Genomic DNA, 72,089 nt, shown 5'->3' on the forward strand with positions numbered 1-72,089 from the left:
ATGTCTTACACTCAGGCAGCAGGAATGGTCAAACCTTTTTCAGTACTTTCAGTTTGGTATAACCTAATTTACAAACTGCAGAGATCTGGGCTTCTCTAGAGCCCGTAGTCATTAATTTGATCCCTAGGCTCTTCACTATCGGAGTGGGTTCAGGACATGGACCAAGGGAAGTTGGCCAATACTCACAGGTCCATGGCTGTCCTATGTTGCTTGAACCAACCAACAGAACCTCTGTTTTATCACCATTGAGATTAAGCCAATTATTGTCCATCCAATCCCTGGCCGCAGATAGACAGGCTTTCAGTTTGTGAGGGGGGTCAGATGATGGCACATTGAGGCAAAAAGAATCTGCGTGTCGTTAGCATATGACTAAAAATGTACCCTCTGGCTAGCAATCCAATTGTCTAGAGCCTGCATGTATAAGTTAAACATAAGGGAAGATAAAGCTGTCCTTTGGGGGACCCCACAGTTCACGGCTAAGGGAAAAGAAGTGAAAAGGGAAGGGAGACTGTTTGAACCCGGTTAGACAGAAAGGAGGAAAACCACCTGAGTGGGATGCTTGAAATTACAGCCCTCTGGAGACATTGAAGCAGGCTCTGATAATCAACAGTATCAAAGGGTGCGGAGAGGTCAAGGAGAATCAGAGCTCCCACCTCTCCACGGTATTGAAGCAGGGCAATGTCGTCCATGAGAGCAACCATCACAGATTCTGTTGGAGAGGCTCCCTTTCAGAAGTAGGGTGTGGTTAACTGATTCATACCCTAATATTTACATGTTTAAATAATTAGACATAATTGCTGGGATGAGTGTCACAAATGGTGCTTGCAGAGATATGAAGCGAGGTATGAAAGGACCTCTGTTTTGGCCATGTGTGCACCTTTGCGTTCCCTGGTCATTTTATGCCTTCTTGTGGCACGCAGGCCTCTCATCTGGCCAGAACTTTGCCCTTGCATGCCTTTTGCTGACCCATCCGCTGTATATTTCCTGCCACCACTTGACACACATATTTGACATGGTCGCCAGCTTTACCCTTGCCTCTTCTCTAACATGTTTCCCTTTTATTTATACATAATCTACTTTGAGGTGCCAATTTAACCTGTCATGGTCTCCATTTTTGCCCTTTCCCGCTATTGCTGGCCCATCCCATCTTTATATTTCCAGCCATCTTTTGCCACAGCACACTGAGGTGGTCTCCACATTTCACCCTTGTCTCTTAAGTACTGTTTCTCCATTTTGCTGGTGCATGTTCTTCCTTCTTCTGACACACAGGCCCTTTAAGGTCGCCAGTATGTGTCATTTCGGAGCATAGCTTTGCTCCCTAAAGCCTGACCATATACAGTACAGTATGTATAATTTAGTGGGACAGCTCTGCTTTCTAAAGCCTGACCATGTGCAATGAAATGTGCACGATTTTGGGGGGGAATTCTGCTCTTTAAAGCCTGACCATTTAAGGTGCAATGTATGCAATGTAGGGGCTAGCTCCACTGTCTAAAGCTTGGCCTTGTAGGGTGCATTTTGTGAACTTTAAGTGGATAGTTCTGCTGTCTAAAGCCTGGCCATTATAGTACAGTGTGTGTGATTTACGAGGACAGCTCTTCTTGCTAAATCCTGACTATGCAAGGTGCAATATTTGAAATTCAAGGGATAGCTTTGTTATCTAATGTTTGACCCTAGGGAGCAGTATATGTAATTTTGGGGGGATTGTGTTGCGGTCTATAGCCTGACCATGTACAGTGTAGTATGTGTAATTTAGGCGAGCAGCTCTGCTGCCTGTAGTCGTACCATGTCTATGATTAAGGGGGATAGCACTGTTGTACAAAGCCTAACTCTGCAAGGTGCTGACTGTGCAATTGTGGAGCTAGCTCAGCTTTATAAAGCCTGATCATGTACAGGGTGGTATGTGTGATTTAGGGAGACAGTTCTGCTGTCTAAGGTCTCACCCTAGAGGGGGCACAAGGTAATGTAAAGTGGTCTTATATAGTGCCATTCTGCCATGCTTTTTTGCCTTGCTGCGCGTGGCTCTGTACGAGAAGGGGAGGAATTGTTAGTGGGATAGCAGGAGAGGCAGATGCGAAACCTGTGATGTTGATGGGTGCTGGTCAGAAGTACCCGAGGCCTGACTGCTGTTCTGCTTCTATGGGATTAGTTGAGACGCTTGGGAACATGTTATCTGAAGGGGAGAGGCCTACTTCTAGTAGAGCACAGAGTTTTGGGTCTAGTTAGCTGCTGAGGTGTGGGAGTGTGATAGGGCTAGGGTAGGGAGGAGAGCTTTGTCATACATCAAGTAATGTGTAAGTGGTACCAGATGAGCCTGCAGTCGCCCTGTGTGCGTGATTTGTGTGTCTAGTGTAAGGTGGTAAGACAATTAATTAGTGAGTAGGTTAGTCAGGTTGAAGAAGGTAGCACACACACGAGGAGTACAAGATGTGGGGGAGGGGCGTTAGGCGTCATACGTTTCCAAGGAAATGGATGCTTCCAGGGAAAATGGTTAGAGCCACATGTTGCAAATCATTCCATGACACAGCAAGGCGGGGAAAGGGCATTGAAGACAACACAAAGCATTAGAAGACACAGCCACAATCGGTAAACTGATTACACATGTATAAGTACCTACCGGAATCCCGATTACACAGAAAAGGAAACAAGTGGAAACACCATTGGGAGCTCCCCAGTGAGACAAACTGCAGGTTATCCACAAAATGAAAAACATCATGGCTATAAACAGGAAGAAGGTGCCATAACTCCTGATGGCATAGCAACCCATCCAGTCGTTTTGAGACAAATCTGATATTCATTTGCTAGGCATTGGACAAGGTATTGTTAAAGGTTGGAATGGAACAGATGTAAGATCTGTGTGCTGCCATGCCCCCAAAAGGCATCAAACTATATGGCAGAAAACTGAGGGGAGGTTTGAAAGCACATTTTAAAGAACATTTAAAAGACAACAAAACATAGGTATTAGTATTCTATGTGGCCTCGCTTCCTCCTCTGAGGAAACGGCAGGCTGGAAGATAAGCGGAACAGAGCCGGGAGCAGAGGAGGGATTGATTTAACTCCCAAAAGAATGAAATGCTACTGTCAAGGAAAGATTTGGGGCGCCATGCGGGTTTGCAGCACAGCCTGAAGTATCCACATTCTCACAAATTGCACTGCACTTCATGTAGCAACCTGCAAATTAAATCTCAAAAAGTGACCAATTTGGAGTGTAGCCCTTTAAAATGTCAGCTAGTTGTAAAACATGCAGGTTTCAAAGCTAAAATGTTGCAATGTACAAGAGTGCCTCTCCCAACAGAGTGATGGCTTGTGGCCTTTGGCCTCTGTTTAGGAAATTAGTGGCACTCATGGAGCAGAGTGCATTTTTGCACAATGGGTTACATACAGATCGGAAATGCATTTGCTTGGCATTAGGCAAGGCGTTATTTAAGGTTGAAGAGTTCAACCTATGTTGCAGAAAATTGGAGGCTTAAGGCAAATTATACAGACAATGTAAAGGAGAATGCATGTATTTTCAAATAGAACAAAACCAGGCATTTGTATTTTACGGAACCTACCTTCCTGATCTCTACATTGTGAATGGCAGGCGGAAAGATAAGCAGAACAGAGTTGGGAGAGGTGAGTGTGGTGTCACGTGCCCTGACGTAGTAGGTCACGTGACACGGGAAGGGGAGGAGAAAAATAAAGGAATCACCGGAACTGGCAGGGTGACGCCAGTCCGGGTTTAGGCAACCCAACATGGAGTCGTGTGTCTAATTACAGCGCTGCGCCCTGTATGCTACGCGCCCGAGCAGGCCTCATCCGAGGGCCCACTTCACCTTCCTGCTGCCGCCTGCATCATCGGCGGCAGCCGACATCACACTGGCGACGAGGCGGTAGTGGATTGCGCACACCCCGGCATCGGAGGGAGCCGCCGCATCCACGGACCCACGCAACGTCGCGGATGCCGGCAAGCACCGTCCCCGGCTCCGCCCACGATCTGCGCACGATCCCACCGGCCGCACTCGGATCAGCGCTCGTCTCGCGCTGAGAAAAAAAAAAAAAAAACATCCATACAACGGATCGAAAGGAAAGGCACACCCTGCTGCACCTGCACCCCAGGAGAGCCGCAGCACGCATCATCACACGCGGCCCGCGCGTGTCATACGCGGCCCGCTCCGAACTGCAGCGTTCCACGTGGGGTCACGTGCTGTCCCACTACAGTACCCCAGCAGCTATAACAAGCTCACCAAGGACACTCAGCCTCCAAGGACACCCGGTGGCGCAACATGTCGAGCCCAAGCACCAGCCCTGCAAGGGTCAGCACCAACCCATCAGCAAGAAGGAGCATCACCGATGAGCGCAGTGACCCTGCGCTGACGACTCTCATGCCCCCATTCGACCCGTTCACCAGTGGAGCTGCCATCAGGTGGGAGATATGGCTGCAGCAATTTGAGATGCACCTTGAGGCCAGGGACATCACCGTACCAAAAAAAATGCGCACCTTCCTCCTACTCAACGTGGGGTCAGCAGCCCTGCGCCTATTCAACGCCTTGCCAAACCGTGGAAGCGACATCGACTACGCAGCAGCGAGAGCCGCGCTCACCAACATGTTCAAGCCTGACCTCAATCCAGACTATGAGCGGTTCCATTTCTGTATGGCGAGACAACGCGAGAGAGAGAGACGGTGGACAAATTTCACGCTCGCCTTCGCGAAATGGCCGTGGGCTGTGAATTCCCAGACGAGGAATTCGCCATTCGCCTCCAGATCATCAATGGGATTTCCTCTGAAAAGCTAAGAAGAGCAATTCTATCAGAGAGGAACATGCGGTTATCACGCATTCTCGAGACAGCGCGTCTCCGCGAACAGACAGAAGACCAAGTAGCAGTAATGGAAGCAGCCGTCCAGAGACTGCCGTTAGACAGCCCCGGACCCGCAGAAGACGTAGCGGCCATCTCCAAGCAACAAAGCACACGCCCAAAACAGAACCAGAGGCCTCACCCGTCACAAGGACGAGATCAAGCCTGCAAGTGGTGCGGAGGCCCATGGCATAAAGGTGAATCCTGCCCCGCCTGGGGATCCACATGCAGAAAATGCAATCGCCTTAACCATTATGCAGCCGTCTGCCTGAATCCGCCGAACAGGAATGACAAAGACTCAGGCCCACGCCCAGCACAGGAACAACGGAGAAAGTTCGCGCCCAGAGAATCTTCCCGCCAACAAGCGAGAAAAGGTAAAGCCAGAGCAGTCGATGAGTCCCAAAGATCCCCGAGCACGAGTGACAGCGACGACAGCGACAGCAGCTCATCCCCCAAAAGGCGGAACAAAGGGAGGAAGAAAAAGGGGAGAAGACAAGTGCACCGAGTACACCTAATATCAGCAGTCAAATCAGGCCGATCACGCCAGAAGAAGAGACCGTCGTGCACAGTCCTCTCCAACGGGGACCCGCTCAAAGTGGTAATTGACACCGGCGCAACAGTAAACGTTATGCCAGTGATGGCATTCAACGAACTTCACCCAAAACCAGAACTACACAAGAAGAAAGTCAGGCTGTATGCCTATGGGTCCAAGAGACCCCTCCCAGTGAGGGGGTCGTTCAAGTTAGACTTCGCACACAATAACACCATTTGCCGTGCAAGGATCTACGTCGTAGATGCCGGCTGCGAGACTCTATTAAGCTGCAGAACAGCAGAGAAACTGAAGCTGATACACTTCGCATTCGGCGTTCAACACGACGAACTCAACAACCTCCTAGGTCGACACAAGAAGCTGTTTCAGGGCATCGGGTGCCTAAAAGGAAGAACTATCAAACTCCACATAGACCCCACCGTTGAACCCAAGGCAGTACGTCACAGACGAATCCCATTTCACCTGAGAGGCGCTGTGGAGAAAGAACTAGCTAAGCTCGAAGAGGCAGGGATCATAGAGAGAACATCAGGCCCGACCTCGTGGGTCTCGCCAATGGTGGTAGCCCAGAAACCGAAACAGCCGAATGCTGTAAGAATATGCATTGATATGAGGCTTCCTAACGTAGCCATCGGCCGAGAACGCCATGTAACTCCCACCATTGACGAGCTCATCGTAGATCTCACCGGAGCGAGGGTATTCAGCAAACTCGACCTCCGTTCTGGATATCACCAGCTAAGACTATCCAAAGAATCACGATACATCACCACCTTTTCGTCCCACCTCGGCCTAATGAGGTACAAGCGACTAAACTTTGGGATATCGTCCGCCGCGGAGGTTTTCCAGCACGAGATCCGCAAAGTCATCACGGGGCTGGCAGGCACCACCAACATCAGTGATGATATCCTTGTGTACGCCTCAGACAAAGACGAACACCACCGACGTCTAGCAGCAGTCTTGAAAAGACTTGAAGAAGCAGGTTTGACACTCAATGCGGAAAAATGCGAGTTCAACAAAGATGAACTATGTTTCTTCGGCTACATTTTCAGCGCAGCAGGAGTATTCCCAGACCCATCTAAGGTACATGACATCAAGGACTTTAAGCCACCCCAGTCTGCCTCGGAAGTGAGAAGTTTCATGGGGATGGCTACCTATTGCGCACGCTTCATCCCCGATCTCGCCAGCATTGCGAGCCCTCTCAGGGAGCTAACCAAGAAGGACCAAAGATGGGAGTGGACTGAAGTACACCAACTGGCGTTTCAACAGATCAAAGACGCCCTGTCCGCCACCACGACCATGGCATTTTTCAACGTGGAGCGGCAGACTGAACTCCTCGTTGATGCCAGCCCAGTAGGCCTAGGAGCAGTGCTGACCCAAACCGACAGTGAGGGCAGAATATTCCCCATCGCGTTCGCCAGCAGAGCCCTCACGAAACCCGAACAGAACTACGCCCACATAGAAAAGGAAGCCCTGGCCATACTGTGGGGGTGCCGCCACTTCAAGGTATACCTGTTAGGAAAGCAGGCAAAAGTTTTCTCCGACCACAAGCCCCTGATCCCGATATTCCGGGGTTCCGCCCCTCACCCTCCTGCCCGCATAGAGAAGTGGATGCTGCAGCTGCAGCCGTACAACATTGAGGTGGAATATCGGCCAGCATCGGACAACCCGGCAGACTACCTGTCCCGCCATCCGCAACCCGCTACCGACAGCGAGCAACACCACGCGAGAGAAACAGACGAGCACGTCTGTCACGTAGTGGCCTGCGCCCGGCCGCGAGCCCTGACACTGCAGGAAGTAGTGCAAGAGACAAAAGAGGACACCATCCTGCAATACACAGCCTCCGCCATTCGATCAGGAAGCTGGAAAAACTATCTCATGTCAATGACCCACCGCACTGCGTCAGCTCAAACCAAACTCAGAGCCCTGTTTGGGATCAGACACAAACTCTCGATAGCACCGGAAGGGGTACTTCTGAAAGGTCACCGTATCATACTGCCAGAGTCCCTCGAAGAAAGGGCACTCAAATTAGCCCACAGCGGACATCAAGGGATTGTCAAGTCCACGGCGTACCTCAAGTCCCGAATGTGGATGCCAAACATGCACCAAAGAATAACAGAGCTTGTAGAGTCATGCGCAGCCTGCCAAGCGTCCAGGAGACCAGAGAACCCGGAACCGATCAGCAGTGTCCCACGAAGCTGCAAGCGATGGGACGCAGTCAGCATGGACCACTGCACCATTGCGGGCGAAGGATACCTGCTTGTAGTGATAGACGAATTTAGCAGGTACCCTGAAGTCGAGCACGTGGCATCCACCAACGCCGAAACCACCATCCTCACGCTGGAGAAGATGTTTGCCACACATGGCATCCCGAGGAAAGTGAAAAGCGACAATGGACCATCATTCACCAGCCAAGAGCTGCGGGAGTTTTTCAAAGAAGTGAACGTAAAACATCAGCGCATTACACCAAGATGGCCTCAGGCAAATGGTGATGCGGAACGCTTCATGGGGTCGCTAAACAAAATCATCAGAATTGCCAAGGAGCAAGGGCACCCCTGGCTGAAGGCAGTGTATCGGTTTCTAAGAACGCACCGGCAAACCCCGCACTCAGCCACTGGGATCAGCCCAGCAGCCCTCATGTTCGGAGTACCGATACAGGCAGAACTCCCTTTACATCCCCACTGGATTGCACCAGAACCAGACATCCCAGAAATGGACGCAAGGCGGAGGAAGCACAACGAGCAAGAAAGCATCACCAGACGAGCGTGCCATCTAGAACTAAACCCAGGAGACACGGTTCTCGTCAAGAACCGAGCACCGCCGAAGAAGATGTCCCTCAACTTTGAAGTTCGCCCATGGACAGTCCAGACCGCCAATCATAGCATGGTCACTGCCACCCGAGGAGGGGAGACCGTGACCAGGAATGTGTCCCATTTCAGGAAGGTACCCCCGGAAATGTGGGAAGAACACCCACCATCTCCGAGAGAAAATACAACCAACACGCCCCAAAGACGCGTACCACTGAGTAGCGGAAATGCGCCGGAAGAGACGGATAGACCACACCCGGAAGAGGCGGAGACTGGAGCAGAGACCACCACAGAAGGCCCGCTCAGAGAAAGGAACACCCGTTACGGCCTGAGAGAGAAGCCCAAGCCGTCATCTCGCCTCCAAGGATATGTCGTGGACGGAGTATACCGTCAAAGAACTGGTGCAGAAAGACGGTAATCCAAGCTAAAATGTTTTCCATTGATACCTGTGAAATTGCCTCCAAGTTGAGGAGGAATGTGGTGTCACGTGCCCTGACGTAGTAGGTCACGTGACACGGGAAGGGGAGGAGAAAAATAAAGGAATCACCGGAACTGGCGGGGTGACGCCAGTCCGGGTTTAGGCAACCCAACATGGAGTCGTGTGTCTAATTACAGCGCTGCGCCCTGTATGCTACGCGCCCGAGCAGGCCTCATCCGAGGGCCCACTTCACCTTCCTGCTGCCGCCTGCATCATCGGCGGCAGCCGACATCACAGTGAGGACGTATATAAATCCCATAGGAATGGAATGCCACTTTCAAAAGTGCCTTGGTTACCATTTGGAGGATGCAAAACAACAGGTACACGTTTTCTTCTAAATCGAAGTTTACTGCTTTTTACCATATATAAGATGCATACATTGCAATTATCTGCATGCCAGCATACCAATATACACATTCCATAATGAACTACTCAAAACATGCTCCATTGTTAGACCGTATCCCCTCTCTCACACCACCACCCCCTTCGCAGCACTGATATAAGGATTGTTGTCATGCGAACGGTAGCTCTGATCATCTCACTAAGGGTCTACTCATATAATGGGCGGTCTTCATATATGTGAAAGAAAGGGAGCCATACGCCCTCTACATCCGCCTTTGTCTTGTCAAGGAGGTGTGTAAACCACTCAATAATATAAATGTCCCTTACTTTCTGTAGCCACTCATCCTTTGTAGGGACTCTGCATCTCTTCCATGTTTGTGCGACACAACTCATAGCCGCGACCAAGTGAATATGCAGCATCTGGTGGCATTCCCGCTCCTCATCCTCTAGATCTGTTATTCCAAAAAGCATCAACAATGGAGTTAGTGCCCATTGTTGGGATGGAAATTAGTCTATCCCACCCCATGGGCGCTTTAGAGTGAGGTGAATCCCATAAACAGCTGTGTAGTGTGCTAGGGGGGGAAAGGACCGTGCTAAGAAACTCAGCAAGAATATAATGTAGCGTGAATGATAGAGGCATAGATCCAGTGCGCGCATAGAAAGGAACGCCATTTTGCGATTATGGTAGATGCATAGTTTTGCATAGCCGCACGGCACAACTTTAGCTCCATGGAAGAAATCGACTAGGCCCAGATCATTAAGACGGGATGAGCCTTCACGGCCAGTTCTCAGAGAAGCTTCCTCTTGTCGCTTCACTGTTGCACTTACTTAGTATCACTGGGAGGAATGTGCCCTGCAAGGCCGCAAGACAACATCAGGCTCCTTGCAGTGCCCATTCATTACAGCCAAACTATCAGCAGACCTCTAACCCCAACCTAGCCTACCAGAGCCATGGCCCAAACCACTGACCCGATCCACAAACCCCTGCATTCTATGATAGTTAGTGACCCCAGCCCCAACCATAAAACCAATGGCCATAAAAGATCTCAGCCAATATGACTTTTTCACCTCTCCACATAAATACACCCTTTGTAGTGCGAAGTACATGGAGGGATAAATTATAGACCAAAACGAGGGTGGAGACCTTGGGTGCGAGGGGTGCGATATCAACAAAGCACAGAATGTGTGGGTCAGCGTGAATGTATTTGTTCCTCCCTTCCCCCTGGCACCAGTCCCCAGGCCTCCCAGGTGCATGCCACAGTGATATAGTAGTAGTGTTAGTGTATCATAGCTGTTCTGATACTGTAATTTACGAGGAACCTGACCTTCATTCCTCGAAGAGATGAGCCCAGCTAACCCACGTGGGAACTGACAGACGGCGGAAATGTGAACCAATCGTAGCCTGGCATCCCCTATGGAGCAGGCCCATGTATATGGTCTCGCCAATCAGTGACGCTAGTTGTTACTGTGTATTGATGACGATGTACTGCCTTTTAAGCTTCTGCTTGTACTAAGTTAGACCAGAACGTTCTCGAGCAACAGAGTTTGTTGCTGATGCCTTTGTATTTTGTACAATTTACCCTTGTTATCCTTGCAAGCAATCTCTTGGCCTTTTTCCCTAGAGGGTTGTATTCTTTCTGACATGAGCGTAAACAGGGACTTGCCATCATCTGGTAACCCTGCTGACGTGATCCCAGTGCCCCCAAAGCTGTGGAGGTATCCAGGAGGCCTCTCTGGAAGGGCCACGCCCACCTACAGTGACAAGCCCCAAAACGCGTAACCCTGAGTGGCCTTATGGGAGAGTTCTTTGCAGAATCCTGCCTGGTCTTTGGAGCAGGATGCAGCCCAGTGTTGGAACCCTGTGAACGGAGGAGTTCAAGTGAACATGCACACATGAGTATAGTCTGCAAGAGATAACAAAGTAGGGTTGGATGTATGGAGCAGTGTGAACACACAGTGATTGAAATTGAGAGTGTGGCATATTTGTGGAGTCTGTTGATTTTTTGTTTTTTTATTAATTTTGTAAGGATATTAAGGAAAAGGAAAATGGAAGAGAGGGAACCTCCCTGAGTGAGTGGGGAAGGTGGCGCCACATGAATTGTTTAAACAGTGTGGGAAAAACACAAGGATAAATATGGGAGCTCCACATAATTAGGGAGCTCAGGAATAACAGTGGTTGTTGTTTTAGCTTGTTATTTTAGTTTTGTTAATGCATTTTATGGTGTAAGAAGGAAGTCCAGCAGGGGCATGTACATGTTGCGTGTGTGCATGTGAGAAGAGTGTGAGGTGTGGGCATATTTACAGACGTCTAAATGGGAGTAGAGGGGCGGGGGAATTGAATTCACATTTTGTACTAGGGTCTTCTTGGTGACATAAAGTAGCATTATTGATGAAATTGAAGTGTATACTTTTGAACGAGTCATTGTGTGTCAGCTGAGGCACAGAAGCATAGGCATACCCCACTGCCAAACACATGAGAGATGCGACTATGGCGGTAGAACCTCCCCTAGAACACATATGCAAGGCCCTAGCCCTGTGTTGTGACAAGACCAAGAAGTATCACAACCAGTGGGTGATTGAGACTAGAGAAGGGGGAATGCCCCACCACTGGCCAGATCATGAATCTTTTGACAGAAGCTTGTTACAACATATGTCTACCTTCCTGACAGCAAAATATAAGGGGAGACCATTGCAGAATAGAAGGGAAGTATTGAACCTCTGGAAAATGTTTGAGGATACAGAGGATCCAAAGGTGGAAGGGGCGACACACGACAATAGTAAAGAGACAGACGCAGGGGAAAGTGGGAAGACGGTGGAGGGGAAAAAAGGAATATATCCGCTAGCCACTCGCCCAGCAGAAGGGCACACTAATCCAACATATGTATCAGCAGGCACAATGGCAGCAGCACCGGCCACAGCCCCACCTCCCCCGTAAGCCTCGGCTCCGTAGGTTACTGCCCACACTGGGGTGAGTGCAAGAGACCTAGAAATAGCACTGGCATCAACACGGACAGAGTTAGCCAGGTTAAGGACTACATGTGATGTAACAAAGGCAGATACACCCATGCCACCTATGGGGGCACCGTTGCAACCAGTGGGAGATGAGTGGAAGTCAGGACACTTCTTATTTAGAATAGATAATGCTCCTATAAGAACCATTCACGTAGAACGTGACGGAGAGACAGGCTGCTTGGGCTATGAGAATGTAGGGTCATGGAAAGGAGATGAGGAAGACTGTAGTGAATTTGATAAGAAATAGGACAATGGGGAAGGGGACGCAGAGCAAGCGCCCCAGCGCACACAAAGGTTATAAAGTTTGTGGGACAGAAGATTGAGGGAAAGATTTGGCAGGATAGCATTAGCAAGAAAAAGGGAAGTGTGACTAAAGGGGGAAAAGGCAAGAGAACATGCAAATGCCAATGATACACAGGGGAGCAGGGAGGCCGCACTATGTGCCCTGGGTGCAGATGGACAAAAATAACCTCCTTAAGGCACTCCCACCACTCACGGCGGGGGCAGGGAAATGGATATATGCTTTTGAGAAGAACACAGCAGGGGTGCCCTTAGCAGTAGGGGACATTAAAATCCTGTTAGTGGCCGCAGTTGGGAACCAAGCTGATACCCGGGAGTAACACTGAGTAATGATGCCTGAGATAGAGCCTCATTCAACAAGGCTAGGGCCAGCATATGGGATGCGTTGCAGCAGGCATTCCCAGAAACTACATATTTACAATCCATTATGCAGTGTACTATGGGGGATGATGAACGCTGCCCAGTTTATTTATCAGGGTTCAAGGGATATGGAGGGCAGAAACAGGCAATGCCTGGGACCAATCAACCCAGTTTTTCTATTTTATAGTGAAACAGGGCCTACCCAAAGAAGTGCTGAAGGCACTTGATAAAATAGCCAGAATAGGAGCAAAAGTATGGCCCAAAATTCAAAGTATTATAGTTCACCATTGTAGAAGGATAAAACAGAGTGCGAAAGAAACAATTCAGAAGTGACAGGCTGAGGAAGCGAAACTGGTCCAAGATAAAGTGGCTGTGGTGGTACCAGGGCCAGTGCTGGCACAGACAGAAGAAGGAGGGTACACCCCTAACGCAGCAAATGCAAGAATAGTAGGAGCGGGGGATGAAGGAGGACAAGGACAGTAGGGCGGCAGCCCACAATGCTCAGACCACAATGGCAAGGAAGACAGCAATGAGGGTGAAGTGGGTTTCAAGGGTCAAGGGGGGTTGGTTTGGGGGTCCAGGGCCAAGAGGAGGGGAAATAGGGCAGTGCTGGAAATGTGGGAGAGGCGGGCACTTCTCCAGCAAATGTCAGAGTAGGCAGGGTGTGGTATACAACTACAATCCGCAGAATTATGGCCCTCCACAACAAGGGAATCCCCAGGGGCCATCTCCCAGAATGACCTCAATACCCTATGAGATTCATCAAGCTTACACGCAGCTACCGCTGCAAGTCCCCACTCCTTCCAACCACAACGCCCACAGCAAGCAGTTTCAAGGAGCTACGGTAGAAGGGGGAAACCCTTTTTCATTCCCAGGGACAGACACATATCCTGACTAGGACAGGCCACAGAGAGCACTTGCGAGTCCTATCCTGTCAATGACCCTAAATCAAGAAGAGGAACCGTTGGTGGGGGCAGAGATGGGGAACAAACAATACATCTTTATAATGGACTCAGGTACAGAGAAGTCATGCATCAGTGAAGGTGACTTCCCGTTAGCAGGCAAAACTCTCGAAATGCAGGGATTCTCTGGGGCTGTTTTAAAGGTTCTGTACACAAAAGACTTAGACATAAAAGCGGGAGGGAAGGTCATAAGGGCCCCCCTCTTATACTCGGAGAGCTCTCCTGTCAACCTGCTCGATAGGGATCTGCTAAGCAAACTAAACATGACCATTTCATTTACTGACAGCTGTATCATTTGTGCCACACCTTGCATGTGTTCAATGAAGGCCATGCTCTTGATACATACCATGGCATGTGATGTTGTGGTACGAGGCATCCCTGTCAACCTCGACATGTTCATTGACGGCATTACTGTGCTTCCCCAGATTATCAGAACTTGCTGGAGAGTATCCACTGATTTCATTTTTCAGCCCGTGGTGTCCACGATTTAGTTGCAGGCACAATACCATGTGGGTCCGTAGTACGAATAGCAAAACCCATGCGCACCAGGACAATGCCAGATCTGTTACTAATAATACTGGTACCTCAACTGTTACCAACATGAATGCCTCTGCCCATCTAGTTAGTAGCCCTCCCAGTGCTGAAGTCACTATGATTAAAGGTGCCCTCATCAACGCCAGATCCCTCCATCACATGCATTGGACATTGCATTACACTTAGATCTGAACCCTCTTTTCATGCATTCAAGAGCAAAACCAAACTCTGGCTACATGAGCTGGACCTAGCTGCACCTCGCACATAAGGCATGATATGCATTGTAACCGTTGACCTATGGTCTTTCGACATCACTTCTTCCACCCTACTGTAATTTTACTGTCTATCACTGTAACTTATATCTCTGTTTGAACCTATGTACCTACTTAAGCAATATGTCTGTAACTACTATGTAACTCATGTACTTTCTTAAAGAATGCGCCCAGATGCCTCAGGGCCAGGTGCGCAATACAAATAAATAAATACAAATAAATACAAATACTCTCCCGGGACCTAGAGGGCCGGCTAGTATCAGCCAATAGAATTGTGGTTCTAGGTACTGAACTAGTTCCAGTGGCACACCGTCCTGTGCATTGATCCTACTATGCCCCTCAAAGTATTGCCAGGTACAGAACTTTTTGAGGATGACAACAATGACATGGAGATCATCCTCAAAATATGCATACCCTGTGAGATTATGGTACAGTGCCGAAGAGTTCAAAACCCCCTAATTGCTGCTGTCACCCCACACCCATTCAGCCAGGCAGACATACAACAGGTTCCCACACATTTATGAACAACCAACCTACATGATGTAGGGATGTTAAAGGAAGTGTCCAAGTCAGAATAACACTAAAGGGTGGGGCAGTGTTACCACGGGTGAAGCACAAAGCAGTGGTTGCCACTAAAAGTAAATACTATTCGGAGAAATTGGAAGCTGCCTTGAATCAACCTAAAGAATGGTTTGGGCTGGTGCAGTCACGGTCTTCTCCTACGGCTACACATGCTGATGTTACATCATCCCAGGAGCTGTGTGACTCCCTCGCTAAATACTTTGTGGGGAAGATTGCAACTATTCGCAATTCTACTTAATTTTCAGTTTTGGGTCTTTGTGGGGTTTGTCCCACTGATACAGTTCCTCCTTCTAGGGAAGAGTGGTCTCTTTTTCCCCCCTTTTTTGTTGAGAACATCAATAAAGCTACGCTTAGGCTGAAGTCTGCCTCAGCGTTAGATCCTATTCCTCTGACTATCTGTAAGGAGATTCTACCTGTGATTGCCCCTTTCTTGACTCAGGCCATTAATTGCTTGTGGCAATCTGCTATCATTCCTTCTCACCTAAAGCACGCTGTGGTGACTCCATTGTTAAAAAAGCCTTCATTGGACTCATCTTGTCTGGGCAATTTTTGGCCTATCTCACTTCTTCCTTTCTTTATGAAATGTCTAGAGTCCCTAGTATCACTTTTGCTTGGTTCTTTTTTGGAAAACTCTTCTTTCTTTGTCCCTGTCCAGTCTGGTTTCTGCCTCAGCCGTGGAACTGAGAACGTACTGGTCTCTGGTTTATGACCTGGCTCTACTCTCAGATTGGGTCAGGAGCTCTGGTGCTTTTAAATCTCTCAACAGCTTTCGATATGGTCGATCATCCCACCCTGTTGACCTGGCTTGCTGGAGCAGGGATCACTGGTCAGGTGTTGCCTTGGCTCTCTTCTTTTCATGATGGACGCTCACAGACACATTCACTTCCACCTTTCCTCTCAGCTTCTGTGTCTCTCACTGGTGGGGTGACTCAGGGCTTGGCTCTCTCCCCAATTCTGTTTAAGGTTTATATCCAGCCCCTAGTCAAGCTCATTCACTCCCACGGCCTCCAGTGCTACTCCTATGCTGATGATACACAAATTATTGTGCGACCGGATTACCTAAATCCTGAACCCGCTACTCAGTTTAGCAGTTGCCTGAAGGGCATGGGGAGGTGGATGATCCGAAACTGGCTTAAACTGAATGGGGATATGACCGAGATCTTGGTGGTGAGTTCTTCTTCTGCTGCCTCTGTATGGACAACTTCTTTTTGACCTAGTTCTTTTGAGGCCTGTCCTAGACCAGCTTTCATTGTTAGGAATCTTTGGGTGAAAAGCTCCTCTTCTCTGCCACTGGATACACAAGTGGCATCAGTCTGTCAATCTGGTCATTTTAAATTAAGGATCCTGTGGAAAGTCCTAGCCTTATTCCCTCCTAGGTCCATGCGCCGGTTGTGACGGCACTGGTTTTGAGTGCAATTGATTATTGCAACTTCCTCTTTTTAGCGCAACCTCTGCATCTGATTCACCATTTGCAAAATCTGCAAAATTTTGCATTAAGGCTGGTGGATTGTACTCCATATCGTACACCTATGTCCCCTGTCCTGCGCCAGCTTCACTGGCTGCTGGTGACCAAAAGGCTTCAGTTCAAATCCATGTGTATTGTTCATTGGGCCTTCTATGGTCTCGGTCCCCAATACCTAAGGGATAAGTTCCGCCTCTATGTCCCCAATCTATCTTTAAGGTTCCTGACATCATGTCGGATTCCGGTACCATGGGTGCGTGTCTCTCGTGTTGGAGGGCGTGCTTTTTCAGTGGCTGCTGCTGAATTGTGGAATTCACTTCTGCTCCATCTTGGGGTACCAGTGATCCCCTTTCTTTTCATAGATATTTGAAAACATATCTCCAATAAAGATCTTGATTTGGGTTTGTGCTCTGTTGGTGTTGGTTCTTGCATTAGCGCCATGATTCCTTTCAGCGAACGAACGCTTTATAAATTCGCTATCATCATCATCATCATCATCAATTGTTCAAATCTGCGTCAGGGGAGCACCCAACTGTAGCATTAGCCATTGAACTGACTAATAACAACAAGTGGAACAATCATCACACATATTTGGAAACTTATACACGAGTAAACAAAAAGGAGATAATAAAAATGGCCAAGATAAAGCAGGAACTGGTGATATCAGACTAACAAATATTGCTTAGAGGAAACCGGCTGGTTGTCCCTACAATCCTGAGGAGAAGCATGGTACAAGCTGCCCAAGAAGGTCAAAGGTGCATCGAGGATACAAAGAAAGAACTTGGACACCAGGTATGGTTCCCATTCATGGATACAATAGTTGAAGAGACAGTACATAACTGTCTTGCATGCTGATACACATCTAATGCTGATCCTCCCATCCTATTGCAGATGACTGAACTACTGGATAGTACATGGCACGGGATCGCTCTGGATTTCTACGGGCCTATAGAAAATGCATGCTAACTACTGTTAGCAATTGATGAGTATTCCAGATTGCCAGTAGTGAAGCAGGAAAACACAACAGCATCTGCTTACATTGCAGGCCTCCTTGAGGAAGTCTTCAGCGAGCGGGGTATTGCACAGGTAGTCAAAACAGATAATGGGTTGCCATTCAACAGCAATGACTTTGGGTGATTTGCAAAGCACATGGGTTTCTGACACCAAATAATCACACCACTCTGGCCACGAGCCAACAGGGTGGCTGAGAAATGTATATCCTTGATAAAGAGAACCATCCAGAAATCGGTGATTGAAAACATGTCCGCTCAACGAGCGTTGTGTAGGATGTTACGACAGTACAGTGTTCTGGAGGAGAGGAATTCGCTGACGGGCCCATTGGTCAGCTCTCACCCTCTAGAACTTGTAAGACAAGATAGCTGCACCATGTGAGGACAGGGGATGCAGGATTCACTTACTCCGACACGACTCAATAACGAGAACTCAATAGGTTGGCAAAGGGAACTCCGTTTAATGACAAGTACATCAAACAGGTAAACAAACGGGAATCAGCTGTAGTGCGATCACCTGTCTCGCTCCGACTTCCTCGAACTTCAGAGGGACAGCACTTCTTATAGGCAAAAATCGTCATTACTGACGTCTCTTATCGGGTGGGCGTCTGCGCCCGTCCCTCGACATCACGCGTGATAGACATCACTACAACTACAACGTCCTATTGGTTACAATATCTATAGGACTCCAGACAACTGTCAAGCTCACCAGGTGAATACTCTCCTTTCCCAACCTCCTCCTCACCTGAGCCTTCTGAAGGGTTGTCCTTGGTTTCTGTGGTGGGCCTTCTCTTAGCTTTCTTGTCTTCGACAGGCGACTGCCTTTGGGATGTCTTCTTTTTCTTATTGCGTAAATAAGGCCTGGCTCCCTCAGAGGCCACCTTGACAGGGAAGGAACACCTGTCCAAGGGGAACCCCGAGGATCCAGACCTCCAGTGGCAGGGAAAAAGCCGAAAAGGCACAAAAAACCCTGGTAGGATGTATTTCTTCTTTGAGATGGATAGTCCAGACTGTAGATAAATTGGAGTCTTTACTGAGCAACCTCCGGTTATGTAGCGGAGAACGGTATAAGGAAGCTTGGACTTCGATAGGAGTCTGAAGAGGGGAATACTAGGATCTTGGAAGAAAGAAAAGAGATGTATACAGAAACAGTTCCCACTTACCGGGAGCTCTGGCAGAACCCAGGGAGTGAAGGCACCCAAGTCGAGATCGCGGATGCCTAAAATGAACAGCTCCGCAACCGCGAACAAGACGGGAGTGCCACGGCGCTGTGAAATGAAAGGAAAAATAGTGCTGCGGTCAGGGAAAGAAACAATACAGCTGAAACAACACCAAGTAAGTGCGAAATACAGAACGAGCGGACAGGACAGAAAGAATGAAATGAAGGAAGGCAGAAACTAGAACACAGGCGAGAAGGGTGAGAAAAGAGGAAATGAAGGGCAGACTGAACGGAGGCAGGGGAACACACTCGGCAGAAAAAATGAAGCAAGGATAGCCAAAGGCTAAGCGGGAAACTCTGGGAAGAACTGTGGAAGGACGGTCCGTAGCTCGCAGCGTTGAAGAGTCTGAAGGAATACACAGATACAACGCGCTGGGAAAGGGGCGTGGTTGTGTTTTATAGTCCAGAAACGCCATGTTGGGTGAGGACTAGACCAACAGTATACCAGTATCAGAGACGCCATGAGCTCCACAGCTTCCATGGGCGAATCCTGACAACAACTTGGTCCATTGTGATTGGGCAGGTTACACCCCTAGAAATAAATTTCCACTTTTAATTAGCAGCATGCAGAATGGACACCCCTGTGCCTGGTGTCCCAAGTTTCACCCTGCCTCCCTTCCATCAATCAGAGTTTTAGGACGACGTGTCAATTAGTTGGCTAAGAATGGCCTCGAAACTGTAGTCTCTTATCGGGAAAAGTTATGGCATCCTCGGTTCCTGGATGACATCAGGCGATGTTATTTCTTCGCGCCTGGCTGGTCACATGTTAGTTCACCATGAATCTGCTTCAGTTTCCAGCTTTTAGTGCATTTAATTCTGTGTCAGCGTAGCCACCTAGGCCCCCCTTTTCTTGACCTTCATGAGGCAGGCTGGTATGTTCTGAAGTTGGAGTCTTGTGAGCTGACGCTCTCCTCCCCTTCTCTGGTTGACCTCGATTTCCTAGGCATGAGCCGCTCTTTGTTGAGTTTCGATTCTGCTCCTTCGCTTGCCTTTGGCTGGGTTTCAAAACTTGGCCCGTCAGGCCTCTGGCCGCCTGGTTACCTTTCTGCTTTTACAAAATGGAGTCGCACTTGTATAAAGTGCCTTATTGAGGTAGATATATGGTTGGCGCTTGCTGCTCTATCTTCTACTAAGCATTGCAAGCAGTATCGATTCCTTAGCATCTTGCGTTGCAAGCCTATTTACACACGTTTAACAGGACGGTTGCTTCCATCTTGTCTCGCAACACTGTTTCCTCATGTTGTAACATTGTCTCCTCTCTGTGCCCATTCCATTCAATTTCGTAGTTGCTCGCACTGGCGTGTTATCTCCGATAGCTGCTCTTGTTCATTCTCAGATCTGTTCAGGCCCTTGTGTCATTTCCACTGACCTTCCATTAAGGGTTTTGGGGTCTCTTTGTGGACCGTGTGTAGGTACTCCTCATTTTGTATCAGCGGCTGGTATGGCTGTCTGATAGGGTACCGTGCTGCCCAGGGTTGTCTGGTTATGGGTGCTTCAACTGGTATGGATCTTCTGATGTATACTGGGCAGAGTCCCACTGTAGATCTTTGTAGGTTCATTTTCTCTTCATATGTCACATACCTTGGCAAGTACGCTCCTGGTACCTTGAAATGAGGGAAAGGGGTGCAGGCCATGTTTGGGACTTCCTCTACACTCCCCCCTCTGGTCGGTTCATCGACCACTTCTGCAATCTCCTTTGCATTCGTTTCTTTTGATTCTTCTGTGTCATGCTCATCGTCCTCTGCATTTGGTGTGAATGTGTGAGCCTTTGGAGTCCATATTTGTATCACTCCCTTCAAACTCCCTGCTGTTTTCACATGTTCATCTTTGTTCCATGTCATTAGCTGACATTGTCCATTTGGGCTGCAGTAGATCAATTTTCCTTCATACCTTCTTCGTTTCTTAGGAAATGTGAACTTTGTTCCCTCTGGCGCAAATTTGCTGGCTTTCACAAAGTCTCTTATTTCTTCATCAGTCAGGTCTCTGGGCTTCCATCCTGGTTCAACATCAATCATCATTTTCATCCCTATGGCTTTCTTTGCAGTTTTCTGGCACTGTGTAATGATTATCTTGATAACACAGAATCCCAGCAATACCATTGCTAGTAGAGCTCCCAGAAACTTGAATATATCTGCCATCCATTGTGGGACCCACGGGAATAGGTCTCCAAACCAGCTGTCATCGTCTACTTCATCACTTTCATCGATCATCTGGTTTTTCAGGCTTATCAGCATGTTTATGGCTTCTGTTAGGGTTCTGTTTTCTTCTTCGTGTGATGGTACAAATGTGCAACATGGTTCTCTGATTTTTTCACAAACACCTCCATCCATTGCAGTGATCATGTCTGTTTTGGAGGGTCATCAGTCTGATTGCTCTCAGCTCTTCTTTAATCGCGTTGAATCCTTTTATAGTGATATTGATGGTCTGCAATAACTCCCATCTGGTTATCTGCAACCATTTAGTATTCACTCCAACTTGGATGTGGGGCAGGAGTAGTGTTGTGAATACTGTTGAGGTGAGGCTGAACAACCTGTGTTTGTATGGGATTGCATGGAATGCTTCTTCTGATTTGGGAGAAAAGTAATTTTCCCTCTTCTTCCTGGATACCAGTTCCACAGATCTTCTTCTTCTTAGATGAGCATCTGCTTTCGGGAAACTGTCCAACTTTAGGTCATCCTTAGGGATCACTAGTGCGGGAACGTGGACGTTCACTAGTGTGCATATGCCTCCCCAGTTTTTCGGCAGCCTTATGTATGCCTTCGATCCACACGCCCAGTAATGGTCCATAATAACTGCGGTTCCTTGTGTCATTCCCGGAGCTTCAAGGATTCGTCCGCAGTTTCGATTCTCTCCCATCTTCCTTGTGCCATTGTTTCTGAAGCATAGTTTCGGGCTCTCCAGTGGCACTATCTGTACGGGTCCCCCTCTATCTTCGACCCATGTTAGCAACTTTACTGGCTTTGGCCACAGATGTTTGCATAACCTCTGCGAATTCTCTATTGCTTCCTTGCAGGCTCCAAGGACCATCCACGCTCGGCAGATTACTACTCCGCCTTCCCATCCATCTGGGGAGACCACTGACCCCCAGATCTGCATTTGGCCTCTGTTCTTCCAGATTTGAGCCTCCTCTGCAGTTTTTCCTTGAACGTTCAGTCTTGGGTTTATTTCCCATCTTTTCCCTTTTCCTTTGATGCCAGGGTTGTCGTACCTCACATGATTTCTGGTGTGCGCTCGGTTTCTTGTTTTAATGTCCTGGACGTAGCCATCTTCATCCGGGTAATCCTTTTCGTTGGCCCATATCAATGAGGCGTCTCTTCCCATAAATTGTCTTCTGGTGTTGCACATTGCTACATGTGACATACAGTGTGCTGTAGGGACATCGATTTCTGCAGCCACGGAGATCTTGGATTTTCCCATGCTGTAGGGTAGGAGTGCACAGACAAAGTATTCTCCTTCTGACTGCCTTCGTCCTACTTCCTTCATGTGCCGGTACCATATGTTGTTTCCGACATGGGCTGTGCTCTCCAGGTAATCATTAAGTTCATTGTTATCTTCATGAGGGCTTCTCTTGATTCTCAGCATTCTTCTGTAGTTTGCTATGACTACGTCTCTGAATGCATCTGTGCTACTTTTCCACTTCGGGTATCGCAATGGAGCAGGCTGCCTCGACTGCATAGCTGTGCTTGGAGGAGGATTTGTGCTTCCTTTCCTTCTCTTTTGTAGTCTGCCATAAACTTCCCATAACCACCATTGGTTCACCAACCTCACAACTCATGGCTGTGTTGTAGGCCTGCAGCTTGTTCCCTGCGTTGGAGCAGGTGTGCTTGCTCTTATAGTTTCTATAGTTCTGTTTTTCAGCTCCTCGTGTAGTTTCCTTGCTTAGACTATGAATGGGAACAAATACTCTATTAGCATGTGTGTCTTCTCTGTGAGTTTTTTCATGGCCACTTCTGTTCTTTTGAGGGATTTTGCTATTTCCTCCGTCTTTGGTAATTCACTTGGCTTTTCTTGGTTATCTCCACTATTCTCTGGAATTGAATGTTCGGCAGGCAGTCTCTCCTTCTCGGCTGCCTTCGTTGGAGGCCTTGTAGCCATTGACACTTGCCCTTGTCTGTGTGCATCCTTTGTGTGGGTCCGTGCAGTGGTCAGTGCAACATTTTTATTCATTCCGTGCTGACCCTGTCTCCAGCTTTTTTCCCCATTCATTACCTCAAGTGTATACGTATCACTGCTAATTACATTCAATCTTAAATCATTTGCTTCATCATTAGCTTTTCTTGGAACTGGAATCACTATGTAGGGTCTGGGATTCGTATGCTCATTATCTGGTAGGTGCACTGAATTTGGGGCGCTTCGTGCAGCAATGGAGAGAGCAGTTCTGATAGTCAATGACAGAAACACAATGATGATCACCAAGCATATACACATGATAGATTTGTAAGACATCTGGCAGCATTTTCTCCCAGGAAAGCAGGGGCGCCCTTCTGTTGGGGGTAAAACCAAGTTACTGTTCTGGGCCCCCATTTCGAATGAGTTCATAGTCAGTTATTTATTCTTTCTTTTGCTCTGGTCTCATATTTCAAGAGTTCGTTACTATTAGAGGGACGAGTGCTTCTCCAAATGTCTCCCCTCACGTGAGTGACGACGGTAGTCTCTGGGTCCTCAGTACAGTTCCTGTGCTAGACTAAGGAAAAGGGTTAGGCTAGCAGTTCTGATACATCACATTTATTTATGCGTATCTAAAGTAGGTGAGTTCCCAGTGGATGCCTTGAATTTGCCTTGGATCTGAGGACATGCTGGTGACAGTTCAATGCGAAAGAAAAAACTGAAAGGACTGCGACAAATTACACAAAAACGGAATGCTGAAAAAATAAAAATAAAAATAAAAGTGAACGTGTGTCAAAAATAGTAAAAAATGAGCTACAAAAATAAAGTTGTAAAAATAGGAACAAAAAATAAAATAAAAATGAACATATTGAAAAATAGAAAACGACTCAAAATCGCAAAAATAAGATGTTGTACAAACAGGAACAAAAGTAAAAGCAGAAGTCAATATATGAAAAAATAGAAAAAATGAGAAAGATGCAGGAAAGGAAAAATAAGATGCCGAAGTTATTGTGTCTGCTCCTTTCGTTCGGTCTCTCGGCGACAAGTTAAAGAACAGTGTCTCTTTTCTCTATCTGAAACAATGACGACAAAGTTCTATTTTGGATTTTCTCCTTCTAAGGCTCTCCTCAGCAGTGGATGTCCATAATTGCTTCTTAGTTGCGCTATGATAGCCCTCAGGAGCCTGTTTAATTGAGTGTTTTTCACTGGATCTCTGAGGAATGTGGGTGTGTCAACATTGCTGGGTCTACCCACTAGTTCTGGAAAGTTTTCAATGAGGTGGAAGAAAACACGGTATGCATATTGGCTGTCTTTTGGTGTTAATGACATTTGCTCTGATTTTCTAGCCTCTAGATCACAGGCCTTTCTTGCAGCGTGAACAGTCTTTGTCTCCTCAATCTGTCCCTCGGCAAAAGGTCTCACCGGAATCTCCTTAGGAATTCTCGCTGGAAGTTGGACAGTTCCACTTGGAGCATTATGCTATGGAGAAGTGTGCCCATGTGTGGGGCGTTGGCCGGATCTCTAAGGAAGGTGATGACATCAACATCTGCATGCCTTCCTACCATTTCAGGATAGTCTGTCACTAGTCTGAGCATGACATAGTGGGCCAGTTGGGTATCTGCGGGGGTCAGGGACATCTGCCTTGTTTGTTGGGTCATGATCACAATCCTTTCTTTTGACGTGAACAGTTTTTACACTTTCCTGCTGCGTGGATTGCAACCACGTAATTTAATTTGTACCACACTTGGTTTAGGAATTCGTTGTTTCTTGGATCTCTGAGGTTCTCCCGACGAGTCCTGGGCATTCCTCTATGATGCGGAAAAATAGGGTATATGTAAGTTCATTAATGATCACTTGTGGTGGAAGCATCTGTACCCTTATCACCGTACTCTGATAGTACAATGAAGGCTTCCATGATGACAGTCAGTAGTTGCCAGATTATTTTCTTGTTGGCCGGATCTTGGATAAAGTCTGTGACACTGGCTCCTCTCCCTATGAGTGATGGGTATGATAGCACCACGAGTTGGAAATAGGTTAGCACATCCCACTTGAGACTTCTGCCGGAGGGTACCATAAGTTCTGTGAACAAAGTCTCAACACTGATTGCTTCAGGATACTGTGTCACACTCTTGGGCAATGTCTTATTTGCAGTCTATCAGAGTCTTGATTCTTTGTACTAATTGAGTATGTCGTGCTTTCGAATGTTCATTTTATCAATGTTGTTGTGGCTTAGGATGTGCTTCTCTTTACCATGCAACTGGGATGTACAGAGTGTTTGTTAAGTCTTTATTTCCCCTTGCTTGGAGAACCTGTCCCGTTCTATGCCACACTTTGCATCCGGGTTCTTTGTTTTGGTTTTCTGCTCATGCGTCCCTCTTCTTCACCATGGATCCTGTTTGCACGTGCTGATGTTCTTCCCCGTTGTCCGTGGTCTCTTTGCAGTCGGATGCAGCAGGAGGGCTCTCCCCTATGTAGGGCTTAATATCATTTATGAAGATCCATGCCCTTCTGCCCTGGAGCTTCACTGCAGAGGGGGTGCAGTCCTCTACAATGAACAGGCCATTAAATCTTGGCTCGTCCCACCTTTTCCTGGTAAAGTTCTTCACCAAAACGCTGTCATCAGGGAAGACGAAGGGCACATGTACATCTTGCTCGGTGTCTGCTTCAGCACTTCCTGCTGTGTTTTGTGCTGCGCCACCCCCTCTTCGCCGTCACTGCAGCGGGTCTGAAATGACAGAGGTACTGGATGTCAAACAGTTTAGGTACTTTTGCATCTCTGTTTCCAGAACCTCCCTAGTTGGCTGGGCATCACAACTAGCTCTATCTCTGGGGGTAAGAGGGGTCCTCATCCTTCTGCCTGTAACTATCTCGTGCGGCGTGAGGTGATGGTCAGAGCCTGGTTGGTTACGAAGTGCATACAATGCCAATGGTAGACAGTGCAGCCATCCCTTCTTTAATGTGAACTTCAACTTGGCCAACCTTCCCCCTTAAGCAAGCCGTTGATCCGTTCACATATCCGATTCCCCTCTGGATGATACGCCAACGAGAACTTGTGCTTTATACCAAGCAATGAGCTGATCTGTTCGAACACTGAATTTACAAAGTGGGCCCATTATCTGATCTCATTAGCTCGCACACCCCCCATCTAGGGAACACTTCCCTCACCAGGAACTTAGCTGCACAGGTAGCGTCGGGGTGTGTACAGGGACATGCTTCTATCCATCTAGAAAATGGACGCACCACCACAATTAAATACCTGGACCCATTGCACACTTGAATCATGTCTACGTAGTCGATATGTAAGTGCTGGAATGGTCCATTTGGTCTGGGAATGATTCCTCTCACTACTTTCAATGTGTGCCCAGCAGTGAATTGCTGGCAGATAATGCAGTTCACCATGAAAATTGCAACATGCTCTGCCAAATTCGGTGTGAACCAGTCTTCTGCGAGCGTTGCAGCCAGATTTTTTTTTGTCAAGTGGATGGGGTAGTGCAGTTGTTCTAATGCTACCTTTAGGAGGGCGACAGGCATTATTGGTTTACCAGTGCTTCTTGCCTCCACAACCCGTCAGAGGGGTTTAAGGAACACCCTTGACGCTTCCATAAATTCTTCTCCTCCTGTGGTGCCTCCCCCTGGAGCTCCATTAGCTGAGTCTGCCCCATATTACTATAGGCTTCCGGTGTGGCTCGCGCTACCTCATTCACTCATGGGTACGTGCCACCTCCACGTCCATGATTGTTTCATTCTTGGATGCCATGCGCTTGGCTTCCATGTCTGCTTCATGATTTCCACGAGACACGAAATCTGTCCACTTGGTATGAGCAGCGCATTTCACGATCGCTATGCCCACTGGGAGCTGTAGTGCTTTTATCAGCCTGTCCAATAAGGCTGCATGTTGCACTGGCGTGCCGTCTGCTCGGAGGTAGCCCCTCCTTTTCCAGCGCGCTAAGCCTGCGTGCACTGTGGACGTCACATAGGTGGAGACACTGTACACCGTTACTTCCTGGTCTGCATGATTCTCAATGGCGAGTATCAATGCCAATAGTTCTGCAGCCTGTGCCAAATAGGATCGTATTCGTGCACTAACGAGTACTTTAAACTCTCCATTCACTAGGTGCTTTACCACGGCCACGCCTGTATACCTTTGTCCGTCTTCTTGGTCAATTCTCGAATACCCATCAATAAAGAGGATCTCTCCACCTGTCAGGACATTTCCTCATAGAATTCCTCATAGTTCGCACAGTCGTGTATGGGTTCTCGCTCTGTGACTGGCTCAGCTATGAACGTAGCAGGGTTTACAGTTTTACATCGCACTATTTTGATCGATGGATTAGAGATAATCACCTCATAGGCGGATGCTCTTTGAGATGTCAGGGTGCCCTTTGGCTTCTCTAATATGGCCAGCAGCGAGTGCTCAACATACAATGTCATGGAGCACCCCATCACAATGGATGACGCCTTCTCGATGGCGAATGCGGCAGCAGCTAGATTTTGTTCGCATGGGAAGTAGCCCTTCATGACCGGGTCCAGACTCCCGCTGTAATATGCTAGGGGCTTGTACCCCAGCGAGGTTTGCTGCGCGAGTACTGCTGTCATAAAATTGCCATCGGTATGTGAGAACAAGTAGAATTCCTCAGCGTAATTAGGAATCCCGAGAACTGGGGCCTTAGAAATTGCCCCCTTGAATTCTGTAAACCCTTTCTCCATTGCTTCATTCCATTCAATTTCTTCTTTTGTTGCCTGGGCCTCTTTAAGGGCCTGTAGCAAGGGCTTGGTATACGAGCTGTAGTCAAAGACCCATGCTCCGACATAATTGCACAGGCCTAGGAAGCTTTGTATTTGTTTTATCGTGCGTGGCTTGGCCGTGTTCATGATAGTTTCAGCCCTTTCTGGGGTTACCTTCTTCCCCTCATGTGAGATCAGTTGCCCTATGTACAACACCTCCTGTTGGCAGTACTGCAACTTATCCTTCTCTACTTTGTATCCCTTCTCAGCCAGTATAGTCAATAGCAAGACAGAATCGTGCCTGCATTGCTCTTCAGTGGTGCTGCAGATCAGAATGTCATCTACATACTGCAAAACAACACTGTCCACCGCAATATTGCTTAGGTCCATCTGCAGGACTCTGTTGAAAATGGATGGAGACTCACAGTACCCATGTGGCAACCTCGTACTTTTCAGGCACATTTGTCTGAAAGTAAATGACGTCAGGTCTTGAGAGTCACGCTGCAATGGGATTGAGAAGAACGAATTTTTCAATTCGATCACCGTGAAATATTTTGCCTCAGTGGGTATGTTGCACAGAATTGTAGATGGATTAGGGACTAGAGGGAATTCGGCTTCAACTATATCGTTTAATGCTCGTAAATCTTGGATTAAATGCCAATACCCGCCCTTTGATTTTTTGACAGGGTAAATCACTGTGTTGCAAGGTGATTCTGACGTCACTAGCATGCCCTGCTCCATCATGGCGGAGAGATTGTCTTTGCGATTCCTTAATCTGCCTCTCTGGACATGGGATAGTGTCACGCTCGTGGTAAAATTGATCCTGGTTTCAGTTTGATTTTCACTTCACCCGCCCCTTTCAGGAGACCTACATCATAGGGCCCTGTAGTCCATACTGCGGCAGGCACTTGGTCCATGTCGTCCTCAAAGTATTCTGGGTGTACCAGTGCCAACATCATTCTTTGTGGCACCTCTCGTTTGATCATTTTGACCCAAAATATGAGTCTCACCTCCACCCTTGTCTCTTCTAGGTCAGGGTGTTCTTCGAACAGATCGTCATCGGTGACGTCAGTCACTCTGTACCCTTCTTCAATGGCAATAATCGCACACCATTGTCTGCCTTCATTGTCATATCCTTCAACCAGTACCACTTTTCCTCGCACTGCGGCAGATTGTATCATTAAGAGAAATACTTGTCCCTCCTCTTCGTGCATGGGTATTCCTGGTCTAAATAGAAACTCATCAGGGGTTCTCATAGTTTTGTCTGCGAGGCCTGGCAATCCCGCCATGAGCACCCGCACGCCATATGCAAAGACTTCTGGTTCTAATGGTATAGCTCTCATAGCTATACGTCCTGAGTATGCTCTGATCATTTCACACAGGTTTGAATAATGCATTCCTGGGGTGGAGCATACTATACCATTCTCGGTATACGAGATGGTCATGTTTAATTTAGTCATCAGATCCCGACCCAGAATATTTACTGGGATCTGGCGTGAATATAATACAGGTACATTCATTTCACGCTCTCCCACTGAGACTGGGAGTGCATCTGTAAAGGGAACTCTACTATGAGCTCCAGTGAAACTCTGGGTATCTATGGCCTCGCCGGACAAGGAAAATTTGCCTTCTCGTATGCCGAACGCGTTGCACCCGTGTCAACTAGGAAGGAATATTCTTTACCCCCTATGGTGACATTCACCCTAGGTTCCCTATTAGGGTCTGGTGTCACTGATAGGATAGAACACATCAGAGTCTCCCATGAGCTGTCCTATTTTATATATAGGTTCGGTCCACTTGTGGGTTTCCCCCATTTCGAGGGTTAATTCCCCCTCCGGGATTATTGCCCTGAGCCATCTGCGGCGGTGCCTGCTGGGGTTGTCCCTGCAGCAAGTTCCCCATGTTCGGTGGTTGAACCACTTGCTGTACACCTTGCTGCAAGCCTGCCGCCTGCTGCTGCACGGTGTAATTTTGTGCACCGCCCTGTTACGGGATGGCAGGTTGATTTGCCATGCCTGCCCCCATCCCTTGGTTATTTTGCCACATGCCATGACTTCTGCACATGCGCACCACATGTCCAGTCATTCCACACAGCCAACATACTGACGGTGGTCGGGCCATCTGTCCATCTGGCGTAATTGGATTGTGTGTTCTGGAAGCCACCTTGAACATTTTCAACCTCTTCCTCTTGGGTAAAATCCTATGTTACCCTGATTATTCTGTGATGAGTTACGTGTTGTGCACATGGCTCGGCTGGGCGGGTTAGCATGGCTCCTTCGAGAGCATACTTCAAGTTTCCTTTGCACTAGCTTCGCCTCCTCTCCCTTACGAGTTGCCTCCTTTTTCCGATTCTTTTCTTGCAACAATCTACAATAGTGTGCAATTTTCAACTGTGTTTCGGCCCATGGTTTAGCTTCGATTCCTACCAATTTCTTGAGCTGTTTTTGCACCGGTTCTGGTAACCCTTGGCACAATATATAGTAGAATACAGGGATGGACTTCGTCCAAGATTCATGAGTTTTGAGCACCCACGCGTCTTGAAAATTCTGGTAATAAAGCAACGGATCCTCTGACTCTTTCACTTTTTGAGTCATTATAGCTCCCATATCAGACATGTCTGGATATAGCGTACGCAGCGCTTTCCACACTGCTGCTCTACAGTTATTAAATGGCGCTCCGTCATGGGAGGTGTCAGTTAAGGTATCCCTAGGGTAGCCCGACCTTTTCCACACGTCGTCTGCTCTTTCACCAAGTATAGCTATTAGGAGCCCCTTAATGTCCCCTATGGCTAGGGTGACACCCCCCGTCATTTTCTCTAATTCATGTATCCACTTTCCGGCTCCCAAGGTCATTATTGGAAGCTTATTTTTAAGGTTCTCTCGGTCCATGTGTGGCCAGCGAATATATTGCGGTCTTGTTCCCCCCTTTTCTAGCAATGGGAATTGGAATGCACAGTCCACCTTCTCCTTCCCCATACCTCTCTGGTCTTTTGCCAGGGTGGCGTTCCCACCTTGCCATCTACCTGGCAATGCCCTTAACCTGTCTGCATAGGCAGGTGCTGACGCCCCCCTCTGACCGTGGGGTGTTTCTTCATGGCAGCTGGACTGTCCAGCGGACTTTGGTGTCCAACTTGTGGACCCGCTAGCATCTCACCATCATACCTCTCGGTCCCTTGGGAGCCGTTTTTCGCACCGTCTCCCTTCGTCATATGCCACTTCCTCCGTTTCCCCACCGGAGTCAGACTCTGAATACTCCCAGTTTGCACAACTTCTTGCATCTTCTTCGTTCTGCCCAATCTCTAGCCTGTCTAGGGACAGTCCCCTGCTCCCACTACTTCGTGGGACATCCTCAGTGTCATATAGCTGAGTGCTCTCTAAGCGCTCATCCTCCCTTCCCCCTTGGGAAATTAGTTCCAGCCCCATTTCGTCATAGATTTTATCAATCGTTTCCTCGATGCTTCTGGTGTCGAAGTCATCTTCAATATTTGTCCCGATTGTACCTGGTACTGCATTGCTTGCAGGAAAGAATTCTTCTATGTCTTCCCATCTTCCCATTCTACAACAGGATTGGGTTTTTTAACTTCCCGTTGCAAATATTCTAAATCTCGTGCCCTCTGTCTGCACTTGCGTTCCGCTTCCTCGTCTATTTTTTTTTGCTTCTTCACTTCTTCTCTAACCTTATCTACTTCCCTCATCCGTTCATTTCTACGTTCTTTTGCCCTTCTACTTTCCTCGTCTTCCCACTTCTTTACTTTCCTTTCTTGCACTCTCCTTTCTTCCTCTCACTTTAGCATGTTCTGCCTGTACTTTTCGTAGGCTGTGTATTGTGTGCGACTGAGCGGCATTCCTTGCACTTCACGATATCGTTGTTCTCGCCACAACCTATCCTTCTTTCTTACCCTCTCGTCTCTCATGTCCTTTTCTTTCTCTTTTTCCTTTCTCTGCGCCTCATCGGACCGTTCACTCAGCCTTACGTCATCACTTCCTTTCCCATCTAATTTCAATAGTATCTGTCCTCCCATCCATTCGTCCTTTGCGAATCTTAACTCATCGTCCCCTTTCTGCTTTTTTCCCTCTCGCTCTTTCTCGAGAGATGTTTTACTCTGTGCCTGATCCTTTCCTTCATCGCTGCGTCTCTCCTTGTCCCTCGGGACTACGGAGGCAAGATTACTTTCCTGCTCCTTATCTTTGATGTCGTCACTACTGTGTGTAGGCGACTCATATGCCGGGTTGCTGTACCCCGTGGCTGCCTTAAGTTCTCTTAGTGGGTAAATACCCTCTGACTTACTCCCTTCAGTTACTGGCTCAGGCGGGGCAGGTGGCGCGGTAGGCGTCTCACCCCCCTCTGTACATACATTAAATATCCAATCTGCGGGTGGTTCTTCCACCTTCGTTTCTTCAAAAATGTTCCACAACTCAAGAACAGCAAGACGTTTCTCTAGCTTCTTGCCAGTATATGTGGCGTGTAGGAAGGTGGTCATGTGCTTTAAAACAACCTTAGAAAGTGACCCGTTCTGGGGCCACGGCATAAACATCTTATTAGCGGTACCCTTAACCCACTCCTGGCTATATTTCTTCAGTTTTATTGCATGCTTGGGCAGTTGCCTGCATAAATGCGCAAGTGGGGTAACTTCCTCCTTTCCTAATTTCGTCACCACAGTGATTATACAATGCTATGACCCTTCAGTAGTATGAGCGAGCACCAAATATGCAAGCTCCAATCCAATCTTTTCCCGCCAAATGTTATACCAACAATTTACTCAAAACTCATCAATTCAGTGGCGATTCCCTCTTAGTTACGAAATCGCGTGAAGCCAAAATGCATTTCAATCAAATCATCAATACAGTAATTTCACATTTAACATACACAGGACGTATATGACAGACGCTTGACAGACTAGACGGACGCCAGCTGGTCACACATATACCTGCCTTCTAATCAATACCCCACCATGGGATGTGAACGAACCCCTTTGTGATGTCTTTAATCGTCACCATAGCCTAAATTGTCCCCCCACTGTGCGCTCTGGGTTCACGTTCCTTCTGACCACTCTTTACAGCGCAGGAACAAGGCAAATCTTTACGTTTCTGCTAAGGTGTCCCCCTGGTATTCCTTACGTTTTATTCTTCTCGGATGCCCCCCTGGTATTCCTTACGTTTTACTTCAGGTGCCCCCCTGATATTCCTTACGTTTTATTTCAGGTGCCCCCCTGATATTCCTTATGTTTTATTTCAGGTGCCCCCCTGATATTCTTTACGTTTTATTTCTTATGCTTGAGTCATTACCCCCTATATATATATATATACTGTCTTCTCTACTTCTAACTATTTTATTGTTTCTCCACCACCCTCCGTTACCTTTCCCTGACTTACTCTAATGCCTACACAACATTTGCCAAAGTAACGAGTCTGCTGGTTTACTCACCGATCGCATCTTTTCCTCTCCAGAGCTTCGGGATCACCGCCCCTTGCTCTTCCTGCTTTTAAGATTTTCGTCCGATCCGCTGCCCGTGGGAATGAGAAGGGTTATGCTTGGAAAGGGGGGTTCCTTCAGACCCACTGCAGATTTTTTAATTATGACTCTATCATTGTCCACGGGGAGCTTCTCAGTCTACTCAGCGGAATGGCGAAAGGACTCGTGATTTTACCGAAGGCCTGGGGTTACTTTGTGCCGTCGGTTTAAAGGTGTCTTATAACTATCAATTGATAATCAATAATCGATGCCCGAAACCATCCTCATGCTACCAAGTGTTCCGGAGGAGAGGAATTTGCTGATGGGCCCATTGGTCAGCACTCACCCTCTAGAACTTGTAAGACAAGATAGCTGCACCATGTGAGGACAGAGGGTGCAGGATTCACTTACTCCGACACAACTCAATAACGAGGACTCAATAGGTTGGCAAAGGGAAGTCAGTTTAATGACAAGTACATCAAATAGGGATTCAAACGGGAATCAGCTGTAGTGCGATCACTTGTCTCGCTCCGACTTCCTCAAACTTCAGTCGGACAGCACTTCTTATAGGCAAAAATCGTCATTACTGACGTCTAATTTCTATAAAAAATCATCATGCAATATAATTGGTTAGGAAAGGTAACTTAAGTATAGGTGTTATATCTGTATATGATAATAGGGCATGCGGATTGGATAACTCTTATCGGGTGGGTGTCTACGCCCATCCCTCTACATCACGCGTGATAGATGTCACTACAACTACGGCGTCCTATTGGTTACAATATCTATAGGACTCCAGATAACTTGGTCCATTGTGATTGGGCAGGTTACACCCCTAGACATAAATTTCCACTTTTAATTAGCAGCATGCAGAATGGACACCCCTGTGCCTGGTGTCCCAAGTTTCACCCTGCCTCCCTTCCATCAATCAGTGTTTTAGGGTGACGTGTCAATTAGTTGGCTAAGGATGGCCTCGAAACTGTAGTCTCTTATCGGGAAAAGTTATGGCATCCTCGGTTCCTGGATGACATCAGGTGATGGTACTTCTTCGCGCCTGGCTGGTCACGTGTTAGTTCACCATGAATCTACTTCAGTTTCCAGCTTTTAGTGCATTTAATTCTGTATCAGCCTAGCCACCTGCATGGGCCCCCCTTATCTTGACCTTCATGAGGCAGGCTGGTATGTTCTGAAGTTGGAGTCTTGTGAGCTGACGCTCTCCTCCCCTTCTCTGGTTGACCTCGATTTCCTAGGCATGAGGAAATCTCCCAATGCCGCTCTTTGTTTAGTTTCGATTCCGCTCCTTCTCTTGCCTTTGGGTGGGTTTCGAAACTTGGCCCGTCAGGCCTCTGGCCGCCTGGGTACCTTTCTGCTTTTACAAAATGGAGTCGCACTTGTATAATGTGCCTTATTGAGGTAGATATATGGTTGGCGCTTGCCGCTCTATCTTCTACTAAGCATTACAAGCAGTTTCGATTTCTTAGCATCTTGCGTTTCAAGCCTATTTACACACGTTTAATAGGACAGTTGCTTCCATCTTGTCTCGCAACACTGTTTCCTCACGTTGTAACATTGTCTCCTCTCTGGGCCCATTCCATTCAATTTCGTAGTTGTTCGCACTGGCGTGTTATCTCCGATAGCTGCTCTTGTTCATTCTCGGATCTGTTCAGGCCCTTGTGTCATTTCCACTGACCTTCCATGAAGGCTTTTGGGGTCTCTTTGTGGACCGTGTGTAGGTACTCCTCATTTCGTATCAGCGGCTGGTATGACTGTCTGATTATGGGTGCTTCAACCGGTATGGATCTTCTGATGTATACTGGGCAGAGTACCACTGCAGCTCTTTGTAGGTTTGTTTGCTCTTCATACGTCACATACCTTGGCGACTACGCTCCTGGTACCTCGAAATGAGAGGAAGGGGTGCAGGCCATGTCTGGGACCTCCTCTACAACAGAAATACACCACATGACTCACAGACAGAACACCGGCTGACCTCATAATCGCTTACCGACCATGAACACTTTTGCTCTTGAGCAATAGTGACAAGAGTAACCAAGATGAGGAAAAACACACGAGAGGCAAAGAAGAAACAGCAAAAAAAAGACCAAACAGACCACAGGAGAGGGGCAAAGCCGAAAGAGTTCAATATTTGTGAAGAATTACTAGTAAAGCATAGACAGCAAAAGAAGACATATGCAAGGTACTCTGCGACACCATTAACAATAACCAACCTCAAGGGTACTATAACAGCCCAGACAGATTCCCAACAAATCACAAGACATGCATCCTACTCCAAACCACAATATAGATCTAGAGAGGAAGACATGGAAGAAGAAGAACAGGGTATAATATTATGAGTTTGGTGGTATCTGGGTAGATATCAGCCCAGATACCACCAAAATGTTTCACTGTTACAGCCACTTGGTCCAGCGGTATTACCCCGGTATTGCAAGTGGCGGTGTAAATACCAATTTTTTTGGTCCATATGTTTCAATGGGACATTTTCGGCAGAATTACTGTGGCGGTAATTCCGCTGCTGTAATTCTGCCAAAAATGGGCAGAAATTTGGCTGATTTACCTCCAGCTCATAGATGGAGGTGAACCCTCCAATTTTCCGGCCCCCTCATAGTTGGGCGGTGCAGTAATGCAGCGGTATATGGTAATACCACCGCATTTAACCCACACCACCCAATCATAACGAGGCCCAATAAGTGAATCAGAACCGCAGGCAAGTGACGCAAACCCGACACAGGGTGCAGATGAGGAAAGACCTGAGGAATTGATATCTCCCACCAACACGGGAAGACCTCGAAGACTGAGAAAGAGACAACAACAACAAGTGGAGGAAAACTGATGGGCACCAATGATAAGTGAGAGGAGGATGTTATCCCCTTTAAGAGACTCACCACTTTTCTTTTAAGGATGAGATTTGAAGAGAAGGAACCCAGGCAAGGGGGCATAATAAGGGAAGGGAACTTCACTTGTAAGAAGGAGTACAGGGAGAGAGATTAAAGATACGTTGCCTCCATTCCTAGAGTGTGTGCGTCATTCTTTATTAGTGGTAACAGATCCAGGGAGAAATGTCTTGCCGGATCTGGGAAGATCCAGCCCAATGCCAGCACTGTCTTAACCAGTTGCAATAGTTTTGTGCAGCAGCTTAGCAAACTCAAACTATTGCATGTTTACTTTGATCACGGCATAAAAACTCTGCATGAAAATGATATTGGACACATGACATAGTGCATTCCACGCAAACAGCACAGAACTCCTGCAGGAAAATTGGCCATATTTAATCGCATGAAACCAGCACATTGTCCTTGCTACATAGAAAAGTTTCAAAACAAGAGGTATCACTCCTGCAAAGGTATTGACAATACTTAAGGGCATGAAACTAGAAAATCCGTTGCACAGTGCAATCTGCAAACAATGGAGCTTTACTTTGGCATGAACATTGGTCGCACCTCCAGACACTGCCTGATTCTTGGCTACTCAACTAGTGCTGGTGAGGCTTAACTACGCTAAAATCGTTACTACCCCATTCCTATGCTCTCAACCATCTAGATTTTCAGCTGTAACCAGGGGTTGCTATGAATCTACAAATTGCAGGAATGATTTCTACTGCCTCGCAATCTAGGGGGTCCCATTTCCACGTCCAGAACAGGTATGGAGTGCATTCATTAAGGTATAGGAAGGGTTGGTGCAGACATAGAGACTCATCATTCCCCCTTCTTGTTCCAAGCAAGAGTCCAGGCTTCTTCAGAAGGCCTAGAAAAATCCTCATCATGGTGTATGCATCAAAATTGCATTAGGGGTAACCTAGCAGGGCACCAGGGGATAAACATTGTCAGAACTCTGTATTCACTTAATTCCGCAGAGATCTTAGGTAAGGCTTGACCGTTGTTCTCCAGATGATGATTGCTCAGCTCTGCTGGTGTTTGGGATTCCAGCGTACTCCTCCCCTCTACAGCCTCGCCGAGGGCCCAATCCTTATCTCAGACGAGTGGAGATATGTTTGCATGAAGGACAGTATGGTATTCTTTCACTGTGGTTCCACACATGTGGGACAATCCCATAGTGCTAAGATTAAGGTATAGGAATTAGTTGCGCAATGACATTGTCATTAATAAAATGTGCTAAATAACCTCAGTCCTATGCCACCAACACCAGTACATGGTGCAAAGAAATGTTTGATGCTGCAAAGTCATGTTCAGGGATACTAAGATTTGTGGGGAAAAGGTTTCTCACCATGTGGTCTTTTTTAAAGCACAACAACACACCAGGCAATGGGGCATCTCATCAGTGCCCCCTATCCAAAGCTGAAGGGACACAGGCATTACTTGTAACACAAACAGAAAAGAGGTATCTGTTAGCTTTAAAAAGAACTAGCTCAATCTATAGGAATGATTATTCTTTACTTATAGTAGGTCTGTCCCTAGGCGTGATGTAATCCTCTTTTGTTCTTCCTAATTCCAAAGAACAAACTTGTTCCACTGATGCTTCTTAAGGGCAGGCCTGAATTTGTTTAAAATAAAGTTACCAGTTCTTAAATGGTCATTCTACCATATAGAGGAGCCTGTTAGTTATTTTATTCTTGTCAATGCTCAGGTGTATTCCACAAAAACATCAAGGTTTAAAAGTATTATTTCTAAGACAGATGAAATATCAAACTAGTCTCTATTACACATCAACTGGTTTCTGCAATTGCTTGCTAATTGCATTCATCAGGACATCTCCACCACTGGAGCTACTTGTGGAGCACTCCACTACCATACGTTTGGACAGTTCTTCCTCATTCCGTCTAATGATGGAGAGTCAGCAACTTGACAATACTTCAGTCACAACTAATATGTCTCTTCCCCGACCTCCCACTGGCTGAGATCCTTGAATTTCATGGATTTTGCTTGATTAGCTTGTGTCTCCACTGCATACTTGATGCTCGTCTCTCAGTATTCCCTTCAGTTGTAACCCTAGTTCTTCAATATACAGGGACACTTCCTGTTTCTATGTACAGGAGAGAAGTTGCATGCACAACAATGTACAGGCCTTAAAAGAATGACATTAAGGCACAGCCAAATTCGGTTTGCCTGGGCAGAACCAGAGCAGGCGAATGTAGGGAAATGACTCTTAGGTGGGTTCATTTTTAGCATTGACACAATGTCATCAGACTTGTCTTAGTATTTTGAATCCTCGGGCCATCATCTCTCCAGAGGCTTAGTTAGCGCTAACCCCTGGCCCTTTCTCTCTTGGGTGGCTCCCCAATAAGGCCAGGTCCATTCAATAATGTTCTATGTTTTCACAGCTTTAATGAGCCTTCCAAAACTCTTTGAAAAGCACAGCAGCCCTATGGCCTCACACCTGGCACATTGTTCTGGTCCATAGTGCCAAGAATGGTAAACAGCACTGCAGTGCCTCGATGTGTCTCGTTTCGTAGACAGGGACCCTCAATATAGGAGAATGAGCATGGTTATACACACATGCCAATGTACATATTTTGACTACGCTAAAATATAGGAACACACAAGTACTTTCAGATAAGTGGTGCCTGTTAATGAATTTACTTCAGGAATTTTGAGGCTAGGGAGGGGAGTCCGCACCGCAAGACCCTTCCTAGCGGTCTAGGCTAGTGGGACCTCACTGCGAGTGACTCCCCTCCCAGGGACAAGGAAACCCAGCCCAATGAGAAACTCCCCCGAACTGACTTCATTGTCTGCCTAGATGGGACTTGAAAAACAGTTTTATCTCATATTTTGACTACAACTACCAGCGTTCCTCCTTCCAACCCATTGACTTCAGGTAATGCTGCGTTTCATCTGAACGCCGCCATTGAGGAAGAAATACACACTATTTTTGATTGTGATGACGTACTAAAACACAGTAATGAAAAATACCTTCTATGTCCAGACTCCAGTCTATGGAAAAACCCGGCTGTAAAGCAGGGTAACTACGTGCTATCGTGGATTTCATGGCAAAAAGCAAATATTTGGAGAACTGGTCAAGTCCATGATGGTCAAAATAGGGTGGACTTTGAGTTTTTGCATTTTAAGTGCAAGCTAAAAGCAACTGAGGTTGGACGTTATAATTTTCTGAAAGAAATCTTTGCTGTACTTTTCTCACCTATGAAAGTTGCACTACATGATCCGCCTACAATGTTGCGCCTCTCAAAGAACTTGCCTGTATCTGCCTCTACTTTATACAAATGAGTTACTCCTCCTACATCCCAATTAGCAGCACAATGTGGTAGAGGAAATCGGGAATCAGATTTGGGTACTGTATTGTCGGATTCTGAATGGAACCGAGTATGCATGGGTCCGATTACATATAAAGTTGACTTAGATCTAAGGTACATGCAACAGAGAATTAATTGTTACCAGTATTGGTCCCCATGGAAGATGCGCTCATGTAAACTTTGTAATGAATATGTTTGTTGGAACTGTAAAAGAGATGTGGGTAGATAAATATGAGATGATGTTCGGAGGAAGTAATGATCTTTATGTTTAGTTATTTCTCATATTCCAGGGTTTTATTTATTTATTCATTTTTTCATTTCTCTTTTTCTTTTCTTCTTCTTCTTTCATCTCCTTTTGTCAGCATTTCTCATTCTTTTATTCTATTCACCTTTTATTTTTCTGTCACACCCTTCGGAGAATTGGGCTGATATAATGTACTTTTAAAAGTGTTATCCTATATACTAATGTTACTGTATTCATTTTATTGTTCATGTTTACATTATTTGAATAAACATAACTTGGAAACACATTGATGTCCATTATGTCAGACCATATACACAAGGAGGACAGTGACACTAACAAACTTTTGAGAACCACAAAAGGGTTGTCTCCCAGCATTTGATTGATTTGGGCATTTCTGTCCCAAAAGCCAATGAGCTTTGTATTTTTGGAAAGACGCTTTGGAACAAGTCTTTGACCTGGGACAGAATAAATAACATAGATACCGTATCAAATACGAAATGATATAAGGAATATTCCATTCAGGGAAACAAACTCAGAGTTCCCAAGAGCTATTTAACAAAAATGTGTTGCCCAAAGATCTGCCGCTTAATTTTGTACATGCACTTGAACACCCTCCCGGTCTTGGAATTTACTAGGGCATGGCAGAGTGGAAACGACTAGACACATATTGACAAGCTGTCCCAAACTAGTGGCGAATTAAAGACAAGGGTATGGAGATGTTTGCCTAATTGGCTGTGGGTTAGAAAATTACAAAACTATGATCCGCAATATATGCCGCAGAGTCACTGGTCATTATGGCTGCAGCACACTATGTCTGGTTGGCAGCCCCAAAAGCTTGTCTATAATGGTATTATGTATATAATTTAACATTGAAAATATGGGCAAATTGCTCTTGCTGAGATTTGCAATGAATGTGACATGTTAAGTTTCACATCTTATACAATTTTTAATGCATTATGACCAGGCACAGACACGTTCCTTCCTTGCCAGGGGAAATTTAAGTTATGTCAATTTATATATTGTTTTCTTATTTGGATATTGATTATGTATGTATTGTTTTTCCTTTTTGAAAGCAATTTTTTTTTTGTAATTTTGTTTCTTATATTTATTTGTAATTATTTTATCTTCAAATGGTGCAAAAAATGATATGGCTAAAAACACAAATGCATTTAAAAAAAATATTAAAAAAACAATGCTGGAAATGAGAATAAGTAATCTACGAGTTGGGCCATGCAGAAACCATTCTGACACTTCTGTGTGAGTCTCCCTTTTTCCTTTTAGTTAGATTTTCTAAAGTGTTAGGGCCAGTTAGTGAACTAGGATTAGGACTCGAAATTCTTTATTTTTGGACTATGACAAGCACCCTTTGTTTTTGTCTTAGACGGCAGGGAAGTGAACTTCTCTTATTTCGATAGTGTCAGCTAGGCATTTCCTTTTATTACGAATAAACAAATCTGAACCATGACCCATTTTAGACTGAGTCCTTCTTCTGGTTTGCCACAAATGGTGTCAGGGTTGGGATGTTGGTGACCCAACAAAGAGTCATACCCTCGCCCATAGCACATGGCAAATCCCATCAACAACTTTCCACCAATAGGTCGATTGTGAATTAAACCATCACTAGGGGCAAAACCCAAATGTCGGACAATAGAAAAGCTAGAAAATACAGCCCTTTCCACCCAACTCCCCACTGAGTCACAGGAGGAAGACAACTTTGAGTTGCCTCCCCTGGAAATTATTGTATCCCAAGAAAATTCCCCTGATTCCAGAATTGAGATGTCATTGCTCGAGTCACTCCTAAAGAAGCTGATTGATATTCAGGTCCAAGCCAAACAGCAGCACAAAGAGTGTCTTGACTGATTGGAGGCAGGACAACACCACTGAGTCCTCCCACACAGAGTACTCCAACCCTGATCTTACCACTTTCTTTACCAACTTTGTAAGATTGGAAGCACAGTTTCAGTGGGACGAGACCTTGAAGATCTGCTATTTGGCCACTCTACTAAGGGGAGTCCTACAGGTCCCGTACCAATACATAAAACCTCTGGGACGTCCTCCTTTGCTGAAATAAAGCAAGCCCTGTTAGAACAGGTGGAACAAACTGAGGCTTTCTTTCAGTTAAAATTCCAAAATACCCAACTACTTAAAAATTTGATTTTTCAAGAATTACACGGGAGAATTCAAAATATATAAGTGGTTGGGGAAGAAGAATCTACCCGAGGTATTTGAGGTGACTGCGTTGGACAATTCATTCATCTCTCCAAAAAGCCATCCTCCAAAAGCTTCAACCTTCCCTAAACACAGCTATAAAAATAGCTCAAGCCCACTCAAAAGCCTTTAAATACTTGATAGTGACTCGGAAACAAGGGGAACCCTGAAGAGACTTTAAACCACCTCATAAAGTCCTGGTACTGCAAACACCTGGAAATTAGAGCAACCCTTCCTAATAAATCCCATCTGAAAGATGAGACTGCTCAGAGACATATGTCTCTCCCCCAATAAAATCTATCCTTGTGATAGGAAGTAGGACGAAGTAAATCCTTTTCTCCTTGTCACGCCACTTTTGGGGAGACCGGGGTCCATTGCACCCGCTCCCTCTCCCACCTCCTGGCGGATCTACCCGCGCTTTCGCGCTTGGCCGTTCGCCGGGGGGAGAGGTGCTGGGGCCGGTGCTACCACTGTCTCGGTTCCGCGCATGCGCCGTAGATTGGGCCTCCCCGCTGGGAAGGGCTTGCCTTCCAAGCCTCGTTCTGGGTCCGCCGGCGCTCGGAGACGAAACGGCTTGCGTTTCAGGCCTCGCGAGTGCCGGCGGCCCATAAGAGGAACAGCGAGCAGTAGCAATTTGCGTCTCAACGCGGTTGCTACGGTTGGGTTGCTCGCTCCTGCTTCTTATGGTTCCTGTTCCCTGTGCCTGGTCTTGCTTCAGCTCCTGCCTTCTCTTTGGTCTCCCTGCCTTGCTGGTCCCCAGCCTGCCTGGTTCCCAGTCTCCTGTTACCTGCTTGGGTTCTCCTTGGCTCCTGTCTGCTCCACGAGCCTCCCTGGGGTCCAGTTCCCAGTCCCCCTCTTTTCCCTGGGGACCCCTGCTTCTTGTCCTGGGTTCTCCCTGGGTCTTTCTGGGCTTAGCCTCTCCTCCAGCTTTCCTGGGGCCCTTGTTCACTGTCCTTGGATTTACCTTAGGGATCCCAACTCTTGGTGGTCTCCCCTCCCAATCTGGTTCCCTCTTCCTGTCTGGACCTGCCTGGTGCCTCATCCTTTGGACCTACTGTACCTCGAGCAGATCAGTCATCCCAGACCAGTTACGTGAAGCTGCTTGAACTTGTCTCCCTGTGGAATGGGGGCCTTACCTTGTATTCATCTGAGAGGTTCCTGGACTATCTTGCTTCATCACCGGATCACGTACCTTTGGAATAGACTCTTTTGGACTTCACCCGTATCCAGTAACTTTCCATCAGACTGTGGCCTCTCCTGCCTGTGCTTGCACAGTCCCTTGGTCACGTTAATCAGGAGAGTGCCTTCCGTAACGCTGGGAGTTGGTCCATTCACCACCCTGTGTCATTAGGGTGGTGGAGAGGCTGGTTCCCCGAGTCACATGCTCGTCATTTCACTGGATGCAGCCTGGCAGTCCCAACTAGATCCACTGTCAAGAAAACAGGTACACAGTTCTCACGCACTTCTCTGCTTGACAGATTGAGACGCCTGCCTTCAGACCCAGAGATGGAGGATTCGTAAGAGATGCGGAACGAATTACAAGCACTCAGGGCGGAGATGACCGCCTTACGCCAGGAAAATCAGACTCTACGCCAAATGATAACCCAAGGGGCTATGAGTACCTTGCAGGTTGAAGGATCCTTGGCACATACAACACCAATCAAGTTCGATGGAGATCCACGTCGAGTGGCTGAATTTTGTAACCACTGTCGAATCCATTTTCTTTTCAGGTCGACACATTTCAACAATGATAAAGCCAAGATTGGCTACATCTTGGGGAATTTAACCGGGAATGCTCTGGCCTGGGCGACTCCGTTTGTAGTAACAAACAGTCCGATTCTGAATGACTTTGCAGCCTTTGAAAAAGCATTCCTCGAGGTTTTCCAGACGCCAAACCTGGCCTCCGCTGCGCAGAATCAACTGATGGATTTAAAACAGGGGAGTGCCGACATGATAACATACATCAGTCGCTTCCGCCTATTGGCAACCGATTCCCAATGGCCTGAAATCACACAAAAAACTCTGTTTCGTCGTGGGCTGAGAGAGGAGTACAAGGATGAGCTACTCCACATTCCTGAACCAGAGTCTCTTCAACATCTAATCGATCAGGTGCTCCGAATTGATCAGAGACTGGCAGAACGAAAGGCCGAGAGACGTCGGCTTGAGAGAAGTTCTCCCAGAACGACCAGTTTACCTGCCGGATCGTTTGGTTCTACCGAGTCTGGGCCAGAGCCAATGCAATTGGGTGCCATGAGGGGTCCGTTATCTGAGGAAGAGAGAAGACGGAGAAGAATGTTTCGGTTATGTCTCTATTGTGGAGCTGCCGGGCATTATCTGGGTACGTGCCCCTTAGGACCCCAGAAGAAGAAAGCGGGAAACTAGAGGACCTGTCGACGTATTGGGAAGGCAGTGACAGGTCCCATTTCCTCCTCAGACCTTTCCCCGTTTTGCTCAGAACTTTATCCCATGAAACCCGCAGTGTTACAGACTTTGAAGATTCAGATCAAGTTGCCTGACAGAACCCTGGAAGTGTTTGGCCTGTTGGATAGCGGGGCTTCCGGCAATTACATTGATGAGACCTTTGCTTCTGTAAACCGGATTCCACTCCTGCCCAGACCCACTGCTCTGCCCGTGGAAGTCATCGACAGAACCCCTTTGTCTTCCGAACCCGTCCGTCAATGTACAGTGGGCCTACTTCTTCAGATTGCCGACCATTTTGAAAACCTCGCTTTGGATGTTATCAAGTCCCCTACCTACAAGGTGGTTTTGGGGTTACCCTGGCTGCAACATCATAATCTGGCAATTGATTGGAGAACGCACACTTTGACCTTCTCCTCCACAGTTTGTGCCCAGAAGTGCGGTTTGTCCGCTCCGATCCGAGCTTCTTCGACCCCCTTGGAATCTATTGGCAAAGGGGTCAGTGTGTGTTCCACCTCTCAAGTTCCACTGGTATATGCTGATTTTGGACAAGTGTTTTCTGAACCAGGCGATATACCTCTACCACCACATCGCTCGTTTGATTGTTCAATCGAGTTGTTACCGGACTGCGTGATTCCTCATGGGAAACTGTACGCTTTGACACGGGACGAGAGACAAGTGCTTCAAGACTACTTGTCGGATTGTTTACAGAAAGGATACATAGTTCCGTCCAAGTCGCCCGCAGGGTTTCCCCTGTTTTTTGTGAAGAAGAAAGAGGGCACTTTGAGACCTTGTGTGGACTATCGACAACTAAACGACATAACTATCAAAGACCGGTACCCACTTCCATTGATTCGCAGTATCCTGGAAACTCTACACACAGCCCGGATCTTTACCAAACTAGACTTATGTGGAGCCTATCACCTTGTGCGCATCAAGAGTGGAGATGAATGGAAAACAGCATTTAAGACACCTTTTGGGCATTTCGAGTTTAGAGTCATGCCATTCGGTCTGTGTAACGCCCCAGCTATCTTTCAACGGTTCATGGACAACATTTTTGGTGATCTTATTGGCTTGTCAGTCTGGGTATATCTGGACGATATCCTGGATTTTTCCAGAACCATCGAAGAACATGTGGGACATGTACGTGAGGTCCTTCGCCGTCTGTCTCTCAATCATTTATTCGCAAAGGAGGAGAAATGCTGCTTTCACCAGCCCAGTATAGAATTCTTGGGGTTTGTGATCAATCAGGACGGGGTAGAGATGGATCCCAAGAAAGTTTGAGCTATTCAGGAGTGGAAACAACCCCATGACATAAAATCTTTACAACGCTTCTTGGGATTCGCTAATTTCTATAGGCGCTTTATTCCACGGTTTTCTCAAATCTCAGCGCCCCTCACCAGGCTGACCAGCAGTAAGATCATTTTCAAGTGGGATTCCCTTGCGTCTCAGGCATTCGACACCTTGAAGTCGGCCTTCATGGCCGCCCCGATTTTGCGCCACCCACAGGATGACTTACCTTATATTGTGGAAGCAGACGCTTCGAATTTCGCAGTTGGGGCGGTTCTCCTGCAAAGAGATCTGGTTACGTCTGTTGAACATCCAGTGGCCTACTTCTCACGCAAGTTGAATCCCAGCGAAAGAAATTATGCGGTCATCGAGAAGGAGCTGTTGGCCATCAAAACCGCATTTGAGGAATGGAGGCATCGCCTACTTGGAGCCCGTTTTTCGGTAGAGGTTCATACCGATCATCGTAACCTGCAGTACCTGCGCTCCCTGGAATGTCGAACACCCCGTCAGGCTAGGTGGGCCTTCTTTTTCTCCCCATTCATGTTTCATGTCACATATGTTCCAGGAGCCTCCAACTTGAAGGCGGATGCCCTCTCCCGATCACTGGAAAAAGTGGAAGAAACGTCCAGTTCGGATCAGCCGCTGATTTCCCCTCACCATTTCCTGTTGACGTCTCCTCATCTACAGTCAATTGCTGATGCCACCCGGACGGATCCTGAAAGATCGGCCCTTCTTCGGCGAATGTCGGTATCTGAGCATGACGGGCTCCTGTTTTGCCGGAAGAGGCTTTACATCCCCAAGGGTACGATTCGAGATGGCATATTGCATGGGTTTCATGATTCACCTATTGGGGGTCATCGAGGGGTGAAAGCTACATGTGAGCTGATATCCCGACAGTTTTGGTGGCCTAGGTGGGCTACCGACGTCCAGAAATACATCAAGAGCTGTCCCGTCTGTGCCCAATGTAAGGTTTCTAGAAGACGACCTTTGGGACTGCTAGTACCCACAGAATTAGCACCATACCCATGGCATACCATCGCTACGGATTTTGTGGTTGATCTACCTCCTTCTAACGGGTTTACTTGTATAATGGTCGTGGTGGATAGCTTCACTAAATATGCTCATTTCATCCCATTTAACAGGATCCCTACAGCTACGCAGATGGCTTCAGCTTTTTTCCATGAGATCTATCGACTACATGGTCTTCCTGAAAAGATTATCTCGGATCATGGTTCTCAATTTCTCTCTGCTTTCTGGAACAAGGTGTGTGGTCATCTGGGAATTCGTAAAGCTTTGAGCTCTGGCTATCACCCGCAGACCAACGGGCTCACCGAAAGGACAAATCAGACTCTGGAGGAGTATCTCCGTTGTTTTGCTAACGCAACTCAGTCCAACTGGAAGGCGTACCTAGATCTTGCAGAAGTATCCTACAACAATACTGTCCACGCTTCTATTGGAGTTAGTCCGTTCTTCTGCTCAGCGGGTCAACATCCCAAGTTGGTGCCATTTCACCCTGTGCCCACCAGTACAGTTCCATCTGCTGATGTCCTGGTCTCTACCATTCAACGACAACAGGAATTGGCTTGCAGGATCCTGAAGGAAGCCAAGGAGCGGATGAAGGCCCAGGCTGACAGGAAAAGGAGTGTGGAACCAGACTTTCGGGTTGGGGATAGGGTTTGGTTGTCGTCCAAGAACCTGCCACTTTGCAATTTACCAGTCAAATTAGCTCCCCGGTATTTTGGTCCGTTCAAGATCACCAAACGGTTGTCTTCTGTGGCCTTTCGCCTTCAGCTACCTCCTTCTTGGCATGTACACCCTGTTTTCCATGTCTCCCTATTGAAGCCCTATGTGGTCGATCCCTATGGCCGATCCTGTCCTCGCCCAGCCTATGTCCTTGTGCAAGGGGTCCCAGAATTCGAGGTTCAGGAGATTTGCGATGCCCGCTATCGCAGGGGGGTGCTTCATTTTTTGGTTGATTGGAAGGGGTACCCGGCTTGTGATCGTACTTGGGAACCACGTCGGCATGTGCATGCTCCCCGCTTGGTTCGCGAGTTCTATGATCGATTTCCTTGGAAGCCTGGGGCCCCGGGCCTTTCTGGGAGGGGGCATAGTGTCACGCCACTTTTGGGGAGACCGGGGTCCGTTGCACCCGCTCCCTCTCCCACCTCCTGGCGGATCTACCGCTTTCGCGCTTGGGCGTTCGCCGGGGGGAGAGGTGCTGGGGCCGGTGCTAGAGGGCTGCGGCGCATGCGCGGGAAACTACTGTCTCGGTTCCGCGCCGTAGATTGGGCCTCTGCGCTGGGAAGGGCTTGCCTTCCAAGCCTCGTTCTGGGTCCGCCGGCGCTCGGAGACGAAACGGCTTGCGTTTCATGCCTCGCGAGTGCAGGCGGCCCATAAGAGGAACCGCGAGCAGTAGCAATTCGCGTCTCAACGCGGTTGCTACGGTCATGTTGCTCGCTCCTGCTTCTTATGGTTCTGGTTGCCTATGCCTGGTCTTGCTTCAGCTCCAGCCTTCTCTTTGGTCTCCCTGCCTTGCTGGTCCCCAGCCTGCCTGGTTCCCAGTCTCCTGTTACCTGCTTGGGTTCTCCTTGGCTCCTGTCTGCTCCACGAGCCTCCCTGGTGGTCCAGTTCCCAGTCCCCTTCTTTTCCCTGGGGACCCCTGCTCCTTGTCCTGGGTTCTCCCTGGGTCTTTCTGGGCTTAGCCTCTCCTCCAGCTTTCCTGGGGCCCTCGTTCACTGTCCTTGGATTTACCTTAGGGATCCCAACTCTTGGTGGTCTCCCCTCCCAATCTGGTTCCCTCTTCCTGTCTGGTCCTGCCTGGTGCCTCATCCTTTGGACCTACTGTACCTCGAGCAGATCAGTCATCCCAGACCAGTTACGTGAAGCTGCTTGAACTTGTCTCCCTGTGGACTGGGGGCCTTACCTTGTATTCATCTGAGAGGTTCCTGGACTATCTTGCTTCATCACCGGATCACGTACCTTTGGAATGGACTCTTTTGGACTTCACCCGTATCCAGTAACTTTCCATCAGACTGTGGCCTCTCCTGCCTGTGCTTGCACAATCCCTTTGTCACGTTAATCAGGAGAGTGCCTTCCGTGACGCTGGGAGTTGGTCCATTCACCACCCTGTGTCATTAGGGTGGTGGAGAGGCTGGTTCCCCGAGTCACATGCTCGTCATTTCACTGGATGCAGCCTGGCGGTCCCAACTAGATCCACTGTCAAGAAAACAGGTACACAGTTCTCACGCACTTCTCTGCTTGACACTCCTACCCTACCCATGTGTTTCTCCTTTGGAGAAAAGGGAAATTTTGCCCACCTCTGTCCAAAAATTCAGATAGAGGAAACCATGGAAATAGGGTGAGTGAGGGCCGAAGAGTGGGAAGAAGGGACAATAGGGGAGAGCATGGAAGAGACTGAGGTTTTTTACTGCTGATCCCAACCATTCCAAAGCCAAGAAACAGTCAGATTTAATAATATCCCGGCCGAAGCCCTGATAGATTGGGGGGGCAAACAGATGGCTGTATGCTCTGACTTAGTTTACAAGGAAGATCTAAGTGGGAAAGAATGGTAAAAATCATGTGCGTCCACTGCGACGTAGAAGCCTACCCGAAAATTCCCTTTAACTTCGGGGTTAGGGGTCGTCACACCAACATATAGGAAGTCATAGTCCCTGGCCTGCCAAAGGAACTAATCATTGAAACTGACTTCTCCAGGTCTATTACATCAACGTCCTACAGAAAAATCCCCCAAATACATTATCCTTGTGGGAACATTTCTTGGAAGAAGAACCATCTGTTTGGACCTGGTAAAACAGCCACAAGCTAAGAATGATTGACTCTAAAGAAGGAAACTTCTCTGTAAACCACATCAAAAGGAATGAATAAGACAATGTGAACTCTCTAACTCATTGCCCACTTACAAATCTAGTGTTAGCCTCTTATTTAATGGGAGGGTTACGTGATGAAATCTGGAAATTCATCCCTTTTCCCCAGAGGAGATCCACCCCCTTCGAGGCTAAGGAGGTGCGCCCACTCCGCAAGACCCTCCCTTGCCGTCTGGGCAGGTGGGACCTCACTGGGAGTGACTCTCCTCTCAGGGTCAAGGACACCCAGCCCAATGAGTTCCTCCCTGAATGGACAACATTGTCCACCTAGATAGGAAAATTATTTGTCTCATATCTTGACTACATCTACCAGCGATCCTCCTTCCTACCCGCTGACTTCAGGGTAATGCTGGGTTTCATTTGAACACGGCCATTAAGGAAGAAAGACACACCCTTTTCGATTGTGATGGCGTACGTTAACACAGTAAGAACTTTGAATGGGGAGAGTGCAGTGAGCGATTCTGACGGAGGGGGGAGAATCAGTGTTACTCATATGCAAGCCCCTTTAGAGATGTTCTGGAGTGGCCTAGACCCGCTGGCTGCAGGCTGTGAGGCATGTGTTCTGACCGAGCAAGAGGTCCTGGTCAGGAGAGGAATGGAAAGAGAAAAAAAACAGTCTTCCCTTGTGGCGAGACCACTAAAGAACAGTGGTGGGCCTAGCACCCAGCAACTGACTCCGAGACCAGGGGAAAGAAAGGAATCGAGTCTCCTAGCTCCACATGGTGAGTGCCGGTACTGATGAGATGAGCACAGATAGGGAAGCAAATGCTTCCAACGTGAGGATGCCACTGAGAGATGTAAACTTTGGGGTCAAAGAATGCCAAAGCCGTCCACGGTACGAGTGCTAGGAAAACTGAACGGGCACAAGACTGAGATAAAATTGAGTGAAAGAGAAACTAATACTGCATATCAAGACTGGAGAAGCTGCCAACAGCATGAAAGTCTAAAAGAGTGGAACGGGCACTATACCAGGTAAATCAGAGTGAAAGAGATATGAACAGTGTATATCAAGGATAGGGAAGCCGCTCACAGCATGAGCATTTAGGAGAACCAAATGGGTGCACAGGCTGCGAACAAGGGAGCGAAAAGGATACGTGTGCTTTGAACCAAGGCTGGGAAAACCAGAAATATATGAGATTAATTGGAATGAGTACCAGAAACCCCAGCAAAGCGCTGCAGGACTTTGGGGAGTCCCAGTGCCACAAAGGTGGGATACAGAGAAGTGTGTGCAAAGTGAACCTGGTGGAATTTGACATATTATAAAAACTGAGGAAAAATAGTAGAAGAGGAATTAGTCTTTTCCAAAGGGACTAGTGAAAACAATAGCACGGACATTTATAATTTTAACCGACAAACTCTATAAGAAGACTGGGTTAAGACATTCCAAAGCAATTCTGAGAATGAGAATAAGTCATCTATGAGTTGTGCCGGGCAGATGCCATTCTAGGGCTATTGTGTGAGCCTCCCTTTTACAATTTAGTTAGATTTTCCAAAGTGGTAGGGCCAGTTAGTTAACTAGGATTTGGACTCAGGACTCAACATGCACTATGATAAACCTGAAGGTGTCTCCCTAACTAGTCCTCGGAGATCTGTCATCCATGTGGCCAGGGCACAGCCATAACTATTGGATCCAGTTCCTGGGGGTGGACCAGTGAGAGAGGATCATGTAGAGGAGCAGCCGAATGCCTCTACAGGAAGTCCCACCCCTATTCTACCTATATGTTGGAAACCAGAAATTGCGACATGTGGTGCAACGCAACGCCAGTAATGATACCTATACCGCGGAGAGCTTATGAGATGAGGTATCCATTAAGAAAGCCCTATGTGAAATATCCTCGAAAGGTTAATGATCTCCTGAGAAAAGCACCTGAAGAAGTGTAATGTGACAAGGAGAAGCTGGTGACTTCATGAGAAGTGAGTGTGACACACTGAAAAAGATGACTAGAGAAGAGGATACATAGGTGATATAGAATCTGATGATGCAGTAAAGAATTAAGAAGGCTTTCATGCACAGAAAAAAACTGCACGAGTGTGAAGAACACTTAAGAAAATGCAGGCCATTCAATAACTGGACAGACGCTGTAACGCAAGTAGACTAAGCATTCATAAGGCTGGCTATACGTAGTATATAGACTGCAGGCAGTGCCGCCAACATATATGTATTTGAGTTCTGGACATTCGATGATATATTTTAGTAAGCAAGTCTCCATGAAGGAAGATGGATTTGCAGCTACATGTGTCACAGCAAAGAATGGGCTTGAATTCGAAGCAAGATCAGAGAGTCTGGCTTGATGTCAAAGACTGGAAGCAGCCACAAATTGGTTATCTGCTCGTGAAGAACACTACATGTCAGAAGCCAAGGCATCCCTTGTTAAAGTTGCAAAGAAGGAACATCATGGGTGCCAAGTTTCTTTGTTAAAGATGAATAAATGCTATAATATGAGCAAATTCATGGTCTCTGATCACGTGAGCTGAGGATGGAAATAGATGAAGGGCATGGTGCACCGGACTGAAGATAACAAGTGTTCATACTCTCATATATTCTCAGAGACGGGGAGCTGCTGCAAGGCCAAGTTCAAAGACAATGTGAATGGCAAACGGCATGAGTGATGAGAGGTGGCAGGCTAATTGGGTGGGAAGATGAGGGCAAGTCCACCCACCAGCACCTGGGGTACTAGCTTACGTGCTGCTAGAGCATCTAATGTTCCAGAAGGGTACAAGCGTGCCAACCAAGTATAGAGGGCCGTATAACAAAGAGCCTTACAGTTTAAGTGCCAATGAGGTCTTGTGTTTCTCATTATTGTTGAAGATGACTCGCACGAAGGCAGGGCATGAGTGGCCCACCTGACTATAGAGACCCAATCACAATCCCAGCCCCTATAGAAGTATACTTATATGTTTTGCCTGAGCCAACCACGATCCCATGTAGGTTTACTTAATTTGTCAAAAGTATGACATCACGAATGACAGGTTTTTGCTATAAAGGTGTGATTTTTTGTAAGAATCGTTGAGATCATGCTTTGCGACATCCGTTGATGTCCGTTGTACTCCCTGTTTTAGATAAATGTTAATAAAAAAGTACTATTGGCCAACTTCCTGAGTCAGTCTTTTTGCGTAGTTTGAGAAATTATTCTCTGTCCCATCCTTAGTATGACATGTTACCCTGAGGAAAAGAGCCTAAGGGATCAAATGTTAGCAGAGGATGGTTCAGAGGACCCATCGACCTGTTAAACTCTAGTGCTTCGGATGACCAAGTGCACTTCGCCTTCTAGCCGGAAGATTGCAAGGTTTCCTGTGGAGAGTGGCCAATATAGAAATTCCTGCAAGAAAATTGATACAGGTGGGACGGGCCCCTCTTTCACAAAATCCCTCCTGGTTTCCACAGGTGCTTTGCGGACGGAAGGCGAAGGTGGCCGATTGGAGAGGGGAGTCGATACCGAAGGCTTTGAGCTGAAAAAGCAAATGGTGAGTAAACTAAGGGGAATGGCAAATGGAGGGAATGGGATTGTTGTAATGTTTTAAAAGTAATAGGGGGGGTTAGAAAATAGTGAAGAAACAGTGATGAGTGATATGTTTTGTGTATATAGAGAGGAGATGAAGTGATAAGCCCAAGAGTCCTGGTTCAAGAGAATTACAGAAGAAGTCGTTATACACTTCAGTCGCAGTAAACTAGGCAACGCAGAGGATAGATCCCTATAATATAAAAACTTAAACCCCTATTGAGGTATATTTAGGGGCAATGATAAGGAATAGAGCGCTGAGGATTAATGTGAAGAGTCGACTAGTCTGTCAGTTTGTCTATATGTCTGCTTTGAGGTGTCGAAGACCAACGATTATGTAAAAAGAGTTGAAAAAATAAAGGAGGTATAGTCTAACTAGAAAAGTTGTTGGTACCCAGGATATTGAGTATTTAGAGGTTTTGAGCTGCGAATTGTTGGAGTGTGTTCATATTTGTTGTATTTATAAACGTATTTGTTATAAAGCACAGGTAGCTATTAAAGCACAGGTAGCTATTGACAGTCAATTGAGACTTGTCACAATGGAAGATGTTAATCCTTTGATGCATCTGTGCAAAACCTTGCCAAAATATATGCCCAAGCTCAAACAGTATAGTGCGGAATGGGTGAAAAGCATGGCAGATAAGATGCGCATGCTGTGGCCAAAAGGGGGATCTTTGGCAAAGGTGGTATTGCAACACCTGACCACATACTTGCACGCTGCATACACAGGAACAAAATTAGAAAAGAGGTTAGCTATTTTAGACCTTTGGAAAATGTACTGGGAAGAGAGAGAGGATCCGCCACCTGAGGATTGGATACTTAATCAGTGTAAGGATATGATGATATGATATAATATGGCATTTATAACGCACCTATATACAAGTGTTTCAAGGCACGACAAGGCCTGGGAGAGGGTACAGAGGGAAGACAAAGACAACAATCCTACTAGGCCAGGTGACATTGGGATCATGCAAGTGCAGGGGAGGGGGAAGGGGAAAAGTGCGGCGGGAAAGGGGAGGGGATAGTGCAGTGCATAGGATAACAGTAAGATAATAAAGACAGTAAATAAAGAAATAAATAAAAGTGCGGCCAGCCGGTGGCAAGTGCAGGGGTAAGTACAACCATCACTTGTCAAGTGCTAGTCAGGGCTGTAGGGATACAGAATACAGTAGGGATAAGGAGGAAGGTGTTGAGCCTTCTGCTCCCATTGCCTCACCTGAGATAAAAGGTGTCAGTACAGAAAGCGAAGGATTGTATCCGTTGAAAGAAGTGAAAGCGCTGACGGGGTATAGTAATCCGATATAGGAACTGCCTGCTTACAGCAGTAACAATAGTCCAGAGGAGACTAGGAGAAAAGAAGAGACCTTTAAGGTCTTACAAAACAGGGAAGAGAAAAGTGAGCGATCGAATATATTAACAAAGATAGAACGAGAAATTAAGAGATGAAAGGGAGAAAAGGATGAAACTGACAAGGTAACTCTCCTATAGAACAAATGGATAGGAGGACAGATATTGCTTAAACTAGTTGGGAAAAGCATTGAGGAAGTTAGGCAAAGGCAAAATCAAGATGGGCAAGATAAGAAAGACAAGGAACGAGAAAAGAGATTACAAGAAGATGAGCGGAAAAGGAAAATCCGACAGCGGCGAGAACAGCTGTATCAGGAAGATCAGCAGAGGAAAGAAGAAAGGGCAGGAGAACAAAGGAAGTATGATAACAGACAGAGGTCAAAAGAAGAACGGGATAGACAGGACAGAAAGAAGGAAGAAGACGAAGCACAGAAATTAAGAGATAAAAGGATACAGAGGTGAAAAGAATAGGAAGATAAAAGAGCAGAGGAAAGGAGAGAAGAAATGAGAAAGAAAGAGGAAATTGTTAGATTGGAAGCAAGGAAGCAGAGAGAGGAAGAGGAAGAATTAGAACGAAAAAGGAGAAAGCGAGAATGCAAGTTTAATCGCATTCAGAATGAATTAATGGAGCCAAGACCAGTGATACAATGGAGAGATATAGAAGAGGAGCAACGTCAGGACCATCAAAAGCTATATTAGATGACGGTTTTGATATAAGGAGCATTGGACATAGGATCGATAAGGCCTATCAGGATTTAAGAGAAAGAGGCGAATCGGGAAGCCGAGAGAAGGGAGATCGATCTATAATCTCCCAATCATGAGGTGAAGAGGGAAGCTCACTCGGTTTTGAGAATAGAGCCCTGTATTTAAGCAGGCTAACATTAGACAAAGGTGAAGGAGAAGACAGCTATACTAGTTGGGGACTAGATATGTCAGATGAAGATAGAGAATCCTTCAGTGGGGAGGGAAGGAGTATGTGTGCCCCTGGTGGAGGTTTACAGGCAGACAAGGGAGTAAGATGGTCTTATTTAGAACAACCTAAGGATAGGACGGTAGATGCCATAGCATGCACAGAGAACCCTAAATGACGATCGTATAGCGAAAGGGGAGAATCGCCACCTTATGTAAATCGGTTAAAGGGATAGTGCGCTCAAAAATGTTACTGTCCTGATCGTTCGGGCATGTGTTTTTCAGCATACTGTGATCGATCATAAAAAACTTTCCTCTGCATCTTACCTTAGTTTTCCTCACTTTTACAAATGTGAAAACAACAGGTGGGGCGGGGCCATCTTGTGCTAATCTTATCCATTGATCCATCCCCCTAAGTTTGAGTGCCCTTGCCGCGGTAAATCATATCACCCGGCCATGAAGCTGGCATCACTAGATGCTTACGCCCCTTTTCACAAAGCCAATGCATGCCTCGTGTCAAGGTTCCCTGTGCGCAAGCTATTGAGGTGTCTCCATGGAAATGTCTGGACGCCTCTTTCCTCAATAAGTATAAACAGACCCCTTCTCATTAGACAACATCGGAGATGCTTTTTCAATTGTTTCACTATCTTTTTTTGATTGCCTGTGACTCTTTTCTGCTCTGTTCAGCTACTTTCTTAGCACAAAGCTGTCGAGGATTCCAATCGGGCGTCACACACTGGACCAGGACCTTCGCCCTTAGCCTCAGATGTAGCTCGCAATGAGAATGCTTTTTCTTCATTTTCCACGAATTCGAATTGAGCTGATACCAACCGTCTCACACCCCCTTTTACAAATACCCCGGGTCACAATGGACCATGAACCAGGCTGGTGGGTGGAAACACAATATTTATTTATTTAAAATTCAAAGAAAATCACACAATTTTTATATTTGGCAGCAATCTCCAAGGGGTGATAATTACAATGAAAACCACTGAAATACACTTGGGTAACCTTCTACAAGAACATATCCAAAGCACAAATGAATAGGAGAACTTTTTCAATTAGGATAGATAGCACCTGAGTTAAGGTTTCCCCCTGCAATGTTCCCTCAAACCCCAATTAATCGAATTCTGGAGTCAAGAAAATGAGGCAGAAAACGGAATCAAAATCCGACCTTCCCTCACAAAATAAGAGACAAAAACCCTTTGCAATTGCATGAAATGACACTCAGATTTTGACAAATAATTAATTATATGTGTGGTTAAATAATGAGGTACATATGTTTTATCACAGAATCAGGGATGTAATATCACTAGCAACTATAAAGCAATGTATCACAAAAGGCATACAGTCAAAAGCAATTTGAAAGTGAGAACCCCAGTGCAGTCAAAATCACACGTGTAAAAGTTGCATTTTCACCTTTTTCCATTTTAAATGTCAAAACGGTTCTTTTTTTAAAAACGGGTGAAATATACAGAATCAGAATGCGGTTTTTAGGCTGGGGAATAGATGCACATCAAGAGGATAATATAGAAATGAAAGAGTGACTATAGCTGGATAATAGGATGAGATTTTCAAGGTGAAAGAAATTCGGTTTTTGGTAAAAAATAAAGCAGTTAATAAGAATAAGAGAAAATCGGTTTTCAAAAGGAAAGGACAAGTTTTACTTAATCTAGATTATCAAGACTATATTGTTAAAGAAAGACACAGTACGCTCCAAAGTTGATTTGCGATGTCAACCTTTTCATCCCGCGTTCAACTTTATGTGGGAATTAATTTGATTATTTAAAATATGACTTAGGACTTACGATCTATGCAAGACAGAAATGAATAGAAAAGTGGTGCAAACGCTGGGAGATCATGGACAGGGTGCACAGAGAATTCTAACAGTCTTAAACCAGTTACCAAGGTATGAATAGGATTACTTAAAAAATAGGACAAAGACAAGGTATCAAGATAGGGTAGACTATGTGTGGCTATGGGATGGGGAAATACTCACAATCTGTGCTTGAATGTGGGATTTGGGACAGCCAATCGGGTTCTGAACTCAAAGGGCTCTGGTCACACCAAGGCAGACGCCCCCTACAGCAAACAGCTGGGCAAGCCTGGTCACTGGATGGCAAGGATACAACGGACATGCAGGTAGTGGGCAAAAAGCTGTTCTGGTCACAGGATACTTCCCAAAGGATAACACAGCTTTTCCCCTTTGTTACTGGGATTTTAGTGGGGTTTCTGGATCAATGGCCTTGCTGGGATAGAGTCAGCAATGCTTTGGCCTGGCAGTAGGGTCTGGAATCTTGCAACAGTGGATCTGGAATGTCTGGGTACGCAAGCGCTGAAAATTCAGGAGAGGGTGTGTGTTCTGTGTGTTCATCAGCCTCTCTTATTTTTAAGATGAGTGACATCATAGAATTTATTGTTGGGCAGAACTAAGCTAGACCTACCCCCAAGAACCGGATAGATCAGCCTGTGTTTGTCGCCTCCTCAAGGAGGGGACTCAGTTTAAGGGGTTGTGTTTTATGAGCTGCAAAGCCATCCCACAGTCCTTTTTGCCAAAAATCCATCTTAAAATAAATCACACATTTATACAGTTGCAGCATTTTTGCAAATTACATTAGCAGATTACATATTTCATGCATAGCATGGCAGTCCAACTCTCCAGTTTGCAGGACTTTGTTTCGTCCGTCTAATAGTTTTTCGTCATTTTCAATGAAATTATTTTACCTACAATTCTATAGCGTTATACATGTGTATAGATTATCATAAGACATGTGATATTAAATGTCAAAGATGCATCATGTACACTTTTCTCAGAATATCTGATTCTCTGCCATGTCTGTCCCCTATATGCCAGTGAAGGCTACCACGTCTTAAATTAAAGCCACCAATATTGTACCTAAACTGTGAAACTTTTGCATTTCTGCATTGTCCAATTGCGGAAATAAAAGTCTGTACGTTTTATTAATAAACTAGTCTTTTGAGCCAAAATGGGCTGGCCTTTGTCCTCCAACTGGGACAATTTTTTTCTTCAGGCTACCACCAAATGTCAGTTTAGTCCAGGGCTTCCCTGGAGTTTCCCCAGTTTGAGTGACTGGTGGTTGTCACTTCAAAAAGTCACAAGTAGATGTCCCACATCTATTGTTTCAAGCTGAAGCCCAGACAGAAGTCTGACAAGCGTGTGATATGCATCCTCCTGAACCATTCAAAGTTTTCAAAGGCAGCAATTAACACGTATGTGTCCCAGAAATCCCTTGTGGCCTTTCTTGGGGGGAAGGGCACTCCTGTTGTCAGTACCCAAATGTCCCTTAAGCCATTGCAGAAAACCTGTTTGGGCTGATTTCCCAGTACAGCAAATACATTTATTTCTTTATTTTATTTTATTTTATTTTGAATCAACAGCAAGTCTGTAAAAATAAAACATTATCTAGATTTTACCCAACACCCCCCCCTTACACTTCTAGGCAAGGATAGGGCCTTAATCACATTGTACTTTTAAAAAAGGCCTTTATTTTCTTTTGCAAAAACACATTTTGACACATGGTGAATTCTGCTGGGATGTCCCTTTCAAATTTGTTTTTCTCTTCCATCTGAACTCCAAAAATGGTTTGCAGCCCTGGTCAGTTTCTCTTATACAGCAATCTGTTCAAGACGTAGGTCCACTGAAATTGATATATGTCCTTAGAGCTAGGGTTTCTTTTGAAGCATTGATTTTTGACATTTTGTAGCCCAAAAGTCAAGCGTTTTTTAGTGTGCCTGAAAGTAAAGCTTCTGTTGATTTCCCAGGTCTGGTCTGACACAGCCTATTCTTCCGGGATAATGCTCTCTTCTGCTGGAGCACAATCTGAATATGGATGGGCATGGCAGGGTCTCACTGATAAAAGCAGTGTGATATTGAACAGAGGAAAGAAACATCAGAGCGGCATCATTTTAAATGTAAAATATTTCCCTTTTTCAATGGAAAACTTTGGGCTAGCAGCAAAGCAGCGCTGCTTTTTCACTCCGCTTCTATAGTATACACCAGAACACACCCTGGCAGCCTTTCCCGGTGTTCTCCCTGTTTCAACTTGCCCAATGGTGCTTGGCAAAACAGTGCAGCCATCATTTTGTAGCTGAAAAACACAGTTTTGATGCAAGGCAGTGGTGCTCAAAGGAGCCAGTGCAGCCATGTTGCTGTTAACTGCTGAAGTGCAGCTTGGTTGTGGATGGAAATTCTGCTGCGTGGGTCAATCTATGCCACAAAGCCCATGCGAATCGATACTTACACTATCATAACTATTGATTTAAATTGTTTATTGCATTTGATTTAAAGATTTGTCATATAATGGCAGCAATACAGCCATACCAGTACGAGCCTGAGTATTCCGAGGACCTAGTAATTAAAAGAGAAAGATGCAGAAACAATGGTGAATCGAACAATAGTTGGGAAGATGAATCACAGGAGCATGAGCCTGAGCCTAGTTGCATGGAAGACGTTTCTACCTGGTGTACCTGCAATCGCTGCAAGATCATGCCAACCGAGGTGGAGAACTGCTGCTGCAAAGAAAACTCTGGATGCTTGGCCTACATATCAGAAGAAGACAGACCTCTGCTATGCATTACCGAGCTGCATGACTTCAGGACCGCCTGCCTCAGAAGGTCCGTGTTGAGGATTGTAATGGTACTTATGCACGAACTTCGTGCCACAGTTAGCCCTCACAATCCAAGTAACAAGAAAGTTTACTCTAGGTGTGATGTCATTTTGACCACTGAGGCAAATAATATTTTGTGTTTGTCTCCTACATTGTCGTACCTTTGATCGATCACTGACAAATCAATTTAGTCTTCGAATTGGATATATTTCTATTGCTTTTTGCAAACCGGAGTGTTCATCGCTTGCGTAGAGTTTCACTTCCAAGTAAGAAACAATATTTCTCTGTGGCCCAAACCGTTATGGATTGAATGGGTGTTCACTTTTGTAATGTGTCTAGACTCCAAAGCCCAAGTTCATTTACCAATGAAGTAACGTTTGTAAGGACAACTATGCCATAGAATTCAGGATGCATTTTCAAGTAAGGGTGGAAAATGTATATGGTTAATTCAATTACAGTATTTATGTTTCTCTTCCACAGGTGGTACAGACTAGTGGCCTACCATTCATTTACATGGTGGCTTTATGGGAGGCTTGGATTCTGCGTTTGATAAGTAATACCTGCCTGTGTCATTGGTGCCATTTGTGCCAAATTCCCCAGTGACAGCGGACAGCACAGGGTATTTTCACACACTGCGCTGCAACCTCTATAGAACATGTAGTTTGTTTGTGCAATCAACATCACCAAACTAAATAAAATACAAATGAGCATATACGAATGGTTGTTTCAATTTTTCCGTGAATCAAGAACACGCAAACTCGTTTATGAGGAACATGAAAGAATGGTTGGTGCACTTTTACACTCACCTCTTCCACAACAATCCATCCTCCCTCCATTATACCCCACTCCAGTACTGGGTGGGTGGGGACGCTCAAGGTGCCAAACACCATGTACACTTCAAAAGGGATCTTCTGCATGCTGACCATTGTTTGCCTGGCCTCCCCAGACCCAGTATCTCCAGGCTCCCCTCTTCAAGACCAAGCTCGGCAATCCACATAAGTATGTCTCCCTTAAGCACTGCTCCAGGCCTTTTGCGCTCACCTCATGCCCATCCATCCACCCTCTAGTATCAATGTATCAGCATCACTAATGACATCATGAATAGGGTGCACATTCTAGCATTGCATTGGTGAGGGGACTGCGGAACAGTTGATACGATATGGGAAACAAGAAGATAATTGGCCGCCGTCTCTCCGTTGCTCTATTCGCGTGTGTGGGGCAGCTGGGCTCATCTCCGCGGTGTTAAGGTCAGGGCAAGGGAGCACACATCTTTCTAACTAAACTAAACAGCAGCATTTCATAATGCAGAAATAATGGCATACATACAATCTTGAATGATTAGGGGTAATCAGGTCGCATGAGCTAATATATTGGCATTCTAACCTTTACCCTTTTGGATTCTCTTTGATACCGCAAACTCTGCACCCAGGTGCTGACCTCAAAGGTTTGATATGCCATCTGGCCTGCTTATGTCCTCATAAGATAGGTAGACCTTTGTTGTTTTTGGGAAAATATATTGCCACACAGGTTTAGGGCTGTGGTGGAGGTCCTGGAGTGATCAGGGTGCTGGAGGGTCAGATGGGTAACACCATGAAAGGAACTGGGTGGTCAGAGCTGGTGGGCTCTGGACTGGCGTGGTGGTGGTTCCGAGGGCACAGGCAGTTTAGTGGAGATGAATGGGCACTTGGTTTATGACTTCTCACTGTCTCACGCTCTTCGCAGAGCACATTCTTTCTGAAATCATACTACAGGATTGTAACAAGGCATGGCTGGCTTCCGTGAGAACAGGGCTCGTGCAGAGCTGGCAAGGAGGAGGTGATGGTGTGGGCTAGCTGTGTGAGGCGCTGGGGATGATGGATAAGAGCTACATTTCTACATAGAGGTGGATCTTCGGGCCTGGTAGAAAGGATGGTGTTGGAACTAGTTCAAAATGGTTTCTTATGGCTGAGCTGGGGACTAAAAAGTATGGGTTATTTTCTATGGGCTTTGGTGCAACAGAATACCATGGGGGGTGGCTAGGCCTCCCCCCTTGGTTATTACATATGGTATGTTTCGGAGTGAAGCAAGGGCAGGGGGCAAGGATCGTCTCCTTACCAACACAGTGACCATTGTTCTCATGGCCTCCCCAGACCCAGTGTCTCCAGGCTCCCCTCTTCAAGACCCCGCCCCGGCAATCCACATAAGTGTGCCTCCCTTCTGCTGTATTCTGGGCCTTTTGCGCTCCCCTCATGCCCATCCATCCCCCCTCCAGTATCAATGACATTTCGGATATATGTGGCCATGGGCTCGCAAGGGGGCTGGGTGGGTTTGAACGGCCAAAACAGCATGTACACATCAAAAGGGTTCTTCTGCACAGTAACCATTGTTCTCATGGCCTCCAGGCTGCCATCTGCAAGACCCTGCAACAAACATTTCACACATTCACATACACACCCACTTTTCTAATTCTTTCTAAACACCTTGACATTTCACAGGAGAATATCTCTTTGCTCTGTAAGGTATTTGTTTATCGTGCAACTTGTTCCCCGGATACTTGATCCCATGCTTGCTCAATCGTCTTGTTTGTTCGTCCAGGTAAGGGTGGTAGGTCACCGATTTACTTCTCAATTTTTTTTCTATTTCCACCTATTGTACCGAGCATTGTAATGTTCATTTCGCTCAATTACTTCACCATTGTATAATGTTTCAAGTATTTTGATCTCGAAAAATAGCACATGGCATCAATGTTCATTGTAATAGAATGGAATCTTTTATGATTCATGTTTGTAAGCATGCTCCTGTTTGATGTCCAAAAGTACATTCAACAGATGAGTAACACGTTGCGATTTGTGGTATAACAATCATTTCTGTCGGACAGTTTTAGCTGTGTTAATTCGACAACGTTGCACAGGTTTTCCTTCTTTGACTAAAACAAATATTGCATAGAGAGCTGTAATATACGTACATCAATCACATGCATACTGTATTATTTTTAATTATGTATATATTTTTATACAGATCTTATAGCCTTTTCAACAATGCCTGCTGGTATGGTTCTCGGTTCTATGAGGCATGCAAAACGTCCGGGCATGGTCTGCATACATTTCCTAAGGATATCGATTTAATAAGAAAATGGGTTAAATATTGTGGTTTTCCGGTTGACGAGATTGAAAGTAGAGCCCAGGATGTCTTGAAGGACGTGAGGGCCAATCGATTCCGCATCTGCAGCTGGCACTTTACAGACGATATGTAAAAACAATCCAAGTACACAAAAAACATAGACTCAGAATTCTTCGTAACTTGCTTCCAAATGCAATTCCAACTGAATATATGCACATGCTGCCTCCGGTGAGTCCTGCATGATGAATTAGCTGTGTCTGTTGTTATGTAGGACGATGGGCTGCATAAATAAGTACTATCTATGATCTCTCCATCTAAATCTGGTAGGCTACTGAAATGGTAACTTCATGACCAGATTTGAGCTTTCGGTGTATATTTACTTCAAAAGTGTCTTGCTAAAGTTTCCATAGCTACCAGATTGTATTGAATTTTTTACTATACTAGATTTCTCTATACTACATCGGTCCCCGCTTTCTTGAGCCTCTAATAAATCAAGCAATTATGGCCATTATAAAACAATGCCATAGTGCCCTTTAAAAGTCGCATAATGTTTTCATAATCAGTTGCTTGACATGTCCCTTTTTTTTCGTACAACACAGTGATAGACGCACAGACCCTTACAAGTGATGAAACCACAGACTTGTCCAATGTTCCAATGGTGAGTCCTACCCACATGCACAAAGTAATATTCTCAAGCGTTGGATCTGCCCTCATATCTAATACAACTTTCATTTTCCCTTGCACCACTTTATGACAATGCACAGAAAATGAAGGAGCAAGATTTTGCATCAATTTCTTTTCCGGGGTCAACATCAAGTTCTCCCGCCTATCAATTCATTTTATTGTACTTACCCTTTACGAGAATGTGTTATGCTTGCCATTTGAAATAAAATGAAAATGTTTATGTGTGCTATCGGTTAGTAACACTAAGTGGCATGTATGGGTTTCTCTGTATATGTACCATTGTTTGCACCTGTTTGTCTCAGTTCCAGTTCGCTGTTTTCATCCGTACTAAAACAAGTACTGTGTTACAGGGAGATGCTGGAACTTCGACTACAATCACTTCCTCCATTGCAACCGGTCCAGAGTATGAGGTATGCATACTTACAGTTCCCTTGCAAGAATGAAAGTAAATCCTACAAAGGATATTATTAGAGAGTAAAATCAATGTGACCGTGCACTGTTTCAAACTTTTCTGATTTTGGTTCTAATGTTACACTTCCCCCCTAATGCAGAATACATTTTAATAAAAGTTTGAGGGCAACATTACACTCAGTACGTTTTCCACTGTGATCTTTGATCAAATACATGAGACATCTCAGAAGGTTATCAGGTGAAATCTGAAATGTATATTATGACTAAATAACGTACAGTGTATTCGAGGCTATGTGTGTAAGTGCTCTGTGCGAAGAAAGATTTTAATTTCCATTATGATAGACTTTTCTTTTTTTAAATGAATATTCTATAGAAGAAATGTACACAAGCTGTTGAATTAGAAGAGGAGGCACATGGACCAGAAGAGAATCCGACAGTTTCAAAGAAAATCAAGAAAACAAGGGTAACAAACAAACTAGTTTGTTTTGTCAAAGTTTTTAGACTGGCGTTTTATTCATATGTTTTTGTTTTTAAACTTTTATGTGCTGTTTGTGTGCTATACATTGAGCATGTTTTTCAACACATCTCTTAGAGGCCCAGAAGGAAGAGAAGTATAAAGACACAGACAACAAATGAAACTAAAGATGTCGCTTGCCAAACAGATTTCACAATGGAACAACTAATATTTGAGGCGCAGCGTGGTCCAGTCAATAAGCAGACTCGTGGTGCTTATGCCCAATGGCCGGAAACTGATTGGAATGTGATCAGCAAATCCTGCAAAGTGTCCATGGACCATTGCTACCATGTGACAACTCCACAAGATGAGACTGAATGCATTGAAGATGCATTACAATTCCTCGCAGACCCCTTGACAGAATCTACATCCGCCAAAAATGTTCCACCCAAGAAACATTCAATTTTATTTGTTTCTCCAATTCGTGTGCAACTATCACAACCTAAAATAACAGAGAATGAAGCTTCAACGCAATTGAAAAAGGAACTTGCTAAAGATCTCCACTTCAGTTTGCCTAGTTTTGGTGATTTGTCCACCACAGCCGACTCGCAAACCACATTCATGCCGGACGATTGGCTATTGAAGGAGCAAAAATACATTGTATTTGACAGCTGCCTGCTAGAGATTATACAGATGCTGAAATGTGTCCATACATTAAGGGGGAACATATGCAGGGAGCCATTGGTGAATGTATCTCGTGTATTACAAGGCACTAACCTGAAAATCCAAGCCAGCTGTGTCCACCTCCATAGTACATTTTCATGGTGTGCTCAACCGATGCTGGGCAAAGTGCTAGCTGGAAATCTACTATGTTCAGCAGCTTTACTTTTCAGCGGGTCTACTTTCAGTAAGATTTCCAGTTTCTGTCAATTTGTGGGAGTTCAGTTCTTGCTAAAACCCAGTACTTCAAATATCAAAGGGAATTCTCATCCCCCGCCATTAGTGAAGTCTGGTAAATGTAACAGATATCAATCGAAAGCACATTCTCTGGCAAACTTTTCTGGCTGGCTGGCGACAGACAGTGTGACAGCACAGGATTTTCAGCAAAGTACTGTACATACCACTTTCAAGACATGGAAAGTTCAGAAATTGTGAGTTCGGAGATAGTGCAGGTGTCCAAATGTATACCTTCTGTGGCCATGGAGAAACGTGGTTTCATCATATCCGTCGAACATCTTCAATCGAGGGGAAACCAAATAGAGCTGATAGCCACTGACCGGCATGTTTCGATAGCCAAGGCCATGCGATAGCAGTTTCCACACATATGCCATCAATTCCATGTATGGCACGTTGCCAAATCAGTCAATAAAAAAACTACAGCTGCTGGTAGAAAAAAGGGTTCTGTAGAAATCTTAAAGTGGTGTCAGTCTATCAGGAACCATTGGAGCTCTAAAACTTGTGATGGGTCTGTCAAAATTCTACTTGAAAATGGCATTCATTGATGCACCATTGTACCCAACATACACTCATGGACAGAAAACCAAAATGTTCACGAATCGCACATGGACCTTTATCGGAGGAGCAGAAAAGCAAAAATAAGTGGTTGGTGCCATGTTCACCTCCACACAAAGCTCTTCAGAAGATTGTGTACAATAAAACGCTTTCAAGAGACATGAAGGGACTCACAGAATTCTGTCATACTGGAGATTTGGAGGTGTTCCACAATATGTGCTTAAAGTACCGTCCCAAAAGGTTGCATATTGGCATAGATGGTATGGAGGCCAGAACAAGACTATCTGTACTTGCCCACAATGAGAACATTTGAAGGGAACAGGTGAAAACTGCAGGACATTTTGGGATGCTTCATTACCTCAAGGCCTTCAAAAAACAAAGGAAACAATGGGTGGCTAAGCCAATATACCAGGAAATGGAATTCAAATTTGTGAAAGATTTGACATTAATGTTTCGGCCATGCATACTCATGGAATCGATCCAGATTTTGTTCCAAGGACACATACAGTGCCACAAAACTTTGCAACCCAGCCCTGTCCACCTAAAGAGATACTTGTGGAACAGTTGACTTCCCGATATAAATAATTAGTAGCTGTCTTCACAATCTGCTCACAATGGGCCGCATTAGGACTCCGGCGCTAAACCATGGTGCTATTAGCACAATAGTCCATGCCGGAGTCTGCCATGGCGGAATGGGGAATTACCACCCCATTCCGAGGTTGGTGGGGCGGTAATTCCCCATGCCGCCATGGCCCTTCCCCATTCCCATTTTTGCCCCATGGGAATGGGGAAGGCGCTAATTACGGTACAGCAAATTGCGGTACCGTAATTAGCACCAAGGTCCCTTTGCGGGTCCCTACTTTAACGGCTGGTAAAACCAGCCGTTAAGGACGGGTCCCGCAAAGGGACCTCGTAATTAGGCGGTAGGTGTTTAACGGCGCTGCAGCCTTTTACGGCGCCGTTAAACACTTAGCGCCTGGGTCATAATGAGGCCCAATAACATTTTTGATATGTTCCCTAATATTTGTACATTGTACATCAACAATATAATGCTATTACACTCAATTTCAATACTACAAAAAGTATTAAAAAGTATTAATTTATGTCGATTAAGGTGTCGATTCATGGAATTAATGTGCGCCGAAAATTCCCGCGCAGAGGTGCCAAAACATGCGAATCGCAGTAAAAGTGCGAAAATCGCAGTGCAAGTGCGAAAATGGCAGGGAAACCAGCACACATCGATTCATGGAAGTCCGTGCGCGAGAAAAACATTGGATGTGCGCTGAAAAAGTGCGCCGCGCACGACGGCGCACAGGTCATCCAACAGCGTGCGCCACGGCCACTGCGAAATCGCACATAACGCGGCGCACATCACAAAAGTAGGCGCAACATGGGGCGTAATTCTCGGAATTGAGAACAACTCGTGAAAATATGGGCGTCACGGGGGAAGTACAGGAGGCAAGTGCGCGGAACGCCCACACGCTCGCCTACAACCCGTATTCATGGAATCAAATAGGGCAAACCAGCGCACGGTGAAAGACGCGCACAGGGCCAAACAAGTACGCCACAAGAAAGCAGGCGGTAGCGTCCCTGCACCTGAAATAAATGTGCGCCAAAATGTGCGCTAACAAAAAGCACCCATATACAGCCATGATGAATGGTCCATACAGTGGCCCTCTAGGATAAATGAGGTGCAAAGGGGTACCCACAAACACGGACACCTGCTGTATGAACAATAGCGTGTGCGTGTGTTTCTGGGTGCGCAGGAAGTTCCACACGCGATTGGCCTGGGTACGTGTACTTCGGGGTGCGCGGGAAGTTCCACACGCGATTAGCCTGGGTACGTGTACTTCGGGTGCGCGTGAAGTTCCACACGTGATTAGCCTGGGTACGTGTGTTTCGGGGTGCGCGGGAAGTTCCACACGCGATTGGCCTGGGTACGTGTACTTCGGGGTGCGCGGGAAGTTCCACACGCGATTAGCCTGGGTACGTGTACTTCGGGGTGCGCAGGAAGTTCCACACGCGATTAGCCTGGGTACGTGTGTTTCGGGGTGCGCGGGAAGTCCCACACATGATTTCAGCAGGGTACGTGTATTCCGAGGTGCGCAGGAAGATTCACACGCGATTCCAGCAGGGTACGTGTATTTCGGTGGTGCCGGGGAATGCTACACGTGATTTGGTCGTGTGGGTCCTCCCAGGTGTTCCCTCTACACCCTCCATGGCCCATGCAGGCAGCCCACATCACAGGGGACTACCCTGCACCCCTGCTCATGTCCCACAGGCAACCCATCCACCATGGCCATGCCCCCCAGCCAACCCACATGTCACCTTGCACTACTGATCACCAATACATGTCTCCCAGCACCCCCAGCCCCCAGCACTGTGGGGCACCCTCCACCAGGCCCCCACTCATGTCCAACTCATGTGTCCCATCACCCCCATCCCCCAGCATCCAGGGGCACCCTCCACCAGGCCCCCACTCATGTCTCCCATCACCCCCACCCCCCAGCAGTGCAGGGCACCCTCCACCAGGCCCCCACTCATGTCCCCCTGCACCCTCACCCACCAGCATCCAGGGGCACCCTCCACCAGGCCCCCACTCATGTCTCCCACCACCCTCACCCCCCAGCAGTGCAGGGCACCCTCCACCAGGCCCCCACTCATGTCCCCCTGCACCCCCACCCACCAGCATCCAGGGGCACCCTCCACCAGGCCCCCACTCATGTCTCCCACCACCCTCACCCCCGAGCAGTGCAGGGCACCCTCCACCAGGCCCCCACTCATGTCCCCCTGCACCCCCACCCACCAGTATCCAGGGGCACCCTCCACCAGGCCCCCACTCATGTCTCCCATCACCCCCACCCCCCAGCATCTAGGGGCACCCTCCACGAGGCCCCCACTCATGTCTACCACCACCCCCACCCCCCAGCAGTGCAGGGCACCCTCCACCAGGCCCCCACTCATGTCTCCCACCACCCCCACCCCCCAGCAGTGCAGGGCACCCTCCACCAGACCCCCACTCATGTCCAACTCATTTCTCCCATCACCCCCACCCCCCAGCATCCAGGGGCACCCTCCACCAGGCTAACACTCATGTCTCCCATCACCCCCACCCCCCAGCAGTGCAGGGCACCCTCCACCAGGCCGCCACTCATGTCCCCCTGCACCCCCAGCATCCAGGGGCACCCTCCACCAGGCCCCCACTCATGTCTCCCATCACCCCCACCCCCCAGCAGTGCAGGGCACCCTCCACCAGGCCCCACACATGTCCCCCTGCACCCCCACCCCCCAGCATCCAGGGGCACCCTCCACCAGGCCCCCACTCATGTCTCCCTCCACCCCCACCCCCCAGCAGTGCAGGGCACCCTCCACCAGGCCCCCACTCATGTCCAACTCATGTCTCCCATCACCCCCACCCTCCAGCATCCAGGGGCTCACTCCACCAGGCCCCCACTCATGTCTCCCACCACCCCCACCCCACAGCAGTGCAGGGCACCTTCCACCAGGCCCCCACTCATGTCCAACTCATGTCTCCCATCACCCCCACCCCCCAGCATCCAGGGGCACCCACCACCAGGCCCCCACTCATGTCTCCCACCACCCCCACCCCCCAGCAGTGCAGGGCACCCTCCACCAGGCCCCCACTCATGTCCACCTCATGTCTCCCATCACCCCCAGCATCTAGGGGCACCCTCCACCAGGCCCCCACTCATGTCTCCCTGCACCCCCACCCCCCACCAGTCAGGGGCACCCTCCACCAGGCCCCCACACATGTCCCCCATCACCCCCACCCCCCAGCAGTGCAGAGCACCCTCCACCAGGCCCCCACTCATGTCTCCTACCACCCCCACCCCCCAGCCATGCGATTTGCCTGGGTACGTGTGTTCCTGGGGTGCGCGGGTAGTCTCACATGCGACACCATCAGGGTACTTGTATTATGGGTCCGCGTGAACTTCCACACGCGATACCAGCAGGCTACATGTATTATGGGGTTCGCGGGAAGTTCCACACGCGATTGCCCTGGGTACGTGTATTTCGGGGTGCGTGTGAAGTTTCACACGTGATTTTGCAGGGTACGTGTATTTCGGTGTGCGCGTGAAGTTCCACACGCGACTGGGCCTGTGAGAGTGGGGTACGTGTATTCCAGGGGTGGGTGGGAATATTTACTCGCGACTGGGCCTGGGAGAGCGTGTTACGTGTATTCCTGGGGTGGGCGGGAAGATTCACACGGTCGCCTACAGCGCGCCAAAAAATAAATGGTCCAATCCTGAAACACGTACGCCAGCATGAATCAGGCGTACGTCGACCCCCGCAGCATAAAAGTGCGCGCAAGCAACAAACAAGCTCAGACGCCAGGATGAATATGCCGTTCCTAGCAGCAGTGGCCGTGGGTTACCAAAGGAGGAGGAGGAGGATGGTAAGGGCCCGAATTTTCACTCCCAGAACCAGCCTTTTTGGGATGCCTGATGACCAGGTGTATGGGAGGTACAGGTTTCCACCACACATAATACTGGACCTGGTCAGTGAGTGGGAGGATGACCTCACATCACCCACCCTGTGCTCCCAAGCACTCAGCCCCCTGGAGAAGGTCCTTAATGTACTGCACTTCTTGGCCACTGGATCATTTCAGCGGACAAGTGCCATAGTGGGTGGGGTGTCACAGGCCACGCAGTCATGCTGCCTACACCAGGTCTTGAACATCATCACTGCACGCCCATCAGTCCGCAGGCACATATACCTGCCCAGGACACCTGCATAAAGGCAGGCTGCCGCCCTGGATTTCTACGGTGTGGCACAATTCCACAAAGTGCTAGGTGCCATTGACTGCACCCATGTGGCACTACGTCCCCCCAGGGCATCTGAGCACATCTATAGGAACCGCAAGCACTGGCATTCCATCAACGTGCAGGTAGTATGTAATGCCAAGGGAATCATCACCTCAGTATATGCCAACTATCCAGGGTCCACCCACGACAGCTTCATTTACCGAATGTCTACCCTAAGCCGGGACCTAGAAGCTGGGCGGCATGGCGATACATGGCTGCTTGGTGAGTATGAATGCCACTGCACATGCATGCATGTCAGATGCAGAGTTATGTCACTACCCCACTAATGATACCCATCACCTCCTCACCAGGGGACAGTGCCTACCCTCTGAGCACCCACATGATGACGCCAATTCGGAACCCCATCATGCCTCCCGAGGTAAGATACAACACAGCCCACATTGCAACCCGGGCATAGTGGAGCCCACATTCTGAGTGCTCAAGTCACGCTTTCGCTCCCTTGACCGTTCTGGCGGGCAGCTGTTATATGCGCCCCCAGTAGTGTGCAGGATCATAGTGGCAGCATGTGTCCTGCACAATGTTGCAACACGCCGGGGCCTGGCTGTGGACATGGTGGTGCCCCCACATCCCCAACCACATGCACGCCCGCTGTGCATGGGAGGGGAAAGGGCACGGGGTGAGGCAGTCCGTACGCAGCTGGTGGCTAATTACTTCACATAGAAATTACACCCCTGTGGAGTGCACACAGCCCTGGCACATACCATCTGATAAGCAATGGTGACTCGACCTGACAATTATGACGAACAAAGGGACAGTCAACTGTCAGAACCATAGCAGCCTGAGAATGTTCACGTGGAAGTGTCAGAATGTGTGCATCCCTACCTACACAAACACCACCAATGCAGTGTCATCAAAAGACACACTTCCATGCTGCAGAAATGAATACCCACTTGCAAAATACTACATGAGAACAGTGCCATGTCACCCAATCCCTCCCCGGCACGGCCACACAACACACCATGGCATGTCATGCAATGTGAGAGCAAACAAATTAATCCCCACAACATGCCCCAAGTGTCACCAACTACAGTGTCCCTAATGGAAACTGCCCACACATGAAATGCTCACAGTAATGCAGGACCTACAACACACATTACCAAATACTTACCAAGAATACCAATCACCTACACAACCTCCGACCTGACATTACAGACTTAAAAATTTGGTAGCCTCACTACCTGATAATGCCAGCACTTCGAACACTTCCAAGTATACAGTGTTAGCGCCACGCAAGAGTGTAGGTGCACTGCTTACAACATGGACTCCAGTTCCAAGGTAGACCGCCTTGTGAAGACATGAGAAATGGACCTGCAAATCAGGAGGATGAGATGGATGCAGAGGCACATATCAATACACCATGCAGTGTACAATACAACAACAATATGCACTATGAATGTATACACAGTATTGACTACAGACTGCCCACACATCAAA

The sequence above is a fragment of the Ambystoma mexicanum genome, chromosome 8 (assembly GCF_040938575.1).
Source record: "Ambystoma mexicanum isolate Mex_15411 chromosome 8, UKY_AmexF1_1, whole genome shotgun sequence".
Lineage (NCBI taxonomy): Eukaryota > Metazoa > Chordata > Amphibia > Caudata > Ambystomatidae > Ambystoma > Ambystoma mexicanum.